The 72089-nt window shown below is 44.0% G+C and overlaps 1 protein-coding gene and 1 pseudogene across 1 annotated transcript in view; both read right to left on the bottom strand.

Annotated features, from left to right (window-relative positions):
* Positions 1–40636: 40636 nt before the first annotated feature.
* On the bottom strand, positions 40637–47084 carry LOC146187968 (uncharacterized; annotated as a pseudogene).
* A 17645-nt stretch (positions 47085–64729) lies between these two features.
* LOC146187967 (retinol dehydrogenase 14-like) overlaps positions 64730–72089 on the bottom strand; it is a 138672-nt gene continuing 131312 nt past the window's right edge. The window contains exon 6 of the mRNA XM_084604965.1: positions 64730–66135. Within this exon, the coding sequence (XP_084461091.1) occupies positions 65968–66135 (168 nt within the window). The 3' untranslated portion in view covers positions 64730–65967. The remainder of the gene's footprint in view (positions 66136–72089) is intronic.

The following is a 72089-nucleotide window of genomic DNA, read 5'->3' as shown; positions in this document are numbered from 1 at the left end:
CTTGTCTTAATCCTTTGCATACTTTGACATCCTCCGTACTTCTTATCCCTTCCCACGTAATGCTACTTTGTTATCCCGGTGTATTTCCTGTAGGAACTCTATTATCTCATAACCGATACCTTTTTCTTTTAATACGTTCCACAGGAGTTCCCTGCTTACGTTGTCGTACGCCCCGTTTATGTCCAGGAAGGCCAAATACAAATGTCTATTTTCCACTCTAAATATTTCGATGCATTGGGTAAGCACGAACAGGCTATCATCTAAGCGCCTACCATTTCTAAAGCCGTTCTGAAGTTCTCCAAATATCTTGTTACTTTCTACCCATGCTTGCACCTTTAATTTCACCGCCTGCATGGCCAACCTGTACATAACAGATGTTATGGTAATCGGCCTGTAGGATTTTATGTGCATCTTGTCTCCTTTTCCTTTATAAATTAAATTCATTTTACTCTGCCGCCAGCTGTCCGAAATTTGCTTATTCGTTATTACTGTTGACAGAGCTTTTAGCAACGTTTCCTTACTTTTTGTACCAAGTTCATTAATCAGCTTGATCGGAATTTCATTTCATTTATTAATACTGTCAGCCACCGTAAGGGGCTGTAACAGGAGTGGAAAATACAAAACGAAAAATGAGCAATATAGAACACGATGAAAATCAATAGTCAATCAAAAATTGTCACTGAATACACACACAAACAAAACAAAAATGAATTACACAGAAATCGGAACAACAGCCATCCTACACAACAGCAATAGAACCTCATCACCCTGTGGTAGTGCCATAGATGAAATTTTCTAAATGGCGTACAAATTCAGATAATGATGATGATCGAACAGCAGAATCTGGAAGAGAGTTCCAGTCCTTACAAGTTCGCGGGAAATAACTAAACTTGAAGCAATTATTTTTTATAGCCGGCAATGGAATGAACCTACTATGACGATGCCTTGATGTCTCATTAGTTTTGATCTCAAAGTAGTCTGATTTATTAATTTTTAGATAATTATTGATAATGAGGTAAACAGTTTTTAGTCTTTCATACCTGGTTCTGCTTTCTAACATTGGTAGTTGGGCTTGTTGGCAGAGGCCTGTTGAAGAATGGTTACGGCGGTATTTATTATATATAAACCTTGCAGCGAGCCGCTGAATCCTATCTAGCTTGTGAATGTTAGTTGCTGTGTGAGGATCCCATACTACTTTGGCATATTCGATAATTGGTCTTACTAAGGTTTTGTAAGCCAGGCACTTTACATCCGGGGTAGCACTGTGCATTGTGAGCCGCAGGTACCATAGTGTTTTAAAAGCTTTGGAGATGACATTTTCAATGTGGGTATTCCATCGTAGGTCTGATGTAAAAGTTAAGCCTAGGTATTTATACTGATCAACTCTTTCGAGCATGTAACCATTTATTTGATAATTGAAATTAAGAACATTCTTTTTCCTAGTTACTGACATGAACACACTTTTTTAAAGTTTAACTCCATCCGCCAGTCGTTACACCAATTGACTATTCTTTGTAGGTTTAAATTTAGTCTATCCCTGTTGATGCGTTTTTAGGAATATTTTTTTCTGCCTTTTTCCAGTTTAGATTGGTAAGTTCTAAGCTGCTTTGTATTCTGCTACCTTGTGTTGCTTCCTGATTTGCGGAGATTACCCAATCGTCGCTCTTAAATGACTCGGCTATAACTGATGTAATGTAGTTCACTGCGTTGTCTCTCTTTAAACAATTTCCCTCGTTATCTTGAATCCGATCCTGCTTTCCTTGATTCTTCTTCCCTAGCCAGCTTATATGGTTCCAGAATTTTCTTGCTCCGCCTCTATAGGCATCGTGTATGTCGGCCATCCAGCGATCGGTGGACTATCTTATTTTACTTTGGACGAGGGCCTGCACTTGAAGTTTCTTTTGTCGATATGATTCCCATTTTTGGTCGATTTTCTCCTGAGATACCTGTGCTTTCTTTGCCATTTGGTGTTCCCTTGAAGCAGCCCGTCGTTGTTCAATAGCTTCCCTGATTTCCTTATTCCACCAGCTCCGTGGCTTCCTCTTTCCATTCCAGCGGTTTGCTACTTTAACCTCCTTAATTCTCCTCCTTATGAGTAGTTCTACCTGTTCATAATCCCAGTCTTCCATGGGGCTTTTCTCTATTGCTTCCTCTATGCCTGCTGCTATCTGCGCTATCTGATCGTCGTTTATTTTGCGTTTACGTTTTGTCTAAGTTCCATTACTCTTTACATCAAGGGCCCCATCTGCAGACTAATACGTTTATGATCACTTCCCAGACTACACTCCCCTTCATCTATTTCCATTTATGTGACCTTGCTATAAATTTCCTGCGAGATTAGACAGTAGTCAATGGTCGTCTGCCTGTTGCGGAATTCTCACGTGATTTGGCCTTCACATTTTGTTTCTCTATTTACTATAACTAGATCGTGTCGCTCACAGAAATCTAGCATTAGCTTCCCGTTACAATCCGTGTATCCATCCAGATCATCGATGTGGCCGTTCATGTCCCCCAGCAGGACAATATTGGCCCCGTTTCCAAACTGGCTTATATCGGCACTGAGACATTCAACAAGATCCTTGTTTTCTTGCCTGCATTGGTGTCCTGTTTCTAAATAAACTACCACTAGCCATGTCCTTAGGCGGGCAATTGTTCCTGCTACAGCGACACGCGCGCCGCAAAGCAGTAAAAATACAAATCAAAGCTCTCTCATCCTCTCCACAGGGAAACCAGCTTCCCCGTCCTCTACGAGCCGCGAGGAACGTCGTAGTCTCAAACGACATCCATTGGTACTTCTCGTTGACTGACGGGTGAAGGATGGGAGTACACCACTAATTGTGTCCACCGCTTGCTGCGCGCTTTTCCCTCGCCACGGTCGGACTGAATAAAGCGGCGTGCGCTCCTGCGCCTAGTTTTTTTTTTTTTTTTTTTCGCGCACGCAGAGACCACGCCCTACCTCCTGCCAAACTCAGAGAAGGATGGGGAATTTGGCTTGCGGAGCCTAGACGACCGGGTAGGAGAGTGAAAAACCTTTGTTGGGGAACAGGAGAAGAGAAAGACGACAGAATTGGGTGATTGCGGTGGCTATAACTCTTTTACTCTTTTTAAAAATTACTCTTTTTAAAAACATTTTGAGGCCTTGTGTTCTGGCGGCAAAGTCTCATACTCACCAGGGAAGAAAATATTTTCGACCGGAGGGTGGACAGTGGACGTTCATGCTCGTTCCCTGCACAGTCCTACGCCACAGACAGAATTTGCAGCCGAGGTTAAAGCTATTAAATCCGCCCAGAAAACCATTCAAACAAAAATCACTGCCATTCAGGCCCGCTTAGATGTGCTTGAAGAAAACTAAAAATTAAATGAACTCAGGGTGGAAATTTCCGGCACTCACAATCAAACAGAGTAACTTTCAACGTTGGTCAACTCATCACTCACGACAGGATGACATCTACGATAGATCATGGCGTAACAATTTATTTTTTATGGCATTGGAGATTCTGGTGAAACCTGGCAGGAAACTGAGGAAAAACTAACCACTTATTCTTACGGATAGCCCTCCTGGCTCCCTTTTTCCCAACGCAATGAAATGCGCCCACCGACTAGACACTTTCAAAACTAACAAATCTCCTATACTATTGCGAAATTCTTAAACTTCAAAACAAGACTTAATCTTCACTAAGTGTAATAGCCTGAATTGTAGCGAGGTCTCCCTTACCGAAGATTATTCGGTCGCAACACGCTTGTCACGTAAAAAGCCTATGGATGGATCCCATCTCCCCCCCTCCACACACACAGTGATTAATTATGAACAATTAACTCATGTTCATGTACAACACTATCACTGACACCATCATTAACATTGATACACGCAGCGTACAAGCTGGATTAACCTCTGCCGCTGTCTCGGATAACACATATCCTATAGGTACGCGAGGAGGGGTAGTGGTCAGGAAACCGCAGCTTCAGTGGCGGTTCTTTTCAGTAATGTCAGAAGGGAGGAGGAGGAGGAAGATGAGGAGGACTAATGTCAGAAGCGTTTTGAACAAGTATAACGATCTAACATAATCTATCGACACTTGTTCCGCTAAATTCATCGTCCTAACAGAAATATGGCTTACTGCACATGTTCGCAACAGTTAAATGTTTTTAAACGCTGAACGTTTTTCAGTCTTCTGGTGTGACCGTGGCACGCAGCGAGGCGGCGGAGTGCTGCTAGTTATTGCCAACGACATCCCATCGTCATGTATGCACGTCCAAACTAACATTGAAATAGTTTGGTTCGCGATCACCCTAAATTACCAGCGAGTAGTAATAGGGGTTTGCTACCGTCCACCTTCCTCATCTCCTACGTTTAGTGAGGACCTTTAGGATGCTAATAATATGGTCTCTATACGTTTTCCTTCATGCCCACTTTTCTTATTTGCTGGTTTGTATTTTCCGAACATAACATAGATCTCGGACTCCTCTTCAATGTGCCCGTTCTCTTCTCAAGGTCGCGAGTTCATAGATGTATGCTCAACATTTTCTTTAGTACAGTTGTGCACACAAGCAACTAGAATAACAGCCAACGCAGCGAATATACTAGATTTGGTCTTAACAAATCGATCCGACATAGGATCACCTATAACATACCTTCCGGGCATCAGCGACCACTTGCTTCTGCATTTTGACATTAACCTATCCCCTGCGAGTAATTTTACAAAGAAAAAAGTTGCACGGGACCACAGCAAAGCAAACTTTGAGGCGATAAATAATGATTTTACCGATTTCTTCCTTGATAACTTTGATAACCGCTATGTGCGAACTAACTGCAGCATGCTCACAGGTATTGTCACCCAACTCACTGAATAGTTCATTCCCCTTCGCACCGTTACCGATCACTCAAACGCTCCTTAGTATAATAATCAAATCAAGCGTCTATCGAATAAGAGCTTTCGCCAACTGCGAGCGATGGGCTTCTTATACTTTTACGCCCCATTCTTATGTGCAGGCGCTCAGAGATGTTAAAATGAAACTCTACTCACGTGTACTGCCCTCTATGCTAACCACCAATGTAAGAAAATTCTGGCGTGTCTTTAATCTTTTCAATTGTGATAGCAACGCCCCAACATACCCATGAGGCGACCCCATTCCTTCCGACTTTTGTTCTACGATTCTGAACCGCGCATTTACTCACAACGTTAAAACCATATCTGATGCTTGCATATGCCAACATTACATTATTCAAACTATTTTACCATGCCCTGATGTCAATAAGCTTATTGATGGACTCAGTTTTCACTCTGCTCCGGGATATGACTGTATTCTGTGGGCTCGGCAGCGCGCACAATATGACACCTACTCATATGCCTCCCGTGCTTCTTGTGCAGGTCACCTTACTGGCGCTAGTTGCGCATGTCAGCGAGACCCGCCAAGCCTCCGATTCCTTCCTGCCGCTATCGCCTATTGCTGATAGCCCGACTTCAATGCCTGCCTGCTGCCCGTGGAAAAGACAGGCAGCTGTCAGAACACCCTGTGACTGGCTTCCAGCGCCCCCGGCGCAACCCGTTCACCTCGACTCTCCGTCCCGCCCCCCCCCCCCTACCTTCATCAACCGGATCGCTACCACCATCAGCATGCCCCGATATAAGGACGAACACACTCGTCGCATCCTTCAGTGGGCTCGGCAGCGCGCACAGAATGACGCCTACTCATATGCCTCCCGTGCTTCTTGTGCAGGTAACAAACAATGTTTCCTTACTTGCTCCTAAGACAGGTAACCGCGGCTTGTTAGCACTGCCGAGCCCACGCTGCTGTTTAGCTATCGCCTATGACTGTACCCATATTCTTCTATGTCTTCTTACCGTGTCTGGTGACATTGAAGAAAATCCTGGACCTAGCACCCGTTCTGCGTCCACAGAAACGTCGTCAGAAATACTGACTGCCTTAGAAGAAATTAGATCTCGTCAAACCACCCTTATTGGCGAGATGAAAGCTATAAACACAAAATTGGCTCAGTATGACATAAACTTTGCTGAAATAAACAAACGTATGGCTAAAATTGAAGAAAACTGCGCCTCTTTAGTCGCTATCAAGGCAGAAGTTGGTATTCTGAGGACGCTTGTTGACGATTATGTGAAACAGATAGCCGTCCTTACAGCCAGATTTGATAGTGCTGAGGACCAGTCTCGCCGTTCAACCTTATATTTTTTAACGTTAAAGATAGCGCCCGAGAGTCGTGGGATGACTCTGAAAAGAATGTTATTAAGCTTTGCCAAGAAAATCTCGGCGTTTCTATCCAACCTGTCGATGTTGAGCGCGCACATAGGCTCAGACGCTACCAGGAAAACAAAGATAGGCCAATAATAGTAAAGTTTTCTCATTTCAAAACAAAATATACTATCATGTCGAATGCCAAAAAAACTTAAAGGTTCTCCATACTCGATATCGGAAGACTACTCGTCCAGAACACATTTGGCCCGCAGACACCTCCTCGAATTTTCGAAAACTCGCCCCAAAAAATCTAAGCTGCGCAACAACAAGCTCACTGTAGATAATTGCACATACATGTTCGATCACCCTTCACAGACAGTTGTCCCACTCAAACCACAACATCACACCCCTATCCCACATTCACCATAGCTAGACGTTACACGAAGCTCTAAGTCTCAAACTAAATCCGTTGCTTTCCTCTACACTAATATCCGTAACATTTTAACAAAACTGGATCCCTTACAGAGCCTTATCTACACAACAGATAGTAAAATAGTTTTCCTAATCGAAACATGGTTTAATCCTTCAGTCGCTAATGCCGAACTATCCGCTACTTTCCCCACCTAATCACATTTTTCGACATGATCGTGCAGACAGGCGAGGGGGCGTCTTTAATCGCCACTCATGAAAGCCTGCTCTGCTGCCCAATAAATATTAGCTCAAGTTTGGAGCTAATATTCGTTCATTCCAAAGCCACTAACCCACCTATGATAATCGGCTGTGGTTACCGCCCCCCAGATGAGGACGCTTCATTTGTAACGGAATTCCACAACACGCTCCGTTCCATAACCGAATCACACCCAAATACACCCTTACTCATACTCGGTGACTTTAACTTTCCTTCAATAACGTGGAACAATCTCGAGATGACAATAAGCAGAATGTCGAGAGCGATTTCCTTAACACGTGTCTCACATTTGATTTATCGCAACTCGTTACCATTCCTACCAGACAAAATAGCCACTCGTCTAACGTCCTCGACCTCTTGCTTACCTCACATCCTGATAATGTTTCACCCCTCACGCATCTATCAGGCCTCAGCGACCACTCTGTAATTCACGGCACTTATTATACCCTGACACCGCACGCTCAAAAAGTAACAAAAACATTAACGCTCTATGATAAAGGCGACTTTGATACCATAAACAGCAAACTAACGAAATTTAGTCATTCTTTCCTTGCTAATTTCTCGCATCGCACTATTGAAATGAACTGGTCATTGTTCAAACACAAAATGGAGGAACTTGTCCACCTATACATTCCTACAAAAACAGTCATCATGCGATCGTCACCCCCATGGTTAAACCAAACATTAGACTGCTGAATAAAAAGAAAAGGCTCTTCCGCTATGCAAAACGCACCAACAGTTCCTGCGCATGGCAACAGTACCATTATGCGGAAAAAATTTTACTTATCATGCCGCTAACGCTAAAAAAACATTTTACGCAACCACTTTACCGCCAATGCTTCACAATAACCCTAGACGGTTTTGGAAAGCGAGAAGTCCTAAGCCACTCAACTCATTATCACTGTGTGACGACCTAGGTTCACCCATATCACAAAATATTGTAAGCGAATCATTCAATCATGTCTTCTCTGCCAACTTCACTAATGACCCCGATGATTGCATGCCTCACTATCCCCATTTTGATTACCCACCTATGCCAGACATGCAATTCGAGCCTAACGGAATAAAATTGCTAATCGAATCTCTAAAACTGTCATCAGCCAAAGTCGATAACATCAACGCTAAAGTACTCCACAATACTAAAGATACTGTCGCTATCATTCTTTCCCACATTTTCCAGCAATCACTCGAACACAAGGTCATACCTCATGACTGGAAAGTGGGAAAAATTATTCCAGTGCATAAAAAAGGCTCACCATCGTCCCCTAAAAATTATCGCCCTATTTCTTTAACCAGTGTTCCCTCGAAGCTAATAGAGCATGTTTATCACTCACACATAATGAAATTCCTGCAGTCTGTCAACTTCTTCCATCCCAGTCAGCCAGGATTTTTAAAAAACCTATCCTGCTCTACCCAACTAGCATTATTCACTAACGACATCAGCTCTAGCTTGGACACTAAAACATCAGTGGATGCGCTGTTTTTAGATTTTGAAAAGGCTTTTGATAAAATTACCCACCGAAGACTGCTCCATATGCTTTCACGACTAAACCTAAACCCACTAGTTCTTGAATGGCTGCAAAAGTTTCTGACTAATCGCCAACAGTTCGTATCTTCTTTGTCCCCAGTCACTTCTGGCATACCGCAAGGTACTGTTTTAGGACCTTTACTATTTTTAATATACATTAATGATCTTCCTAATAACCTGTCTTCTACCATTCGTTTGTTCGCCGACGACTGCGTCATTTACAAAAAAATAACAAACACTCATTTAAACTTCAGTGTGATTTGAAACTTGTTGAAACATGGTGCACTAATTGGTTAATGAAGCTAAACGCAAACAAAACCACTCTAGTCTTATTTCATCGTCATGCATCATATCACACCGTAAACTACACTTTATGTGGTGACAAAATACTGCATGCAACTACATATAAATACCTGGGCGTTACTTAAGATCTTACCTGGACATCTGATATAAATAACATCACTAACGAAGCTAACCGTGTTCTCGGTTATCTTATGCGAACACTATGACTTGCTCCCCCTCACGTAAAACTGTCCGCTTATTTGACCTTAGTCCGCCCCAAACTAGACTATGCTTGCTCGATCCGGGGCCCACACCAATCTAACCTTGCAAAAACACTCGAATCCGTCCAAAACAGAGCGGTAAGATTTGCCTTTTCAGATTATTCTTATCACACAAGTGTTTCATCACTAAAAGACAAAGCTAACCTTGCAAACTTAGAATCCCGCCGTAAAACCACCAGGCTCTGTCTCTTCCACAAATTTTATCATTCACCCCTGCGGAATGCCGTTATCACCCGTGCGCATCGCCACTCAGCCCGGATCAACCATCAACAAGCCGTCCAACCTCCTCATGCATCTACGCCATCTCACCTCAAGTCATTTTTGTTTTGACAGCAAAAGATTGGAACTGTTTGCCTGCCGAAGCTGTGACTCATCTCGACAACGCGTGCTTCAAATCATTCATTGAAAATATAACTTGATGTAAGCCCACCCCTCATGTAATGCCTCTCGTGGGCCTTTGAGGTACTAATAAATAAATAATAAATAAAAAGTATAAACCCAAAGTTCTTAAAATACACTTCGGCTTATTCTTCTATATTGTGAACCAAACTTTTCCAGCTATCACTTGGTCAATCAATGCCTCGTAATGAGTGGAAAATAGGAAAGGTGGTTCCTGTTCTTCAAACCTGGCTGTAAAGTAATATTCAGTAACCTTGTTTATTTCTTTGAGTCGAACTCATTTTTTACGTCAGCGCGACATCATTTCGTAAACCTTTCTCAAGTGGTACATAGTTATTATCGTTTACACAATCTTTGCATCATACACTAAACATCTCATCAGTAGCCAACTGCTTATTCTTATATTTACCTAAAGTGTTCGACAAGGTCTGCCACAAACTACTACTTCACAAACGCTGAACATTGACTGAAATTATTGAAATGGATTGATTGCTTTCTACTTAATCGCTCACAATTTGTCCTTGCTAATAGTTATAACTCCAGTTTTACAGTGGTGTGTTCCGGAGTTCCACAAGGACCCGTTCTTGGACCTCTTTTGTTTTTAATTTACATTAAAGATCGTCACTCTTTCGTCAACTCTCATATTCACCTTTTCGCTGATTCATTTATATAGAAATAACCAATGCTAACGACATTACATTACTTCAGTGTGACCTTTTTTGCTATAGGCAACTGGTGCAATGAATGGCTAATGCAGCTAAATATTAACAAATGCAAAGTCATGCGGGTATCTAGAAAACATTCTCCCTGCCCCACTACAACACTGATAACATTTCCTTGAAACCAGTTTCGTCATACAAATACCTCGGCATTCACATTACTATGAACCTCAACTGGTCTCTTCACACAGAGAACATAATATAAAAATGCTAATCGCATGCTAGAATACTAACGTCACAACTTTTTTAATCTTCCTTCTTGCTTGAAACTCTTACTATACAAAACGTTACTAAGATCGAAACTTTATGTGCTTCATCGGTATGGGACCCTAATCATGTCAACTTAATTACTGATCTTGAGTCGGTCTAAAATAACTCTGTACGTTTATTCTTGCTAACTTCAACCGAACAGCCAGTATAACTCCCATGAAGAAATTTATGCTTCCCACTGCTAACATCACGCAGAAGCTTTTTCCGCATCACCCTGTTTCACAAGTTGTACCATTATCCTCAGAGATAAAGAAGAGGTGGCAGGAATACACAGAAGAACTGTACAAGAAGGACCCGAATGTGCAAACCCAACATAAGACGGTTGTGATTACTGATCTCGAGCCAGGCATCCTGAAGAGTGAAGTTGAATGGGCTTTAGCCAGCCTTGCTAAGAACAAAGCTAGCGGAATTGATGGCATTCCAGCTGAGTTGCTTCAAAACCTCAACCATGATGCTCTTAACATTCTGCATACATTATGTCAGAAGATTTGGACAACCCTGCAGTGGCCACAGGATTGGAGGAGGTCAGTTTACATCCCCATTCCAAAGAAAGGCAGTGCCAAAGATTGTTCCAACTACTGCACGATCGCGCTTATTTCGCATGCTAGCAAGGTGGTGATGTTAATCCTCCAAGCTAGGCTGCAGCAGTATGTGGATCGGGAGTTTCCGGACGTGCAAGCTGGGTTTCGCAAGGGCAGAGGAACTAGAGACCAAATTGCCAACCTTCGCTGGATCATGGAAAAAGCAAGAGAGTTCCAGAAACCCATCTACTTCTGCTTTATTGATTATGCAAAAGCGTTTAACTGCGTAGATCACAGCAGATTGTGGCAAGCTCTCCAAGAGATGGGAGTTCCAATTCACCTCATCTGTCTGCTCAGGAACCTGCATGAAAGGCAAGAGGCCAGAGTCAGAACTGGGCATGGTCTTACTGATTGGTTTCCGATCGAGAAAAGAGTGAGGCAAGGCTGCATACTGTCACCCTGCCTATTTAACCTATATGCAGAGTGCATCATGAGGAAGGCCGGTCTGGACGAGTCTTCAGCTGGAGTGAAGATTGCTGGAAAACGTATCAACAACCTTAGATATGCGGATGATACCACTTTAATGGCAGAAAGTGAAATGGAACTTAAGAGACTTCTGATGCGCGTACAAGAAGAGAGTGAGAAGTTTGGGCTTAAACTGAACATTAAAAAGACAAAGATCATGGCGTCTTGCCCTATCAAGTCCTGGAGCATCAATGGACAAGAAGTGGAAGCTGTGACAGATTTTTTGTTCTTGGGCTCCAAGATTACCTCGGAAGGAGACTGCAGCCATGAAATTAGGAGACGCCTGCTTCTGGGAAAGAGAGCAATGGTTAGCCTTGACCGCCTAGTAAAGAGCAGAGGCATTAGTCTGCCAACCAAGATCCGTATAACTCGTGCTATGGTCTTCCCAGTTGTGATGTATGGATGCGAGAGTTGGACTGTGAAAAAGGCTGACCGCCGAAGAATTGACGCGTTTGAATTGTGGTGCTGGCGAAGTCTCTTGAGAGTTCCTTGGACTGCCAGAAGGTCAAATCAGTCGATATTGTCGACCATAAACCCTGACTGCTCATTGGAGGGTCAAATTCTAAAGTTAAAGCTCAGCTACTTTGGTCATCTGATGAGAAGAGAGGAGTCGCTGGAGAAAGATTTGATGTTGGGAAAGGTTGAGGGTCGCCGGAGAAGGGGTAGGCAGCGAACGCGATGGTTAGATGGCATCCTCGAGGCACTGCAAATGAAGTTATGTGATGTTAGGAAGATAGTGAGAGACCGGAAAGCGTGACGTGACACGGTCCATAGGGTCACGAAGAGTCGGACACGACTGAACGACTGAACTGAACCATTATCCCGCTCTTTGTGATCACCTCATCCCTCGTCCAATTTATATACCCTATCGTATTGACCATCAACACGAAGTGGGAATTTTATCATTTAACACGAAATGCTTCGCGCAATAATTCGTGCCACGAACCTTACGTGACAGAAACTACCCTCCCGTAGAGCTTGTTGGCATTACTAATTATGAGCAGTTCCGCGTAGCTCTAACGAACATTGTATTTTCAGGTGCTATTTGACATTCATGCATAAACTGAATTCTGTTTAATTTCTTGTGGATTAACCACTCCCGCTCTGTAATGCCTCTGGCCCTGAGGGGTAATGTAAATAAATAAAGAAAAAAATATTTTAGTCTCCATATTTTAATGACTATCACGTTAAAAATGAAGCCCTGTAACCCCACCAAAAGGTAGTATTGATTATTTCAAGAAACCTAAAGCACTTCAGCGGAAACAAGGGTATCTTTTAGCTTATGACCGTAGCGCCAAGTAACAAAACACTCCGCATTCGCGTCATAGTTGCGCGCTCTCCATAACGTAAAATTGGCTATTTAAATTCCCACAACTTTGTAGTTGCATTACCATGTAAACGCACATGTGCACGGGTTCGTATAATTGCTCCCGATTCGAACATCCGCACACAACAATTAATCCTGCTGCCACGAGCTTACACTATGGTGATATGCATCTATTCGAGGCACCTTTACTTGTAGACGTTTCCCTTCTGAATACAGAAATCTTCCCGGACTCAGTCCGCCTGCTACAAATGAAGCTGCAGCAGCCCCGTAGTCTGCCGCGAACTGCTTATTTCAAGAAAAATCCCGAGGAACAAAAACCACACAAAACATACAGCCATCCCCGCACATGAACTGCATCGGAAGGCGTCCACGCTGCGTCTGTTTGGTAGCTTGATGGCAAGCGCAGCCCGCGGCGCACCACATGACCCATGTCGACTAATTGGTGGAGTAGCGGCGCGAGGAAGAACGGTACTGTGGTCTTTGATTTCCCCAGGTTTTCCACGTTTCCTGATTTTTCGGGGTCTATAGCGTTACTCTCAAAATTGCGTCGAATACCGCCTCCCGCCTACTGCCGGCTGCTGCAAAGACAAAGCAGCGCAACGAGAGCGCACCAACGCCGCCGGTGGCCGCAGAGAGGCTTTCGCTTATCGCTCTTAAGGGTCTTAACTGTCGTATAGAATTTGTCACTGTTTTACACGCACATCGTTGCTATTTCTAATCTCTTTCTAGACGGACTACGCATTATTTACCCTTCTACATGCTAGTTCTCCTCCACAAGTAAACGGAGACTTTTGTGAAATGAGTGTCTTTCTTGATGCTCCGAGCAGCTTGCGGAAATGCCTCTTCTAGCCGCTTCGATCCCGGACCACCGCACGGGCACAAGAGGTTCGGTTGTCTTTGGTTTATAAAGGATTTAGCGTCAGAAAGAAACTGAGGCTATGGGAGATGACGTGACATTTCGACCACCTGGGGGGTGTTTAACGCGCACTACTACCACACCGTACCCGGGCGCCTTGCTCATCACTACAGAGGGAAAAGCGGCCGCCGAGATCGTGATTTGATTCCGCTTCGTTGGATTCAGCAGCCGAATGGCCTAACCCCTGTGCCTTCGCAACGGGTTTAGCGAAGCAGCTGTAATATGTATACCAGCTGTTAGCCGTTTGCCCATCATCCGGAAACCTTCCTCTTTAGCGGTTGCCATGGGCCCTTTGTCGCTACCTGCCTTCCGGCTAGCGTAATGCCCATTCCTGGTAATAAATGTTTGTTTAAGGCATTTTGTTGCCGTCTGGTACAAATGTGTATTGCGAAGCAAACTAAGGAATATTAGTTTAATTTTGAAAATTCGAAGCAGATGGGGAATATCGACTTAAATTGGTCATTTTTAGTTAAAAGTTGGATGATGAATTTTCAAATGTCTGCCGCAAAAGCGGAGCCTATAATATTATTACATATTATGGAATTCGTGTAAGGTTACATTCACCTTTTTAATTACAATATGACGATGCATATTCCCATAAATATCATGAACTGCAAAAACTGTACTGCCCGCAGGAGTCTCTAGGAATAAGGTGTCGTATCGGAAATCAACGAAAAAAGTCTTACAAAATGCGTCCAGCATAAAATCTTCTAAAAGACGCTGCGATCGGAGCGCTTTGCCATATGCTTACGTTTCCATTGCGTTAGGGTTCTGTGTGAACCATATCGCTTTATAGGTGTTTGTTTCTATCCAATTTTGTTTTAACCACATGTGCATTTTCACAGTGGCGCGCATCGCACATGTGCGCATGCGTGCCATATTTTGGATCACTGAGTTTCCATCTAGCCTATAAGACCTGTAATGAGCGTCTCCTTCTTGGCAGTCACTGACGAGGCTGTCACAAATGTAGATAGGCATGAAAAAGATGCCATAACACCAATTTAGGCTGCGCACATGTTTTTGCGCCGCAGGTGGCTTTTATTGAAAATTCATTGGATCAAGGGCCCATGCAGTACTTTTCACAAGAGAGGCTTTACGGAATGTACACGTAATGACGGGCAGCGGGGCATTGCTAGAGGAAATATTAGTTTGCTTTCAACCTACAACGCTTCAGAAGAAATACGTTATCAAAAGCTCCGTGTGAGTGTATCTTAAGTGTGACTTTTTGAGAAGTAAGTGTTGTTCTATTTGCGTGAAGTGAAATACTGAACTGACCACTGGAGTTTAGGAAGACTGTGAGAAAGCGCCATTTGTAATACGTGAGGTGCTGATTTAAAGCCATACCTCAGAGTATGCACCCAGAACGCTTTGTAAAATAAGCGGGAAATATACATATATAATTTCTATGACAAGGTGGCATTGTAACCGTAGTCAGTTCCACAAGTCTTTGTAAGCAGCTCACGAATACGTTGCGGCTAATGCCAGCAATTATGGCATTGTTCATTTTGAACAAAACTTTAGTTCCCGAAGATTTATGCACCCTTTGTAGATTTCTGAATATTCTGTTACGTTCGATGACAGCCTAAAAATAAGTACTTGAAAAAACGGTGTTTGCTCGTACACAAGTATGAAGGTAGAACCAAAAGGCTGAAGAAATGTTTTTTTAGTTATATATCATAGGGAAAAATAGGGATTGTTTGGGATCTGCTGCTTGGCATTGTCTGCCCATCGTTTGGTATTCATGTTTCCGCAAGATCTGAAAATAAGTTTGAAAACTGCGTGTTCTTATCGTGTATTTATAATTTGTATTATTGTATCAAGCTCTATTCACGCTAATGACGCCTTGCACAGGTGAAAGGACCGTTCTTATATGAAATGTTTGTTAACGGCTGAAAGGTAGCCAGGCTACACACATACGCAAGACAAAAAAAATTGCAATGCGCTAGTAATACCGATATCTTCGTTTTTATTGTAGACACAATAAAATGTCTGATTTTCTGAACAGTTGCTTAGTTCAGCTAAGGATTTATCATCCCAATAGACAGCTTACAATCAAGTAAAACAACCCTCTTTTTTGCGGCACTCATGACCAGAGAGACCTGCAATATGGAATTATCTGTTGAAATACATGATGTTGTTTTATATTTTCAGTAAATAAAACCCTTTTCCTGAATGCTGGAAGAATGGAAAGAAGGCACGCCCCTCAGGATTGGCACTCTCCCATACTCATTTTTTTTTCATTGCAGGGCACCCTACATAGATATATGTATAACCGCCAGACTCGGTTCCGGGCCCCTCTAGCATCTTGGGATGTTAACAGCATTGTTTACATTCTGTTTGCAGAGACTAGAAAGGCAAAGTCAGCCTTGCACAAACAGGATGGCGTGCGTATCATGACGGTGTTCTTACCCCGTTCTATAGCATTATGGAACACAAGCGCATAGAAGCCAAACCATATAATGTGCGCGAGCCAGATTAGTTCAGGTCGCTCTTGCTTTTTGTTGTGTTGCACACATCCCATCCTGAAGAAGCGAAAGCGCATGTATGCTTTCACCTTAAGACTCCCCTGAAATGAGGACCCAAAATAAAAATAAGAAAATGCCTTTTCCGTGCCCTTTCAGACTCCTCATTGGAATAGGTGTTTTATAGAATATCTTCGCCGCCATGATGGTTCTCGGTCCACGCATGACTTGAAGGGCTGGAATGTATGTTCGTGTGCGGTATCCTCTATACGTGTGGCGCTTGGTTGGTGTTTGCTGTGTGGTATTGCTCAGGCGAAGAAGCGTGGCAGCCACATATGTCAGAAATTTTGATTAATATTCTAACTTTTTTAGTTTAGGTTGTATCATTTAGTGGCCACAACCAAATGGAATAGATGTTAAATTATCAACATGAGTATGACGCAATATGAAGAACACTTCCACTAGTCCGTGACCTGAATAATAATACTCTGGCACTACGCTGTGAGAGCGCATTGCATGTAAATATGGTGCACAACATGCTACCTATATTTTCTCTAGTGCGGAACATTTCCTGTAGTTACCCTACTCTCCACTCTAATTCTGCTATCGATGGTTCCCTTAAGATGAATGGCGACAATCAAGCAACGCGGCCAAAATTACTTTGGCGTCCACAACAACGTAGACAGTCATCATTTTCCTTCGCTTTTTTTTTAATGCCTGCCACCGTGGCCTAGCCGCTGTGGCCTTTGGCCAGCGAACCAACGGTAGCGGACAGCATCCCGGCCTTGGGGCGGAATCGTGTTGTTCTCAAATTTGTCAGTGCCGTGTTGAGTGATGTCAGCGCACGTTGTAAAAGCGCGAGTTTCAGAAATTATTCCGCTGCCCTCCAGACCGCAGCATCCTATAGAATGCTATACACTATGCCCGTATTATTTCTCTGAGTCTGCTAAAAAAACAACCTTTTTCATACGTTTTGAAGACCTGTAGTGCGGCTTCCCATCAGCGTTCGAATAGGCCCTCTTGTATTCCTACTCTGGGACGTGATGTGGGTCGGAAGCGTGAAAGGAACGGAACAACAAGAACTGGTTGAAATACGAAGAGCCTGCAGATTGAAAGCGCCAGCGCGCTAACAGCAGCAAAATAAGTGAAAGAGGCGAGATAGGATAATGGCTAAGGGCAAAAGGTTGCCAAAACATCGTGGGGAGTCGTCTTAACATTTTTAGGTTCATAGTGATAGTCAAATTACCGGACGAAGACACCATAGTCCCCCACTGTGATAAAGTGAGCTTCCGCATCTAGTGCGCTGCATCAAAGCCAACCACACGTTTCTCGGCCGCTGCCGAAGAACATGACAGGAGACAAATTATCCTGACCCCTTTTTTCAGCTATCTTGCTGTCGCAATGTCTGGATAGCCCATCACGTGATGCCAAATACAACCAAGTCATCGAGATTGCACTAGCGCGTAATGTTTTTTAAAGAACAGCGGCGCACACTTGCAGTCCACTATATTACACACAGCTCGTTGGATGTGTGCACGTGTGCCCTGGAGCCCTGTGTGACCTCGGGACGGCAAAAAAGCCGAGACCGAGCTTGGACACGTACTTTGAGCGTCGATGTCCGATGTTTCTTCACGTTTAAAGATTGAAGTACACTTGGCTCGTTATTGCAGCGACACGAATGAGACAAAGTCATAATGTAAAATTAAAAACAAACAAGGTTTATTGATTTATTTACCTTCACCTCAAAGGTGATCGCACAGTGGCTAAGGTACCAATACCCGGGTTTGCTCATTCAGGTTGGACGCATTTCAATGAATTCTAAACGCAATACGCACCTGTACTGTGAGATGTCACTGGTAAAGTTACATAACTACGGATGGCAAGAAAAATCCAGAGCCCTAAAATACGGTGTCGTTCGTAGTCTGAATTGCCTCTGCACGCACTTAAGTAATTTTGCTTTTCGTATCTACTGAAAGACCATCGTTTTGGCCATGAAGGCCATGTACGTAATCGGGTTCAATAAAGCATAAACGTCCTTCCATTGGCTGCAAGGAAGCCATAATATGGTATAGACATCGCTGAACCTAAAATATCACATCAAAAATTGTGTGGAACGCAGAATGTTCGATTCAGCAATTATTCAACGGGTTTCACTTAGTTCTTCGAAATTTTGAGATTATCTCTGTTCTCTCTGCGCATTACGAGATCAATGTTCAAAAAGCCCACCGGACGAGAACGGCTCATGATCACTTCCTGGTGTCCTAAAAGAAAAAGACTCCTTAAAGCGTTGCGTAGTTCTGAGCTTCTTTATTAGCCAAATCTTTATTTGTGCAGTAGTAGTGTACTTGCACATAGTGAGCACTTATTTTCAGTACCCAATTAAAACAGGTTGGCGATTTCTATGGTACCAATTATCTTTTTTTTTACTTGATTTCAAGACCAGGTACGAACTAGAACAGAGATTCAGCACGGTTTCGCATTTCAGTCTGTTGGGGAAACTATAGCAAGTTGCCTCGCTTTAAATGTAATTTTCTTGATAACTTACACAGATAATTCAACCTCTTCCAAAATGTTTTATTTAAGTGGAATAATACCACCTCGCTTCAAATTTATATAGCCCCCCTGCCTGCCTTTAAAGTCAGCATGAGAAGATTTGTTAAGCTATCTACTCATGTAAACAAGGATGCTGTAGACTAAGAAACCAACTGAAAGAAAATTGAAAGCATTTACCCTAGTATCAATCTTTTATTTATTCTGGTCTCAACATGCAATCTTTATGTTCCTGTTAGAGATGCTTCGGAAAGGCTACAATATTTCTTCGACCGGCTTTCTGTCTGATTGCTTTACCTTTCTTGTGCTCAGCTTGTCGAGAAATGTAAAAATGAGCCAATTGCGGCAGATGTATTTTATAATTAGGAATAGCATGAAAAGTAATTTTAATAAAGGCACGCAAGAAGGAGTGAGGGATATATTTCTGAAATAATTAAAGGAGATGTTTACATTGGCGCCCTTGCATAAGACACATCCCGACATGAATCACTAGAAATGTTACCTCTCCGGCGAGACAACCTAAGAATGGATCGAACGCAGGCTACACCAAGAGCCAATAAATTGTTTAAAAATTTCTATTGATTTATTATTAATTCCCGTATACCGCCAAGTACTTGTTCGTTTTTCGGTATAGAGTCGCATATTCAGTATTATGAAATATGACAAACAATATTTATTTAAACCCTACCAGTCCGACCTTAGGGCTCAGTCAACGCAAAAGTTTGAAACAAAAGAAAATTACACTACGCTTTTTTTCGTATGGAGAATGATGAAAAACAAGACACAAAATGCAGAAACTGCGCATGCAAGCAGATTTATAGTTGGGCGAAGAAATAATCTTGTTTATACAGAGCTTTAAAGTGTGGGAAATGTCGTTTCTCAACGCGGTGATTAAAGGGTTCGGATGCTGTCGGAAAACACTACGGATGTAATGCGGCTCAAAATTAACGAATAGTTGATTTGCTTTCCTTACCACTCTTGCAGAGATAGAACTCAATGCTTGTGGTGACAGCAAATTATTTAACCTTTTTATTTAATCAGAAGCGACTCCCGCTCCCAGCCAAGATGGGAGCGCAGCGCTTGAGGATCACAAAGATATTTTGAGGCCCGATTAAGGCCACTAACAGGAAATAAGCAGCGTTGATGCATCTGAGCACAATGTTCACTTTCGCAGTGACTGTTACACTCACGTGTCATAATACAACTATTGTAAGCGTAAACTGAATGGATGCAATTATTATTATTCCACGTATTTTCCATCAATGATGGAGGAGGCGAGGCAAACAACTGCAGCTTTAAATTGACATTTATAATTCAGATAAAACCCTGTGGTTATCTCATTGTTATTGCTTATTTAGGGATTGAAAGTCCTCTCGCAGCGTAATTAAATTTTAAAAAATTAACTAGGTCACGCCGAATAAATCAATATATAATGGGGAAATTGAGGTACTTACTTCGTTTTCGATTATTAAATTTTCAAATTCTCTTAGTATACCAAAAAAGAAGAAATGAGTAAAATAAGGTTAGGTACGTATTTTCGAAAACCTTTGTCCGGAAAGTTTTCAAAAGAATATGTTCATTCTCTCCTCCATCGAAATGATGGCATTCCTAGACGCATAAAGCAGCAAAGTCACACCAAAGCTGACGACTGGGCGAGTTGGTAACGGTTCACTTTAAACCAGCCAAATGACGAGACACAGGAATAAATATTCAGTTGTTAGTCCAGCCTTGTTTTGTTCTCTTCTTTCTTATGTCTCTTCTTTTGGCTGGTTTAAAATGAAGGTCACACCACCGAAAATTCAGTTCAAGAGGATTAAACCAACTTCGGGAGACTCTAGGCTAAAGGATGATAGGAAAAAAAGTATTAATATAATCTCTCGTGGTCAACAAATTGCCACCTTTCCATCAGTAGTAAGTTCGCGCGAAAATAGTCCGCAAGCTTTCGACCTTTCTCAATAAACTTCGCAAGCACAAAAATTGATAACCTAATTAGCAGATATGCTGCAGCAGCATTCTCAAGAAACGATGCTTTAAATAATTACATAAACGTGTCTGCCTCCCTGTTTGCATGCTAGAAAAAGTGTTCATGAGTTGATGCTTCATAACAGCTTTGCGAGAGCCACGGCAAGTTTGCTTTCTGCATTTCTCCCTGTAATATTATCTTGAAACTCCGGGTAGGTTTTGCAGACAGATTAGACAGTGACAGCAAGCTGACCCCTGAGCTTGAAAATATTTTTTTTTTCATGGAAATCGCTGCAATTGTTTATCATTTATTATATAATAGAAATGCACTAACCTTCAAGCACTGAAGACGAAGCGATCTGCTGCTCTTCTGTGTTGCACTACAAGGCAGTTACGTCTGAGCGCGCGTATGAATATGCGGAGCGAACAGCGCAACGAACTCGCCCCGCTCTCCTCCCGGTGAGAACAGGCACTCTCTATACGAGACGTCTTTCAGACCGATCAGCCAGAAGGAAAGGGTCGCTAGTTTACTTTTTTTCCTTCTCCGCTTTCGAGATCTAAATGGACTGATAACTTGCGATTGGGTGGTGGCTATAAGTTGAAGAGAGGGGGAGGCGGTGCAAAAAATGCGCAATGAAAAGCGAGCGGGAAAATGGGAAAAAGAATAACGATAAAATCTCTGTAATTTCCCAGAGGCACATGTATCTCTCTCGTGGCGCGGAGCTGTTGCTTGTGCAATGGTACTTTGTTTGTGACGTTGTTGCACAATGCAAGTAAAACCCTATTGAATGAAAACAGAGAAAATTAGGAGGCTTTTGTTAGACGACAAAACTGTCGCAACAATATAGTAATTTATTGTGCCGTTGGCCACTATGAAAGAATATATCAACGCAATGGCATTGGAGCATACTTTCAGAAGACACCCCCAGCTGCTGCGAAAATCAAAATTGGTTAAGAACCGCATGGCGTTCAAAAAATATAGAAGGCGATAAAGAGTATTTATGTGCTGTGAAATCTCTGAATAAATTTATCCAACCACTGCGCATCTTTATCCACCCTGAATCAGCTTAATTCAAACTCATTGACAAATTTTTCTAATAATTTTGAACAGGGTTCGGTATACCGGCTTATTGAACCGGGTGAAAATGCAAGGAAACAGATGGAGTTTTGATGCAGGGTCTTGCTTTATTAGCCGGTGGCCTTGGTTGATCGAGAGAAAGGGGACACATGTAGGAAAATATTAGAAGTGTAAAATAGCACCGCTACATTTAGAAGAGAAAAAAAATAAAATAATGAATGCGCGCTACAGTATCAGAATTCGAACTAAAATCTTTGCAGCCCGAGCTGAGCGCGCTAACCAAACCTCCACTCTAACCATTTTACCTCTTTTAAACGCAGTTGTAATGTAGTGAGATAGTACGTTGTGTGCATAAGCTGTTTGGAATGCATTGAAGGAGACAAGTTAAAGTGATCACAACACCGAACACCTAAAGGGAAGTACCACTACAATGGTGGCAAGGCTGACCATGCCACTATGAGTGGATTCACTTAAATGCGACACTCACCTCAGCACAGTTCATTGGGAATAATCATTTTAGAGAAACTCTCTCTTTCTAGAAGAAATATTTTTTAAACCTTGGTTCATCGCGCGACTCGTGCTTACGATTTTACAATTCAATGTGAAAACAGGTGCCTCGAAACATATGGAAGCTCAGTAAGGTAACGTACGCTATGAGAAGCGAAATGCATGTACTGATTCAAAGACCGCTGCAGAACATTGCCAAAAGAAAAATGTGCATATTCCCTCCCAATGAAGCAACATGAAATTATATCTGGTGCATCGCATAGAAGGCAAATAAAGGAGGGCACATGAACCCGCCATTTTATTATTTTCAGCATCATCGTCATCATCATCATTTTTCAACATACTCACAGGATACAGATAGGAGTACAGTGTGAGGTGGGCGAATATAGGAAGCGAAGGATACAAAAAGCAGGTCAGGCGCCATGACATAAAAGGTGACAACTAATAAAGGTGGCATTCAAGTGTGACCATTGGCTGGATAACTAAATGCATTACATCGTATAAATCAACGAAGAAAACGGTAACAGTACTAGCTCGTTGAAGGCTGAGGGTCATCAATGGTAACAATGCAATCAGGAAGATTATTCCAGTAGCTTATGGCACGCGGTATCGCTGGTGAGTTAAAATTTGTGATTGGACCAAAAATGCTAATTAAGCTCTGGCGACTGCAAAGATGATGAAATTTGCAATGTGCTCCGGCAAGTGGGAGACTACTATGATTCTGACTATGGATTATTTTATGAAAGAGACGAACCAAAGCGACCTTCCTGCGTACCTCTACTGTCGGGAGTGAGAGCGATAATTTGAGATTAGTAGCGCTTGTCATATTTCCTGGTTATAAAACGTGCAGCGTGATTCTGAATGCGAGCGATTATATTAAAGCGGTTTAATGTGGTGACCAGATAGCTGAGGCGAATTCGTCTGATAGCTAGCTTTAGAGCAGTTGCTGGGGCATCACAAAGTAACTTTTCAAATAGCCGAGAGTACGCAATGCTTCGGAAGCAATATTATGTATGTGGGTCTTCCAGCATTGATTGAAATCGGCCGGCTTGCACAAACGATCTTAAGACTGTCTTAGCAAAGTCCTGACTTAACTGGAGTCCAAAGGATAGGCCGCTAGCATGACTGCTTAAGACTGGAGCCAGGACTGAGCTTCAGTCTTGACTTGAATAACTCGCTTGCAAGATTACGACTCGAGTGTCGTCTTAGTTAGGACAGAAGGACTCCAGGTACCTAAGTAGCGAAATAGGGAAAAGCAGGGACGCGCTGGCCCCGTCCCCGCTTTGAGATGTAAACATTCTGTCATTCTTGCGTTGTGCTAAATTCGTATCATTACTTTTTGCGGCTTAAGATTGTGTCATGAGGTAAAATGACCAAAGTGGTTGCTGAGGGCGTTCATGGAAGCCACTCTGGTGAACACGAGCCGAGCCGAAGTCTGCAGTCTGGTGTTTTGCTGTTTGGCTTGAGCGCTCACTAGTTCGTTTTTTCCTCTGTCAGCATTTGTTCTCCAGCAGTCTATTTCTCTGCAACTGTTGACATCACTGGTCCTACGTTTCGGCACCCGGCTGCAAGCGTACAAAGCATTTGGGCCCCTTTCGCGGCGCAGTAAGGCAGCCAAGCACATCGTGAATCAGTGAGCGTTCAGTGAAAAGACAAAAAATTGAATGTGGGATAAAATCGACCTTGTGACTAAGTGAGTCTCCGGTGATGGCCGAAGAGCTTCTGCGTCCAACGCGCGTGCTGCAATGAATAATTTCATTCGACGTATATGTGTGGGTGTATGTGTGCGCGTATGTGTGCGCGCTAGCATCTTGTGCGCCATGTGCGTACGTCTTGTGGCGAAGTGGTGAGTTGTGCGCGTGATCACGCCTGTAGAACGTCTGTGGTCGTCGGTGGGTTTAATGCAATGTTGTGCTCTCTGCATGCCTCATTTTATTGTCTTCGTACTGTAAACGACCAGTGATCAGCGCAAACCTTTGTCCTTGGATCGTGTTTGTGCTCACAAAGCATTTGGGCTGCGATTGGCATGAATTGCAGTAAGATTCGCGCTCCTATTAACGCACAAATGGCAAGAAAGGTTTTATGAAGTTGGATGTGAGGAAAAGGCAGGCAGAGAAACGCACAGACCACGTTTTCACTAGTGGCCGGTATTGCCGCATTTTATTTTATTCCTTTATTTTTGCAATGTGCGCCATACATGTGCTACCATTCCCTCCCCCCCCCCCCCGTTTTAGTACAGATATGTTCTTTGTATGAAGATTGGGAAAGACTCAACCTTGCTATTATCTTTGCTTTGGTGGCCGTATTTTCCTTTTGACAATAGTAATTGCGGCATGGTGTGTTGCACTGCAGAAAACAGTCTAGTTTGATAACTAACTAGGGGTATATTCATTACTTGTGTTGCTTGATGTTGATTAAAAATAATGAGCTTGACAGCCAGGACTTTTTGTGTGGCACATATCCTCAAAAATACGAACAGCTGTCAGGCAATTTGGTGGGGCTCCACATGTGTGAACAGGGCATACACATGCGTACACATAACAGCACATACACGTAAAACATGAAGTGCTTAAGCGACTCTTGCTGAGCGGTGGGAATGACAGGACTTGTTGCCCCTTGGCTGGGATACCAAGCACTCACGGATCAACTGTAGTCCTAACAGGTCATAGTTAAACATTTGGTCATTACAAATAATTTTAGTCACTTCTAATCAATTGCGATTACAGGTCTTCGGTACACATGTGGGTCATCACAAGTCATAACCTCTAATAATCAATATAATTATCATTTTTTCTTTCATATGTCCTCATATGGCGGACACTTCCCGATGACGGATCTGCCGCTCACGTACTAAAAATTAACAAACCAACTAAGTCTTCATTCAAGCACCCATTTATTGCGGTCTGTACATCCTCTGCCTTTACGTTTTGAGAGCATGATTTTTTTTACAGGATTTAGAATGTTAAGCTTTAATCTATGGCATTGTCGGGATGTGCACAAGCTTACTGCATCTTTTTTTTAACATGCACTGAGATTGCACAGTGCACGGCCAGCTTTGTGTTTAGTCACCATCTAAACGCAGACAGCAAGGCCAGAATCGAAATAGGGTTCTCCGAATCTAACAGTCAAGTTCCATAAACTGGGCCACTGTGTTGTGCTTAGACATTATGAGTATCCACAGGCCGCCGAGCTGCAAGCTGTGATGGGAATGATGTCTTTTTGGGCCTTGGAACAACACACAGGCTTGGTAATGAGAAATTATGGAGGCTGGAAACAAGGCAACTAACGAAGGAAGCAGTTTATTTTCCAAGAGGAAATTACTGAAGAAAAATTATTCTTGAAAAAAACAAACTCAACATAAGCAACAGGCACGCAAATGCTTGCTGGGCACTGCCCTTATTAGACAGTGTCCAACAAGCATGAGCCTCTTGCAGCTGGCTGAAAACATTTTGCATGCACTTGCACATTGGCATAGGCTAAGATCTTCATAGAATGGTTGAAAAAAGAAACATGCAGTAGACTGAAATCAGTGAACACAAAAAGTCCTAATAGTAACTGTCAGCATTTCGAAACTAAGACCACTGAATAGGAATATTCCATGTTTATATAATTTTGTACTAGTATATTTAATATGAATTGCATTGTAATACTCTAAACGTTACACAAGTACCTCTTGAAAGATTCAATGCACTATGAATCACATTGTGACATACAAAACAGAAATTTATTATTAATAATATTATTATAAAATGCTTTATTTTTCCTTTAATACAAGGAACGGGAAGGAGCAGTACTAAAAAGCAGCTTCGAAGAGCAGCTTGACGGGGCGGCTACCCCTGTATATGATGGCATTTCACAGCAGATAAGTCACGCTTACACAATGAATAAATTATGAATGGAGAAATAATTTGATTACAAAAAAGCACAAGGTAAATCAGGAAAAATACATGAAAATAATACGGAGACACGCCGCAAGATCGAACGCCTAATTTAAAAAAACAGTATTCATAGAAACATTTCGCAGAGTAATTTATTGGGAGGAAGAGAGAAATCTTGACCACTATTAGGAAAGTATTGATTTAATATGGTAGGAAGCCTAAAGCGAAGCATCTGCCTGCCATAGTTCGTCCGGAACGCTGCAACGTGCCAATGCTCCGGGTTACGGGTGTCGTATGTGTTTATGTTGTCTTGAAGCGCTGCTACGAGTGTTATTGGAGTGTTAGTGTGTTGTCCTTTTTAGTGATGCCTCGTTTATATAATCGCAAAAGCCAGTAGTTATACAAAGATTTTTAACCATATTTAGCTGCTTAAATATTGGTTCTGTATGTTCGAGGTAAGAAGCTTTAGCAATATTTCTTATTGCAAGTTTTTGAAGGAGTAGTAACTTTGTAATGTTTATCTGCTGTTGTTGTTGCCCATACTAGCATGTAGTAGTTCAGAAAAGACAAAAAGAGCGAATTATAAAGCATAATGTTAATGGTAAGTGGATATACTGGAAAATGTCGGCTTAGAGAACCTATTCTGCGTGATAGTTTGTTGACTAAATATTTTATGTGAACATCCCATGTCATGTGCTCGGATACGTACACACCTAACGTTTTCACAGAGTGAGCACTGTCTATTTTAGTGCCACTGAGTACAAGAGAAGGCAGCTCAAATGCATTTTGTTTGGGGTGGAAGAGAACGGCTTTTTTTTTTTATTGACAATGAGTTCTAGACTGTTTTGACATGCCCAGTGTTCCATTTTTTCCAAGGTTATGTTAGCCCGACTGGATAGCTCTATACCTGAGTGACCAGAGAAAAAATAACTTGTATCATCAGCGTAAATAATATGTTTTGCAGATGAATGTATGGGAACATGATCATTAATGTAGAAAATAAACAGACTGGGGCCTAAAAGACTGCCTTGTGGTATTTCTATGTATACCATATGGGTGGTTATGTCCCCCCCCCCCCTATTTTGCCTGAAATTTCGTTTAAATGCAGCCAAACACCACATGAAAATTGTAGAATCCCATCTAATTTCAAGTAATAGGTTAACCATTGTCAATACGAGCTGTTAGTGCGCATGCAGTTAAAGAATCACAGTGGTCGGTTATTAGCAAGGAGAAAGAACATACTTTCATTAATGGTATTTACCGTCTCTAATGAAATCAGGTATGAAGGAGAGTGCATAAATACGTCAACAACCATGTATTGGTGCTGGGTGTTGTGACCGTGACCTTCTTTGCCTGCTCTACTCATTAAAGGTATTGACAGCACTGAAAACCTCATGCCTGGAGGCTTTCGCTTGACAGCAAAAGCAAAGATTAAGATGCTAGACAAGTGACGACATTGTACTTACAGAACTGATGGGACGAACAGTATGCAATTTTGTTCTCCTGTACAATAATCGAGTTATTTTTCTGCCGAAATATTTAAATTTCTGTAAGCAGGAAAGTGACATGTGTTGGAACAAAATGCTTTAAAACTTGGCATATTGCAATCATTACATTCAACTGTAGCCCTTTGTGATTCACACAAATATTTCAATGATGGCCAAATGGAAGTGAAGTGCGGCATTGCACAATCACAAAGAATTGTGTACAAACAATTAATGTACCACGATACAGAATCTTAGCAAAATAGCCTGTTGTGCACATTATTTCTATGCCCTCAGCCTGCTCAATTACCTATAAAAAACTGCAGCAATTTAAAAAGATTATGAGCCATAAAGGGTTGAATGTTGAAGGATTGCAGTTCCTCATATGAAATATTGTGATGCTACTATCTGAAGAAGCCTGAGCCAATGGTGAATTAGGATAAGACGGTTTTCAGGCTTCTGTATTGGCACAGGCCGAGCGGGAGTACATGAAGTCATGGGTAGTACGAGCATCTTGCATAAAAACAATTGCGTTGATACACGAAAATGCAACCAAAAAGCAAAGCCCCGATGCAATGTACAGTAGCACCTGATGGAGCACCATTTTGTGAGGGCGATGATAGTGGAAATGAAATATGTTACCTTGCGTATTGTGATTGAAGAGCTTTTCTTCACTTCTGTGGTGTTGTGTGTAGAAGTCATACTATTGATCATCGATTCCTTCACCAGAATGAACATCCGCGCAAAACGTAGCAACGTTTAAGTCAAAACTATATAGCAATGAATTGTTTATTATGGAATTGTGTGAGCGATTTGCTACCCTGCTATACTAGTTGTCTTTATGCATAAAGGTGTTCTTGCATAGCTCCCACTCTCACACAGCATTCACTTTAAATTAAGTAATTGTCCTGTGTCTGCCCCTATGAGGGAGAGTCCCATTTGCAAATAGTGTCAAATTTAAGGTGCTTACACAAACAGAAACATTTCAATTGTACATAAACTTCAAGTAAATCATTACTTATAATCAATTAAAGTGTTTGTAAATATATTTTAGCTAGAAGCATTGTGACCTGAAAATGCATTGAACACTACAGTCGTTAACAGGGAGATGAATTTGACAAACAATTTCAGATTATTAATTGCATAGATCAATGCTTTTGAAATGACCACTGTATTCAATTGCGCTTCTGATCAAGTAAGTATACTTTTTCTTTTTCTGTAATTTTCTGTTCAACAGTAATGGTACCTATGAAAGTGTAAGATTACACAGCAGCTCAGCTCGTACTGTTCTGTATGCTACATATATAGGTCATAGTTGAGGATGCCCACGTAGTATGCTTTAATTTATAACAATTTACATTTCAGTCAACACATGATTTCATTGTCCTTATGGCAGTAATAAATAAAATTTTATGCATATATACTTTCAAAACATCAGACTACTCTCAAAGCTTTTGGTGACTTGTCATTTCACTCTTATGCATATATACTTTCAAAACATCAGACTACTCTCAAAGCTTTTGGTGACTTGTCATTTCACTCTTGTCTACTGCCTGTGTATTGTGCTACGTCAGGGCATGCTAAAGGCTTCCAAGTGGTTGAAAATTCTGAAGGCCTTCACTACATCTCTCATAGCTTGAGTCACTTTGGGACCTAAAACCCCACGAAGCAAACCAATCATGTGTGTGCCATTATGAGCCCCTCATTTTTCTACACTTGCTTGGCCAACACTGACAACATTTATTTTTATTTATTTATTTAATTACAACACTCTAAGCCCTTATGGGCTGTTACAGGGTTGGAAATAAAGAGAAAATACACAAAAAGGCACGAACCATTACTGCAAGAAATACAATTCTAGTTTTTACTCGGAAGCCTCAGCTGAGCTAGTGTTATAAAAAATTTGGGGGTTCAGGTTATTAAATTCAACAATGCTTTTCGGAAGGAACGAGTATTTGAACAGGTCAATTCTAGGTCTGTAGGGCATGATGGCAGAAGAGTGATTAGTGCGGGTTGATAATCTTCCTAGGGTTCGGATATACAGAGTACAGTCTAAGTTAAACTTATTTTCACGGAGCATATAAAAAACATGAGGCGTGCTATTTTTTCTACATGTGGCTAGTTCAGGTAGTTAAGCTTGGATTAGTAGAGCAGTGACTGACTGTGTTTTCCGGTGAGCGGAAAATATAGATCTTAAGGCTAATCGTTGCACATTCTCGAGTTTATTGATCTCATACTGGCAATGTGGGTCCCATATAGTACTCTCATACTCTAACTTAAGTCGGACCATACTTTTAAATGCTTGAAGTTTAACATAAGGTGTTGAGTGTTTCAGTTGTAGTTTTAAAAAAGCCAAGTTTTCGTTGAGCTGAACCACATATCTGATCAATGTGTACGCCCCAATTTAAAATTTCAGTAATTGTGAAGGCTAAGTATGTTAATTTGTTACATCTTTGGATTGCAATGTCGTTAATAGTATAGGTAACCATTAGGGCAGATTTGTTGCTGGTTATGGTCATGGCAACAGATTTTATTGGCTTGATTTGCATATCCCATTTCATACACCAATCATTAATTCAGGAACATTTGATTATCATCAGTTCTTACGCGGCAAAACAAGAAACAATCGGCTGCAAATAACTTCATGTCCACATGACAGTCTATATCTTCGGCAATGTCGTTATGTATATTAAGAATGGCATCGGACCTAAAACAGAATCTTGTGATACACCGGATGATACATGAGAGGTGGATGAATGTTCGCCGGCTATTTCAATAAATTGTTTCCTGTCGGAAAGGTAAGCGCGTACCCAGTTAAAAATCTGCATATCACTGCCATGTGCACACATTTTTTTCAGCAGTTTATCATGACACATTTTGTCAAATGCTTTACGTAGGTCTGATGCAATAACATCTTTCTGTTTATTTGAGTTGATGGCTGCGGCGAATGTATGAACAGATTCAAAAAGTTGAGTTACTGTCGATAAGCGACGTCGAAAACCATGTTGCCTGGGGTAAAACAGATTGTTATTTTCAAGAGAGCCCATTAAATGTTTAGCTATAACACGTTAGAGTAGTTTTCACGAAGTAGATATAATAGATATAAACCCTTACGGAAATGCCATATCTGAACTTATAAAAAAAATCCAGATCAGGTATATCAGGAATTGGGCAGATATGGTATATTAGGACAGATCTAGGCCAGATAAGGCATATCTGCCCAATTCCTGATTTCCAGTACCAGATAAGGCATATCTGGTTGTATATGCCTGATCTGCCCAATTCCTGATTTCGAGTACCAGATAAGGCATATCTGGTCAGATATGCCTTATCTACCCAATTCCTGATTTAAAGATCTAACCCGCATTGCATGTAGGTTTTGAACTATAGATCTATATATCTGCATATCAACAAAACACTTTATTACAACACACACAAGACAATTTCAGTATTCCAGCTAAATGCACACTCAATCAAGTTTGCCAAGGGAAACCTGAATTTCCCCTTTTATTTCAAACCTTACAGGAAAGTAGCTTTGAAACCACAGGTTTTTTTTTCCCTGCCTATATGGAATCGCTCAAAGACGGGCCCGAATTACGTATGTATACCGAGGGTCAAAGACATGCTCATCCGTTAGTAAATATTGAGATATTGTAACGTAACGTTACAGAGAAGGCGCTCTGGCACTCTGGCACCGAAGAACACCAACAGCCAGTCAAGGCAGCACAAAAGCGCAGCACCGTTTCGCTTCGTCGTCTTCTCCGAATCGCCGGTTCAAATCTTCGTCCTCTATGAATGGCATGTGTCATTGCCCCCCTTTTTGGCAGCATCGCCTCGATGCTGCAAATGCTGCTTGATGCGATGAGCTGACCATCAGTCTCAAGAATAGTCAGCGGGGCGATCGTGGTAGGGTTTCATCCGGACGACGTGTACAACATCAGTGAACTTGCGTCGTCTGCGGCTTGAGGGATCTTGGGTCGCGGATTCAACTTCGTAAGTAACGTCGCTGAGGCGGCGGAGGACACGATATGGGCCGAAGTACCGGCGCAGCAATTTTTCAGACAGCCCACGATGACAAACGGGCGTCCAAATCCAGACATAGTCTCCAGGCTCGTAGGTAGCGAAGCGCCGTCCCTTGTTGTAACGGTCAGCGTCTAGTTGCTGTTGTAGGTATATGCGCTGCCTTGCCAGCTGCCGTGCTTCTTCCGCACGCTGGGTAAAACTAGCGATGTCCAGGTCAAGCTCATCTTCGTCGTCGGTGTATACGGGCAGCATTGTATCCAGTGGAGTGGTCACTCGACGGCCGAACACAAGCTCGAAGGGTGTGAGCCGCGTCGTCTCCTGAAGTGCCGTATTATATGCGAACGTGGCATATGGGAGGATTTGATCCCAGGTCTTATGCTCTATATCCACGTACATAGACAGCATGTCGGCCAGAGTTCGGTTTAGCCGTTCCACCAAGCCATTAGTTTGCGGGTGGTATGCCGTGGCCCGTCTATGACTAGTGTGTGTAAGGTTCAGTACAGCCTTAGTCAGGCGGGCCGTAAAAGCTGCCCCGCGATCGGTAATGATAACAGCCGGAGCGCCATGACGCAACACGATGTCGTGGACAAAAAACTCTGCGACTTCGGTGGCAGTTCCATTTGTGAGCGACGCGGTCTCAGCATATCGGGTCAAGTAGTCTGTCGCGACAACAATCCAACGCTTTCCATTACTTGACTTCGGGAAAGGACCAAGAAGATCCATCCCCACTTGTTGGAAAGGAGTTTTCGGTGGAGCGATCGGCTGAAGAAATCCAGCTGGTTTCACGGGTGGAGTCTTTCGGCGTTGACAATCACGGCAGGTTTTTACGTAAGATCGCACTGAAGGTAATAATTTCGGCCAATAGTATTTCTCCCGAATTCTTGCAAGCGTACGACTAACTCCCAAGTGGCCGGAGGACGGTTCGTCGTGACAAGCGCTTAAGATGTCAGGCCGTAGGTGCGTAGGCACTACGAGTAGAAATGTCTCTTTGGATCTTTCAAAATTGCGCTTGTAGAGAACTCCACTTCGTAAAGCGTATGACTGCAAGCCACGACGAAAAACAAGCGGTACTCTACCACCGCGTCCTTCCAGATAATCGATGAGCGGCGCCAGTTCCGGGTCCTTGCGTTGAAGGTCAGCCATATGGGATTGGGTAATGGCCCCAATAAAGGGAAAATCGTCGGCGTTTTCCACTGCAGTGGAGTCCAATGGCGCGCGTGACAAGCAATCAGCATCTTGGTGTTTATGTCCCGACTTATACACAACAGTGACGTCATACTCTTGAAGACGGAGGCTCCAACGAGCTAAGCGTCCAGACGGGTCTTTAAGGCTTGCCAGCCAGCACAAGGAATGATGGTCGCTGACAATACGGAAGGGTCGTCCATACAAATATGGTCGAAACTTGCTGATGGCCCAGATTACCGCAAGGCACTCCTTCTCCGTTGTCGAATAGTTCGCCTCTGATCGTGAGAGTGTTCGGCTCGCGTAGGCGATAACCCGTTCTATTCCGCCTTGCCACTGAATGAGTACCGCGCCGAGGCCAACGTTGCTGGCATCAGTATGTACGTCTGTTGCGGCGTCTTCATCGAAATGGGCGAGAATTGGGGGTTTGTGTAGCCGGCTTCTAAGCTCCTGGAAGGCTTGCTCTTGATCGTCTCCCCACAGGAAGGGTATGTCATCTCTGGTTAGTGCTGTCAGTGGTTCAGCTATCTTAGAAAAATCTTTGACGAAGCGTCGATAGTACGAACAAAGACCTAGAAATCGTCGAAGTGCCTTTTTGTCGGTGGGACGTGGAAAATTTGACACTGCGGTAGTCTTCTCGGGATCAGGGAGAACGCCCTGTGCACTGACAACATGGCCGAGGAAGCGTAGTTCTTTGAAAGCAAAGTGGCATTTCTCAGGCTTGATCATTAGTTGCGCGCCTTTGAGTGCTTGAAGCACGATGCGCAACCTGCCCAAGTGTTGCTCGAAAGTAGGCGAGAAAATAACAACATCATCTAAGTACACCAAGCACGACTGCCACTTGAGACCTGATAAAACCGTGTCCATCATACGTTGGAACGTGGCCGGCGCAGAGCAAAGACCAAACGGAAGCCCCTTAAACTCGTATAGGCCGTCGGGCGTCACAAATGCAGTCTTCTCTCTGTCTCTCTGATCCACTTCGATTTGCCAGTATCCGCTTTTGAGGTCTAATGAGGAGAAGTACCTGGCATCGCGTAGTCGGTCGAGGGCATCATCAATCCTGGGCAGCGGATAGACGTCCTTTTTGGTCACGTTATTTAACTTTCGGTAATCGACACAGAATCTCAAGGTGCCATCTTTCTTTTTGACAAGGACCACTGGCGACGCCCATGGGCTCGTCGAAGGCTGGATCACGTCGTCCGCAAGCATTTCATCCACTTGCGTTTTAATGGCGTCACGTTCCTTAGGAGAAACCCGGTACGGGCGCTGGCATACCGGTAACGTGGTCTCATCGGTGATGATGCGGTGCTTGGCGACAGGAGTACGACCGACCTTCGAGCCTGTGGCGAAGCAGTCTGCGAAATCGCTCAGAAGAGCCGAGAGAAGATTCCTTTGATCGGGCCTCAAGTCGGAGCTAATTTTAACGGTTTGCAGAGCATGACAAGGTGCGGCCTCTTCTTTAGGGTTCGTTCCGGCGGTGCATAATTGAGGTAAGGCAGTAACATCGTGAAGGACGGCAACAGCCGTGTCCTTGGCGAGATGCCGCATCTCCTTAGCAAAATTTGTCAGGAGGACAGTAGCACAACTGTTCTGGAGTTGTACGAGTCCTCGAGCAACGGCTAATTCCTTCTCGAGGAGTAGCGGAAGGTGCCCATCGGCGATGCCCTCGTAATCGTGGAACAAATCATGCTTTACAACAACCAGCACACTAGAACGTGCCGGAACCCTCACGTCATCGTCGACTATACGCAAAACGTTCAGATCCGGATCTTCGTTTTCAATGCGCGCCACGGCTCGTTTCGTCGAAAAAGAAACACGCGCTTCTTTCAGGTCAATGACAGCGCCGTTGGTCTGCAGGAAGTCTAGACCAAGGATCAAGTCTTTCGAACACTCAGGAAGCACGATAAATTCTCCGACATACACAAAACCACGGATGCCGACCCGCGCTGTGCACTTGCCTGCAGGTTCAATCAAGTGACTTCCCGCCGTACGAATTTTCGGGCCGGACCAGTTTGTCAAAACTTTCTTCAATTCTCGGGCGAGACCACGGCTCATTACAGAATAATCGGCACCAGTGTCGAGTAACGCGGTGATATCCACTCCATCAATCGTTACACACAAATCGGAGGTAGTATGCCGGATGCTGTCGCTACCTGACACAAGTGAAATCTCGTCGGGTCGGCCTGACGATGACGGAGGATCTTCACATTTCCCGACATCAGCGACCCTGCCTCCGAAGGCCGCTGGTATTAGTTTTCCCGGCCAGGGCTGGGAGAGCGGCGTCGGGAAGAGTGGGGACTTGTGGAACGGTTGCTCGTCGGGGACGTAGACCGACGCTCTTGGTAACCGGATGTGACGGGGTACTGTCGCGCTGCAAGGTCGCTTGCAATCTCAGTAGGCCGTTCTGCATTCCGAGGGTAGAGGCCCTCCGAGGCGAAACCCCGCATGTTGACGCGGCGGTACGGGCATGCCCGGTATAGGTGACTGGCTTCACCGCAATGATAGCACAGGGGCCGACGATCCCGGGACTGCCATACTTGACTTCTACGGAGTGGCTGGTAGATTGCCGGAGGGGAGTAGCGAGGCTGCATGCGGCTCCATGCGGGGTGCTCCATGCGGGGACCCTGCGGCTCCATTGCTGGAGCTGAGGCGTTGATACTATGGTCTGGCGGGGGAGCCTTACTCAGGACGGACGCGTAGGTGGGCCTCGCGTCAAACGTCTGGTGAGGAACGCGCTGCTGGGGAACAACGTCAGCAACTTGCTGAGCTGCCATACGCACCTCGTCCCGGACGACTTCAGCCAATGAAGGAAAAGATGCTGTGTTGCAAGGCATCCGGAGCGCTTGCAGTTCCTCCCGCACGACAGAACGGATGAGATTGCGTAGTGAGTCCATGTCACTGCCGACATGTACAGGGGGTGCGTCGGACCTAATGATGTTCACGTCACGGTTGTACTGACGGGCTCGGTGTTGCAGCGTTGTCTCCATGGTCGCTGCCTCGCTGAGAAACTCCGCCACTGTGCGTGGTGGACTGCGCACCAGTCCCGCGAAAAGTTCTTGTTTAACGCCCCGCATCAGGTGACGCAGCTTCTTATCTTCTGACATTTGTGGGTCTGCACGGTTGAAAAGGCGTGTCATGTCCTCAAAGAACATACGCACGCTCTCGTTCTGGCGCTGAATGCGCGAGTGTAGCGCAGCTTCCGCTCGCTCCCGGCGGTCGGCGCTAGGAAACGTGGCTTTGAAATCACGACAGAAGGCTGCCCAGGATGGGAAGGAAGCCTCATGGTTTTCAAACCATGTCCGTGCAGACTCTTCAAGAGCGAAGAACACGTTGTGGAGCTTACGCTCATCAGTCCACCCGTTGTAACGAGCAACTCGCTCGTAGTTCTCAAGCCAGTCCTCGGCGTCCTCGAACACGTCGCCATGAAAAGAGGGGGGTGTTTGCGGCTGATGACACAGAATGTGGGTGGGAAGCCTGCTCTCAGATGTCATTGCAGCAGGTTCTACGGCCGTCTGAGGGTGCGTCGTCCTGGTAGCGGCCGGAAGGGGTCCAAATTCAGGGGGCTCTCCACGTAGGCGGCGGCCGAGGCGTTGATGTACGGGGGTAAGCTCCGTATTGACAGGTTGATTATGCAGGACTGGATCGATACCTGGCTATTCCTCCACCAGATTTGTAACGTAACGTTACAGAGAAGGCGCTCTGGCACTCTGGCACCGAAGAACACCAACAGCCAGTCAAGGCAGCACAAAAGCGCAGCCCCGTTTCGCTTCGTCGTCTTCTCCGAATCGCCGGTTCAAATCTTCGTCGTCTATGAATGGCATGTGTCAATATTCTATACTCATTTACGCGCGGTACTATAACAAACTAATGAGATATTTTTACAGAATAATGCCTACACGACAAGCTTAAGTAAAAGACAAATAACCTATTAAATAGATATCACATTTTTATTCTACTGTTTTACACACAGAGCTTTAACCAGTAAATGCTTTTAGTTTGAGCTGGTTTATTTGCGAAGCTAAATAAAATAAATGGCTAATAATCGAACTAGACTATTGAAATGGAATTTAAAGGTTTGTCGGTACCCGGAAAAGGTACCGCTGAACCGTAGGGCAATAAAACACGCCACTGCTGGGACTGCTGATAACACCTAAACCTTAGCAAAGTACATATAGGCTGTCAGGAAGTACTGGTTTTACCTTAAGCAGAGACTGCAGTGCAAAATGAGCGAACGCGCCTAACTCGTGGTTGCTTTTGAAATTAAGAGAGAAAACAAAGAAAAACGTATGTCCGATGGCATTCGTTATGACAGTGAAAGCTCTGCCCCTAAACCAAATCAAGCATGAAGATGCTTAGATAGCGCAAATAATAATAATAATAAACAACGAAGGACCCTATCCACACACTGAAATTTGTCAAAATTGCTAGAGTGAAAGACAAATTAGCAACGAAATGTAAGAAAAAAACACATACTGGCAATTACCATCCAATTTACTGATTGGAAAATTAATTTTCTATCAAAATAATAAAGTGAACAATATCCTGAGGCTGGCAAGTGCTTGTTCCCGACAAGAAGTCTTACACTCACGGTTTTGGTGATCGGGTGTGAAAATGAGGCGGCACGATAAGGGTGCGATCCGACACAATGGTGAAGATTTGGCCGGGCCAGCCAGGGCAGAAGCCCTGAAAAGCTCAATCGACCATCAAGTTCGCTGGCAATGCTGGGGAGGCAGCTTCCACCCGCGGTGGGACACGGTAATTTCCTCTGTGCCGACGGTCAGACTGAAGCTCTTGTAGGTTTGCTGTCGCATATTGCACACAGCTAATAGCGAACAGGCGCTGGCACACACACACACCAGCATACACAAGATGCGGCACGTCCGCCAGCCGCACCGAACTCCGATGTCTGCCACCGAAAAGGAACGAGACACCAAGTGCTTAGGCGCACGGAGTTGAAAGGGGGAGGGGAAAGAAACAAGCACACAAAAAACGAAGAGCTCGCGGCCTACGCGGTATAGAGCTTGGCAGCGAGGAGGAGAGATGAAATGCGAGCCCGCGATGCAGGGGCCGCCGCCGTCTGAGAGGGAAGAGGGGAACGCGGGAGAGGAGGAGTCACTCTCTAGCCTGTGCGGCCCTCGATGCAGCAACCGCCAGCTGCCTCTGACGGTGAGTCACCGTCTAGCAGCGCGCAGGGGGCCGTATACTGAACTGCCATCATTTTCTTGATTTTGAATGAAAATGCGAGTTAGTAGGCGGAAAGAGGGGCATGTAGCCATAACCCAGCCCCCTCCTGGATTAAGGAACACATGGTGTAATAATTATAGTGCAGCGAAATCAGCAGAATATTTTAAATATTAGGAGTCATAGCTATTTTCTAAATAGGATACAATTAACACTAAGCAGACAGGCCATGCTGAGTGTAGAAAAATTGAAGCTCGACCACATGATGCCAATATTGGATATTTTCAGAAGGTAGACGAAGGCCATATATTGCTAATATACAATCACTATGGCGCCTGCAGAATTAGGGCCCCGATGAGGTTATATAAAGTCCTGTTGACGCCAGGCATATGGCCCTGATCTGTCTATATAAGGTCGTGATGATGCCATATATGCCCTTTATTAGGCCATATAAGGTCGCGAGGATACCATATATGCCCCTGATCAAGCCATATAAGGTCCCGTTACCCGTTCAGATATGGATTATATGTTGCATGATATGGCCAAATCTGAGCCATATAAGGGCAACATTTTGCACATATATGACCTTATCTGGCCCAGATAAGGTCTTATTTGCAGCCTTATACATTTGTATCTGGCATCATATGTTACATATCTGAAGCAGATATGGGATTTCCGTAACGGAAAGGATAATTCTCTATGTAAACTTTTTTACCCGATTTATGAGCTGGAGTAACCCTCGCGAGCGGCCAATCACTCGTAACAGAACATTCACGCAGAGATACTGTAAAGACCTTCACCAAGAACTCTGAGACCCATTTGTAATAACGCCTGAGGAATTCATTAACTATCATATCGGGACCTGACGACTTTTTTGTGTGCATCTTTAGTAACAAAGAAAAGACTCCTTTTTTCGAGATAACAATGTTTTGATACATTGCTACCGTTGTACTATGGTCAAGCCTTGCGACAAACACAGAACTGAAGAAACTGTTAAATGCCTCAGCAATTATGGATGAAGTAATGCAGATATTTTCATTCACCTCGACACCGCTCAAATCAGGTTTAGAGCAGGATAGGTAACTCCAGAACTTATGAGAACTTTGCAATATGCTTGTATTGTGGTAGAAAAATACAATCTTCTAGCTTTCTGTAGCTTTTCTCACACCGGCGTACTGAGCGTAGCAATAAGAACAGGGATTTTTTGAATATTTTGGCGTGCGCGCCATAGTTTTCGTTTCAAGTGAATTATGTTACGCGTTATCCATGGACTGGGCCTTTCTACTCGCCGGATTTTAGTGGGTGTAAATTGAAACATACAGTCATGAACAACAGTTTCAAAATATGTCCATAAAGTGCCTACATCTCTAGTATTGGCCCACTCTGCACGCTTCCTATCTTTGAATGTTACCCCTACCATTTTTCGTTCCATAGCCCTCCGGGTTGTCCTCAACTTAAGTAGAACTCTCTTGCTTAGCCTCCACGTTTCAGCCCCATAGGTGAGTACAGGTAAGACGCAACTGTTGTATACTTTCCTCTTGAGCGATACCGGTAAGCTGCTAGTCATAATCTGCCAGTGCTTGCCAAATGCGCTCCATCCCAATCTTATTCTTCCTGTTATTTCCTTTTTATGGTCCTTACTGCGGTTACTACCTGTCCTAAGTAGACATAAATGCCTACTACTTCCAGTACTCCGCTACCTAACGTAAACTGCTGTTCTTTCCCGAGGCTGTTGAACATTATCTTAGTCTTTTGAATATTGAGTTTCAAGCCTACCTTACTACTTTTCCTGTCTAGGTCATCAATCATTATTTGCAGTTGATCCCCCGCAATGTCATTAGCAAGGCAATGTCATCAGCAAATCGCAGATTACTTAGGTATTCTACATCTACCCTTATCCCTAACTGCTCCCATTCCAAGTCTCTGAATACTTCCTCTAAGCAAGCTGTGAATAGTTCTGGGGAGGTTGTGTCTCCTTACCTAACACCTTTCCTTATGGGAATTTTGTTACTTTCTTTATGCAGAACTATGGTTGCTGTGCAGCCACTATATACCCTTCCAGCTCTTTCACGTTCGGCTCGTCTACCCCCTGATTTCGCAGTGCCTGCATCACCGCCGAGGTTTCAACTGTGCCAAATGCTTTTTCGTAATCAGTGAATGCTATGTATAAGGGCTGGTTATATTGCGAGCATTTTTCTATAACTTGGTTGATGGTATGGATATGATTGATAGTAGGGGAGCGTTTCCGAAAACATGCTTGATCCTTTCGTTGATTGCAGTCTAAGGTTGTCCTGATTCTATTAGCATTTACCTTAGTAAATACTTTATACGTAACAGGGAGTAAGCTGATGGGTCTGTAATTTTTAAAGTGCTTAGAGTCCTCTTTCTTGTGAATGAGGATGTTTGCATTCTTCCATGGTCCCGGTACGGTCGACGACACCAGGCACTGCAGATACAGGGTGGCCATTTTTCTAGCCCAATATCCCCCCGTCCTTTACCAAATCTGTAGTTATCTGGCCCTCTCTCGCTGACTGCTTGAGCTTGATTGATTGATTGAGACATATAGCTTGATCAAATATATTATTCCATCGAAGTTTATGTGAGTACATGGAGTCACACCTTCTAAGAAATCCACAAAATTTTTTGACTCGTCTTGGTGAGCTCGAATAATGTGTACACAATTATACAAGGCAGAGGGTAACAAACGTTTTCGATAAAGCGAACACTCTCGTACTACCAGCCAGATCTTCGAAAGAGACAATGTTGTGTACCTTCAGGCACTTTTCTTGCTGTAACCAATGCTGTAAAGGCTGTTTTGGTTGCCCTTGAGTACTGCTCACTGTGGAACATGAGCCCAGATGCAACAACTCAGTCATGCTCCACAATAGGGCCACTTATTATGTCACCGACATGGTTTTGAACTAAGTCACACAGTGGCCCAGAAAGGGATCTGTTCTTGCTAGAAAAGAAAATGCCTTTGCTGTTTGATGGACAAGCTTCTGGGAGAAACAGCTGAGTCTGAGGACCAGCTAATGCCTTTAAACTTTTGTAATTACTTGCCATAATCAGCCGTTCCATAATTTGCACAGGCACTCCTTTTGCCGATGTGACTAGTTCTTTTAGTTGACCAATGCTGGATTCAAATGGGAAACAGGAATGTGCCCAGAGTGGGCCTTGCTGGACAGCACTTTTTGGGATGTGCAGCAACTGGTGTACATTGTGTGTCATTTGGCTTTTCCCATACAGGAACTGCACCCCAAATACAAACTTAACAAGGCACTCTGAACTTCGTGCTATTTCAGCACTACTTACTTCATTCTGTAGCAGTAAAGAAATTCCTTCAACAAGGAGTGCAAAGTGCTCAAAATACTGTTTTGGCAGGATTCCTGCCAAACATGGCAAAGAGAAATAAGGTAGCCATGGCTGCCGTTCTGTTGCCTTCTAGTACTTCCGCAAAGAAAGTGAGGGCATGCGGCAGACATAGAGATGAGGCTTAATTGAACAGAGCCTCTCGTATACAGCAGCGAGAAGCTGTGGTGAACCAATGGAAAAGGGTTCTCCAACACCTGACATCCAATTCTCTGTTATCCTACGTTCCACTCCCAGAAGAACGCAATGCATGTAGTCTGGTGTGAATCCCCAAGCTATATCAAAGTGTCTCAAGTTCATTAATGGTGTTGGCCCCTTCACATCTTGGACTGGCTTTCCATCCTCTGCAGCTGCATGCATCTGTTTCTGGGTGTCTTCTGTGTCCATGTCAGGCGTGATGCTACCAACGAGGTACTTCACAGTTCCTGTTCGGAATAGTAACATAATGATAGAAAGTCAATGGTCTTCCACTAAGAGCTTGGAGAGATATTCCCATACACATCAGTACAGTCTCAATTACGGGATAGGAGAAAACATCTTAACAATGATATTATGATAGTACAGTGAAATCTGTGGTACAGTGATATGCTACACAACTGTGGGTTATGCTAAAAATAAATCATGTCAAATGCTCACATTTAAATTGTAACACACATGCATGAATACCTATCTCAACATATATCCTAAGGTACTACTTTTTGTTAATTTGCTTTACTTACCATCTACACTCTCTTCAGGGTGCACACACCAACCCCAGCCATACAATCCGTTTAACTGAACAAAATTCTGCAGTGCTGTTCGTGCAGGGGCATCGGCACAGCAGCTGAGGCAATATACCTGGAAAAAAGAAAATAATTTTGAGTTCTCATCTCACTGAGCTTTTGCATAAACACAAACTAAAACTAATAGTCGCATACACTCACTGCACCTGTTGTGTAGCATACTGTCACGTGGTGGTGACAAGGTCAGCGACACAAATGAAGAGTCGGTGATTGCACTGAAGAAACTCTTTATTGAGCTGACTTGCGCCGGCGGCGATAGCAACAAACGTGTTCGTCAATTGTCGAACAAAGAATGCCAGTCGCACTCGTCAACGCTCAATTTAAAGGCTGCTCAGAACAATCTAGATAACGTCGCCACTGAGCTTTTGCATAAACACGAACTAAAACTAATAGTCGCATACACTCACTGCACCTGTTGTGTAGCATACTGTCACGTGGGGGTGACAAGGTCAGTGACACAAATGAATAGTCGGTGATTGCACTGAAGAAACTCTTTATTGAGCTGACTTGCGCCGGCGGCGATAGCAACAAACGTGTTCGTCAATCATCGAACAAAGAATGCCAGTCGCACTCGTCAACGCTCAATTTAAAGGCTGCTCAGAACAATCTAGATAACGTCGCCACCGTTACAAGCACAAGCTGGAACATTGTAGAAAGACACACGAGTGACCGGAATCTTCGAGACAGATCTCGGTGCATCTTGTGCTACAACGAAGCTGATAAAAGTGCGTCTCGCGACATTGAGCAATAACAAACAAAGAATACAGAACTGATACGCGATCCAGAATCAGAGTGATAAGGCCGCATTCCGGCGGCTGTTAAAAAAACTACAAACACAGTTTTGAAGGTTTCGCGGCAATACAATACTCATCTGAACAATTAGCAACCTGTGTTTCCTAGTTATCATTATTATTAGTGCACAGTTTTTTTTGGTCTTCTGCTAGAGTGCTATGATCATAACATGTTCGGACAGTGCTGACGACAAAACACAATCACAATCAAGCTGCAGTAATTTCAGTACAGTATATGGATTGGTTTGCTCTTTCAATGCTGGAGCAGAGCTGCATTAGCTGAGTAGAAAGCGGGAACATCTACACCGATTGTTGCCATTTTTAAATTCCTCAAGGTTTCAGTTCAGTTCAGGTGTTCAGTCGTGTCCGACTCTTCGTGACCCTATGGACCATGTCACGCCACGCTTTCCGGTCTCTCACTATCTTCTTAACATCACATAGCTTCATCTGCAATGCCTCGAGGATGCCATCTAACCATCGCGTTCGCTGCCTACCCCTTCTCCGGCGACCCTCAACCTTTCCCAACATCAAATCTTTCTCCAGCGACTCCTCTCTTCTCATCAGATGACCAAAGTAGGTGAGCTTTAACTTTAGAATTTGACCCTCCAATGAGCAGTCAGGGTTTATGGTCGACAATATCGACTGATTTGATCAAGGAACTCTCAAAAGTCTTCGCCAGCACCACAATTCAAACGCGTCAATTCTTCGGCGGTCAGCCTTTTTCACAGTCCAACTCTCGCATCCATACATCTCAACTGGAAAGACCATAGCACGAGTTATACGGATCTTGGTTGGCAGACTAATGTCTCTGCTCTTTACTAGGTGGTCAAGGCTAACCATTGCTCTCTTTCCCAGAAGCAGGCGTCTCCTAATTTCATGGCTGCAGTCTCCTTCCGAGGTAATCTTGGCGCCCAAGAACAGAAAATCTGTCAGAGCTTTCACTTCTTGTCCATTGATGCTCCAGGACTTGATAGCGCAAGACGCCATGATCTTCGTCTTTTTAATGTTCAGTTTAAGCCCAAACTTCTCACTCTCTTCTTGTACGCGCATGAGAAGTCTCTTGATTTCCACTTCACTTTCTACCATTAAAGTGGTATCATCCGCATATCTAAGGTTGTTGATAAGTTTTCCAGCAATCTTCACTCCAGCTGAAGACACGTCCAGACCGGCCTTCCTCATGATGCACTCTGCATATAGGTTAAATAGGCAGGGCGACAGTATGCAGCCTTGCCTCACCCCTTTCTCAATCGGAAACCAATCAGTAAGACCATGCCCAGTTCTGACTGTGGCCTCTTGCCCTTCATACAGATTCCTGAGGAGACAGATGAGGTGAATTGGAACTCCCATCTCTTGGAGAGCTTGCCACAATCTGCTGTGATCTACGCAGTCAAACGCTTTCGCATAATCAATAAAGCAGAAGTAAATGGGTTTCTGGAACTCTCTTGCTTTTTCCATGATCCAGCGAAGGTTGGCAATTTGGTCTCTAGTTCCTCTGCCCTTGCGAAACCCAGCTTGCACGTCCGGAAGCTCCCAATCCACATACTGCTGCAGCCTACCTTGCACGATTTTTAACATCACCTTGCTAGCATGCGAAATAAGCGCGATCGTGCGGTGGTTGGAACAATCTTTGGCACTGCCTTTTTTTGGAATGGGGATGTAAACTGACCTCCTCCAATCCTGTGGCCACTGTAGGGTTGTCCAAATCTTCTGACATAATGTATGCAGTGTGTTAACAGCGTCGTGGTTGAGGTTATGAAGCAGCTCAGCTGGAATACCATCAATTCCGCTAGCTTTGTTCTTAGCAAGGCTGGCTAAGGCCCATTCAACTTCACTCTTCAGGATGCCGGGCTCGAGATCAGTAGTCACAACCGTCTTATGTTGGGTTCGCACATCCGGGTCCTTCTTGTACAGTTCTTCTGTGTATTCCTGCCACCTCTTCTTTATCTCTGAGGCTTCAGTGAGGTCCTTGCCTCGTTTGTCCTTTATCACGCCCAGCTTAGCACAGAAGCTTCCTTTGATATCTTTGATTGTCTTATACAGAGCTCTTGTGTTCCTTAATTGGCTGTTGTCCTCAACTGCTTGGCACTGTATGTTCAGGAAGGCATTCTTATCTCTCCTTGCTATTTTCTGAAAATCCGCATTGAGAACGTTGTATCTTCCTCTTTCCCCCATACCTTTTGCCATCCTCCTTTCCTCAGCTATTTGCAAAGCCTCTTCAGATAACCAGTTTGCTTTTTTGCATTTCTTTTGCTTTGGAACCACCTTAGTAGCAACTTCTTGTATTATATCACGAACATCAGTCCACATCTCTTCGGGCTCTTTGTGTTCTAGATCTAATTCTTGAAATCGATTCCTCACTTCCACAGCATATTCTGATGGAATCTGATCCAGATCATACCTGAAAGGCCTTCTAGTTTTCTGCGTTTTCCTCAATCGAAGCTTAATTTTGGCAACAAGAAGCTGATTATCGGTGCCACAATCAGCCCCAGGCCTTGTTTTTACTGCTTGTATAGCGCTTCTCCATCTCTGCCGGCAAATAATATAATCGATCTGATTCCGCAAGGTTTAAGTTTGTGCAATTTTAGGCAATAACCTGCTCACATACGAAAGTGTAAAATCAAGTTACCTTTGAGAGCATAACCTCGTTGCATGAATCCCATGTAATGCCGCCAGTCGCCAAGTCGTCTGGTTGGCAAAGGCATCCAGGAGCAGCATCATGTTCGGATGGAACTTCCCATACCATAATGCCGACACCAACACGTTTTTGTCCCTTATGTGTGGTGGTAATTCATTTACTGTCAGCTGCACCGGCCAAATTGAGTAGTTTGAAGACCTGAACACAGGGCTGCCGTCGGCATTAATGGTAACAGTCAGGTCCTTTGGGGCCTGCTCATGTCTAATACGCTTGTAAAGCAATCCATCTATAATGTCACTCAATTCTTCTTTGTTGTGATGTTCTGTTCAATTAACTCAAACTTGCTTCGAAGGTTGTCTGCAACACTGTTCGGAAAGTAGCTAGCTCACTGTTCCCTAATGGGCAGCGTTACAAAGAACTGTCCCTCCAACAGCCTCTGCCGCCCGGTGTACTTTCTTGAGCATGTCCCTCAACGTCCATTCACCTGATTTCTCTCGGCCAGGTCACCGGATGTCTCTGCGCGCAGTGTCATGCAATTCCCGCAGCAAAAATGAAAATGTGCTCTATCAATGCTGGCTCCAACGTGTTTCTTGAAGAGGAACTTGGTTGCTGGAACGTCATGCCTATCAAGGATATAAATTCTATGAAGATGTAGAATCGGCAATCTGAAAAGTAAAGACGCAGTATACTGTACTAATGGGTGACTTCAATGCCAAGGTAGGGAAAAAACAGGCAGGAGACAGGCAATAGGTGACTATGGCATTGGGTCTAGGAATAGCAGGGGGGTGTTACTAGTTGAGTTTGCAGAGCGCAATAACTTAAGAATCATGAATACCTTCTTCAACAAACGGAAGAACCGGAAATGGACATGGAAAAGTCCTAACGGGGAGACTAAAAATAAAATTGACTTCATAATGTGTTCAACCCCCGCCATTGTGCAAGATGTAGAGGTAATCGGGAAAGTGCGATGCAGTGACCACAGGATGGTGAGGTCCCGAATTAGGCTAAATCTGAAGAAGGAACGCAATAGATTAGTAAGAAAGAAACCCATCAACGAATTAGCGGTGAGGGGGAGGGCAGAAGAGTTCAGGATCTCGGTACAGAATAGGTTTTCAGCTCTAAGTGAGGATGGTGACATTACCTTAGAGGCAAGGAACAATAATTTCAGAGATATCATTACTGAGTGCGCGGTAGAAGTAGGCGGTAGGATAGTTAGAGAGGATACTGGTAAGCTGTCTAAGGAGACGAAAGATTTGATTAAGAAACGCCAGAGTATGAAAGCTTCCAATCCAACAGACCAGATCGAATTGGCCGAGATATCAAAGCTAATCAGTAAGCGCAAGGTGGCCGATATAAGGAAGTATAACATGGAGAAAATTGAGCATGCTGTAAAGAACGGGGGAAATTATCAACTTCTGCAGTGCTTCAATTTCCTTCCACGGAAGACCGAACTGTTGTACAAAGTTCACTGCGAGTGCCAGCAAGTCATCCGCGAAGAGATGACTATTCGCGGCCACATTCTAGGAATTTTCTGACGCGCATGTTACGCCATGTTCACAGTCATCGGATATGCTCGCATCGGAAGGTGACATATCGGACAAGGCCGCAGCGTTAGGAAGCATTTGGGCGACATTTCTCAGCTTCACTGTAGTCACTGCTGTCTACGTGATTGAAGTCGCTCTCATGTACTACTTCAAGCGGTACTTCGGCCTGCGAGCGCGCAGAGGCCTGAAGGTAAGATCCTGTTGATTTGGGAAGAAACTCGATGCTTGAGCCAGGCTCCAAATAACGCTTTCGAGGACGCATTTTCGAGACTCACTCGTATGCCTACCGCCTAGCCAGATTTGCGCTCACGGAGGAAGAAAACCTTTCTGTCACGTTAGGCACACTAGCAGAGGTAGACACACTTGACAGGTGCGCAAACATTGAACAAAAGCCACGCGCAAACAAACTGGAAGCGACTTACAATAAATGGCTAGATTTCTGTACCAGGAATGGTTCGTTTTGGATTGTGGAGAATCGATCCTGGAAACTAACAACATGTGACAATTTGTCGGTTGACTTTAAGTCAAGCAATTTCTGTCATATGTTTCCAAAGCATAAAATGATAGTTATTAACATCATTATTGTTTAAAAGTAAGAACAAACCTACGAATAGGGAAACCATAATGGCATATTTAACTTGAACGAAATAAAAGTGTCAACTGACAACACTGTTCTCAGTGTTTGTATCATGTTTGTTTGCTTTGTGTCTTTGTGTCCCCCTACCTCGCTCTATGCAAATTCTTTTTTTCAGAATTTTGTAGCCATAATTCTGAAGTTAATTGTTAGCAGGCAGCTTTCCTCTCTTCCGTGCGGCTATGTTTTAAACTCGCGATGTTCGCCGTGGTTCGTTTTCTAAACGACCTCGACAAGAGGCTGCACGTCATATCTGCGCGGGAAATCGATGACTTCGCACCAAACGATATGCAAGATTTCGACAACCGCGCCTCCTTCTGGAATGACCCAGTCGACGAGGAAGGATCTGGAGTATACAACGCGCAGGTGCTAATGCTTGGAGGTACATACATCTGCCATGATCGATGCTTGCCGGCAGTTGTGCTTCACGCGCTGCTTTTTCAGTTTTTTTTTAGAAAGTGAAGAGGAAAGTGGAAGAGAAAATAAAGAGAAGATGGCCACGAAAAGGCTTTTCATTCCAAAAATTCCAAGCCCGGACGACTCATCCGATGACTAGAACGAGTTGCATAAAAAGAAGTGCGAAAAACAAGTAGGTGAAAATTATATTACTTTTCTTAGATCGTGAGACATACACCATTTGTAAAACATTTGCAACCCAAAGAATTTGCTTCTGAGCCACACCAGCTAGCCCATACTGCAAATTGTAAATCTGACTAACAGATTTGGTCCTACTGCTTGCAAACATGTTGTTACGTTCTTCGGCTGATAACGCCCTCTTTCACGCGGAACGTATCGTTCCGTCTTGTTCATGATGACGCGTATGATAAGCCCCGATATCGAGGGCAATATAAGCGCCTCGTCCGAGCGCTGCGTCGCTCTTTCCTGCCCGGCTGCCGAGATGGAATAAAGGCATTCCTGACAAGTTTCAGTCTGGCCGCTTGCTCGTCGTTCGTCGAAACACCCAGAAACGTAACAATGTAGGCTTTCCAAGGATGCACAAAGAGCGCATGCCCTCAGGAAGCTGCACGACGTGGCTTACAAAGCCAGTCCCCTGATTTGCAGTCTTTTAACAGTGTATATAGCAAATTGTATTCTGGCGAGTTCAAGCTTCTTAAGTTCCATTAGCAACACTGCAGTGCAGTTCCCTTCATTGCTGAAGTTTGCAATCACTCTTCATTGTTTGGTAATGAAACTTTAATTACTGTTTGTATTTTAAAAACAAAAGCAAAACCAAGCAACAGCAAAAAAGTTGCAATATGAAAGCGTGTTGAAAAGAAACCTGCAAGCGAATAAAAAAAAACACAGGCAGAACTTCCGGGAGCGCACCAGCACCTAAGGACAGCTTTTATAAAATAACGACTGGCTTATATTTCCCATAAAAAACCTGCGTAATTTAAAATTGTTGTTTCCAGTCGAAAAAACGTCTTCCACCGATTACAGAGTCTTCTTCAGGCTCTGAAGATTCACTGTGCTTAAGACGGAAATTGTTCGATGGAAGAAAACTTTTTGGAAAAAGGAGCAGAAGAGCTGGAGAAGGACAAAAAATTTCTGAAAGATCAGGTTACCACTTTGCAAGAGTGCTTGAAAAGCAAAATTTTTGAATGTAAGTTTAGTGTGTTCCCTCTTCACTCTGTGTGAAATTTTATTTTTGCAAATGAAGGGAATTTTGTTTTGTGTGTAAATAATATGCTTGTATTTTGCATGAAGTGGAAGACAAGCACGAACTACAAGCAAGAAATGTTTTTTAATGCAGGGGTTAGTTAACTTTAGAATCTTGTAAAATAAAGTATGACCTTGCATATTACTTCATTTTGTTAAATTGAAATGCATGGTCAGAATCATAATATTAAAACAAGAAAGGTGACCTCCAGCTTAAGCACAAAGTTTCCTGACTTTATTTATAGCTCCGTTTCCACCTGTGGGTTGTACGCCAACTACTGCCCCAAATAGTCCTTGTGCTGCTGTGGGAATTGGAGTCAAATGTAAATTATCTTACTTGAAAAAAGGCTGTGATAACATAATTGCATTGACGTGGCCATGTTAAGTTCACTGCAGGGAACTTCTCGGCCATCATGATGTCCCTACAAAGGAAGAAGAGGCGGCCTACTGTAAGTTGCATTGCTTTTTATTCAGCTGCTTGTCTTTTGTTTCACAAGTGTGCAAAGTGCAGCTCATAACTTGGAAATTTTCTCTAGCATCCTAAATGGACCTGTCACTTCCTTCTGATTGCACTGATAAGCAGCAGCCACTCTTATGCAAGCCAAGTTTCTCAAAAATGTTTACTGTATTACATCTATCTCTTCATAGACACTCTAATTGTGTAGCTAAAGAAAAATTTCATGCGTCCAGCAATTTATGGAGGTGAAAGTTCAGAATGCCCAGCTACAGTGTCCTTCCTAGCAAGGAAGTTTTTGATTGCAATCGCTTTTGGATTGAGGCATAGAAATGAGCATACTTCTTTTAAAATTGACATGCACCTGGTAAGCAGTTCATAATTGAATCACATTGTTCGTGCTTTAAGCCTGAACCCCCCTTGTGAGTTTGGTAAAATTAGTCTTCCCTTGCGATTATTATTGTTGCTTCGAACACCTAGGTATTCATTTAAAAGGTCAGCACATTCAATTTGAAATCATTTTACACCACTTTCCGTACTCATAGGGCCTGTGTTCATTTTCCTTGCTTTCTTTTTTTTTTTTTTTTTTTTTTTGCAGCGGTTGCAGCAACAATGCCATCAGACCAATTTAGCTATTTGGAGGATGGAACTGTGAATAAAAGCCTCTCACAACACGTGGAGTAGCCAGCTTCTTTAGCTGTGGCAAGAATGTGCAGCACCATTATCCTAATTTTTTTTTTCTGTTTGAGCACAACCTGTAGTCAAACAGAGTACTAACCTTTAATCTCTTTTGGTCTCGGGAGGCCCATTAAAACAAGTCTAATCAAGACGTGAGTGTTTCCAAACTTCTGTTATGTATCACCTCTCCCCCCCCCCCCCCCCCTTCCCCCAAATCCAGCATTTGTGTGTTCTAAACTGGTCAATTTTTGGCATGTTGCCTGGAACATCAGTCGTAATGAGATATCTATGTATAAAGCAGTAACCACATGCGGCGGAAATCCTCGGTAATCTGTCGCGCGACGCCGACGCCTGTCGTTGCCACTGGTGCACACTGCACGCCGCGGCGGGACTCGGCGACAGAGAGGCTCGTTTTCAGTGTCGCTTTGTTCCCGCCGCCTCGTCGTTCGGTCAAGGGGAGTACATTTACGCTATATCCCGTTTATGAAGTACGATAAAACACTGATGAAACTTCTTGTAACGCATCATGTTTAAAAAAAAATTACAGCGCAGCGATGCGCTACCACACTGCGACGCAGACATGCTTTGAAAGCAGTGACTTTCTCCTGCTCCTTTCAAAAATTAAGAATACCTGCACATTGTCTCGATGCGTTCATATATGATATATGCACGGATCAGACGAAGTGAGCATCTGCAGGTTCTTCGCTCAAACTGGACTAGGAAAAACTTCGCGCAAAAAAAAAAAAGCCAGACCGGAATTGCGTACCCCAAAGCCTTCTGCGATTGGCTGCCTCGCGAGCTGCTTCCGGGCGACGTGCGAAATTTTATAGAAACCCAGAACCTCAGCGACAGCGGCAATGCTTTGGTGGACCTCAGCCCACAGCGCGGCGTGTCGCCGCAAATTGTTGCCTGATGTGGTTAGCGCAAATGTCGCCCATCATGCATGCCCAGTAAAAAAAAAAAACATTTTTTGTAAAACATGCACACTGACTACTTTTATATTTATCTTGATCCGGTTAGTCATTTGAAAGAAATTTATGCATATTAATAAGAGATCTCTTATGTACTGTTTTCTGCAGTTTCACCTTGTGAATGGGGTAAAGGAGAAAAGAGTGCAGGCAGCTAAGATACTACAAAAGAAGAAGCCCACACTTGTTGTGAAAGACACTGCACGGGCCATATGGGGGGATGACACCCTTGCCACAAGGTGCGTTTGTGGTTTACTAGCATCAAAACACAAAAGCTCTGGTGAGCTACCAAAGCAGCCCCTCACTCCTCAGAAACTCAAGGCTGTCCAGGTAAGTTACATGCACTTTAGATTAGGTGCCATGTATTAGATATTCCACAGTGCTAGTGCTATGTACATTACTGTTTCATGGGCCTTTTTTTCATTAGTGCACGTGTTTGTCGCTCACTTTCAGTACATTTTGCAAAACAAAAAGTAGCATGTTGGTAAATTTCCAGATACGGCATATTTTTAAAACAACATTTTTCTGTGCTAGTCACAATGAAGACATTTTCATTACTTAAATTTTTGCTATGGTATGATCTTTAACGGAGCTTCCATTCGTGCCGATATCTACACTGTAAATAAAGTAAAGCAATCATCTAATGAGCAATGGGATGTACAGGTGGCCTGGTAGAACGACAGCAAGAATTAGATAGTTTACATGGTATGAAGGAGCACTGAATAAGGTAAAGGGGGTACGCCTCAGTTCGCAGGTCGAGCCAACGTTTCGACAAGTGCACTTGTCTTCTTCAGGGCAAAGCGATCATCCCTAGCAGGGGTTTAAGTATGCTTTTGCTTCCGAAGAAGAAAGGCTGGGGAGAGGAAAGTGGGTGAGAAGAAAGTAGGTGAAGGAGTGTGGAGGGGAGGATGGATGAGAAGAAAGTAGGTCATGGAGTGAACAAAAACAAATTGCTTCAGTATGTATTTCTAAGCCTGGAACCAGGGATATTGTGGCCTGTAAAAGAAGTAAAAGCAGCAGTACCAGGAAAAGCTACAATACAGGGTAGATGATTAGTTACCACTTAAGCTGGTTTGGTGCAGATACACCTTACAAAGGGACAGGCTTTTCAAAGGGCCCTGATAAGGAATATATCTAAAGGGGACAATTCTTAAAACTGCCTGCAAAGGGGGGGGGGGGGGGGGAAGAAGTACAAAGTCACAGGATAATAACCACAGGGTGAACAACAAGTGACATGCAAACAAAAAGTTCCAGGACAAACTCAAGCAACCAGTGATAAAAAGGAAATGCTTGAGTTTGCATGCAGAACGTTTTAAGAATTGTCCCCCCCCTAGATATATTTCATATCAAGGCCCTTTGCAAAACCTATCTCTTCTTAAGGTGTATCTGCACCAAACCCCCTTAAGTGATGACTAATCATCTACCCTGTGTTGTAGTTTTTCCTGGTACTGCTACTTTTACTTATTTTGCGGGCCACAAGATCCCTGGTTCCAGGCTGAGAAATACATACTGAAGCAATTTTTTTTGTTCACTCCATGACTTACTTTCTTCTCACCCATCCTCCTCTCCCCACTCCTTCACCTACTTTCTCCTCACCCGCTTTCCCCTCCCCAGCTTTTCTTCTTCGGAAGCAAAAGCATAATTAAACCCCTGCCAGTGAGGATCGCTTTGCCCAGACGAAGACAAGTCCACTTGTCGAAACGTTGGCTCGACCTGAAAACTGAGGCGTATCCCTTTACCCTTGTTCAGTGCTCCTTCGCACAGGTTGCCTGGCGCACACCCTTGCAACCATTCCATTTTGTAGGGTGGCACATCTAGAGATGTGTGCACTGCTATCTTTGACCAAACTTTTCTGACAAGGAATGTCCAGCTATATTTGGCACCACTCTAAGTTTCAAACCGCAGTTGCCTCAATTTTAACTTAAATATATATAAGAAACATAATTATGGTTTCGTTTGAAGGTTTAACATCCCAAAGCGACTCAGGCTATGAGAGACGCCGAGTGGAGGGCTCTAACAATTTCGACCACCTGTGGTTCAATGTGCACTGACATCATGCAGCACATGGGCACTTAGCTTTTCGGTGCCTTCGAAAAGCGACTGCCGAGGCCAGGATTTGATCCCACATCGTTGGGCACAGTCGTCGAGCGCCCTAACCACTGCACCAGACCGACAGGTGCTATATTTTGTTATGTCTCATGAGAAATTTAAAGTAAGGATATACGTTGCAGGTATGTCAAGTCAGTGTAGCCACAGCAAATTGTGTCCTTTTTAATTTGTGCTATCACCCGCATTTTCTTTTGCAGAGACCTTGAAACAATGCGGCAAGGTGGGAGCCGAAGATGTCACCCCCACACTCAAGAGCATAAACAGAGTGCTGAGTGAAAAAATACATGATGCCTTTAATGCAAAAAGGAAGTTTAAATGCAAATAAACGTGAGAAAATTTAAATAAAACCTGTTTCCTTGGCATTTCAGTTCCATATCCTCCTTTCTGGGAGCGGAAGCTACTGGTCCCTGAAACTACAGGCCCCTGAAGCTTTATGGTCCCACAAGCTTTATGGTCCCACAAGCTTTATGGCCCCTCAAGCTTTATGGTCCCAGTAGCTACAAAGAATGGGCCAATAAACCACAAGAACTGTGACCCTAAAGAATCCCATAAGGACATTTTCACCGGGGACAGACGGAATCCTAAACCTCTTTCCTATCATACCATTAACACGGATGTTCAGTTCCCCGATTATTTTTTTGTAGCAGGCTATCTGTTACTGCTTGTAACTTTGCCTATTATCTCAACATATTAAAAACTTGAAGCACATTTTAAAATGCTCTCTCTTTTCATAAAATTGTCTTTACATGCTCGTGTTATGACTTCACTTACTACCTTTAATCTGACACATCCAGCTAAATGTAACCAAGGGTTTGAAAAATACGGCGTGCCCTAATACCGTAAAATCTATCGAAAAGTGTTGAGAGTCGGCTGCCCTTGTCTGCAGCATTTTTTTCGTTCCCTTTCGTCTCCAAATATAACATTTTATCTTTTTATTTGAGTAAGAAAGTGTCATTGCAAAATTTGCAGGTTGGCTCAAGAAACGGCTAACTACGTTGTTTTCGTCAAGCTACGAGTTACGTGGCTTGTTTTATTTCCCCTCGAAAAAAAGCCACAAAAAATGAGAAAAACACCATATGATAGGGCAGCAGTTCCGGCGCTCTCAAACGACCAATCAAGTAACAAAATTGATTTTCTCTGTAATGCTCTCCTGGAAGATATTTGCCGTTTTGCGACAGTTTCGTTTCGATAAGTACATCTGGAACTGCTTACACGCCACAGAAAGAGAGCGGTAGCGCGGTAACAGCGGCGATAATGATCCGTCGCGTTTTGAGGTTACTTGGCGTAAACTTCTCATTCGTATCAAGTATGAGCTCAAGTCATCGAATGAAATTCAAACGCTCAAAGCTAAACACACACACATACACACACACGCACGCACGCGCACACACACACGCGCACACACACATGAAGAGGAGCTCGACCTAGAGTAAATGCTGCTAGCAGGGCACGTTTATCGCACAGAAAAATTCCATCATCATGTACTGCTACTCGCTCACTTTTACGCCTGGCTTGCCGCAGTCGCTGGCGCATACCTTTTCACCTGCGCAAAGCGTCAAACCACGTTAGGGGCACAGCATTACAGAGAAAACAGGATTTCGTTATTTTACCGGTCGTCTGGGAGCGCATAAAGGGGCGATGACAGGGTCGTTCGACGTATTGCCGTTTTATACTTCTGTGAATAATATACAGGTCTGTGATTCTACTTGCAAAGATTTAGTGCCTAGCGCGCAGCGCATATTACAAAAAAACGCGATGCAAATCGGAATTCGGAAGCTCCTCCCGCCGAGAGCGACCGCCATTTTGAAATGCTCGAGTGACGTCACATCGTATACACGGTGGAGCGTCGTCTGTAAGGCAGGCTGCAATATCAAAGGACATGTCTTTTTTTTTTCTTCTGAGGATTGACCCGGTGGTCGTCCCTCAAGTAGTTGTGCTTGATGAAGATGTTACCGCACGAAAACGATATGGAGCAAGGCATATTGTCTTCAGCATAAGGCACGCTCACAGTTAGTGGGCTGCACGGTTCCTTAGCTCATCGACGCAATGATCTTCCGCATTACACCGGCGGCGATGCCAGCGCGGCCAACGGTTGCTTGTCACCATAGTGTCAGGTCATAACCTCCCATAAAGGAGGCTATCGTTAGGTTTGCGCTCCCGCGACCCCGACGGAACTGATCTGCGGACGGTCGTCCGATCTGTTTTGGTCGGATTGGAGGCCAGCTTTCACGTTCATCGCTTCATTTACGGCATGGTACATGTGTAAGCGGATAAGTGGTTCAGATACTGTGCCTTTTATATCCTGTAAATCAATTTCAAACGCTGCTGATGTCTGCTGTATTAACGCCTTCTAGACATTTGGGTCTGCTTCTGTTTGCTGTGTGGTGTAAAGATTGTTACTCCCCTTTGGACAGGACCAATATCTTGTTCAGTCACCCTGATCGAATATGCAGAGAGCTGGTCGAGGCGTTTCTGATAAGTAAAGGGTTGGACGCTTGCTTAGCTACACCTTCCGTTAATCATGAACAAAAAGAGATTCACGCTCTCGGTGAATATTTGGCGACGAAGTGTTAGCGTGTGTTTGTCATGTGGGAGGTTGATAGTTTTGTTATTTGTGTAGACGTGTTCAATCCCCACTTTGCGCACGCAAATGGCATGGCGGTGGTTTCACGTGTCTCGTCTTGATTTTATCTGTATTTGGTTCCTATATAACTATATCTTTCTAAGAATAAAAATTCAGATAGAAAGCGCTTGTGTCATCTCCTGTTCTTTTCTGCTGTGTTTAGCGCTGCTTTAAGATGAATCCAATCCAACTCGCCCAGTTTTCTATTCTCGTGAACTACATTTCTAGTACAATGGGCTCTGTTCCGTCTCTAACCTATAACATTCACAACCCAGCGGTAGTGTGTGCGCTCATAGCAGTGTGTGTGTGTAGAGCAAGGACGGCGTCTTGGCATGCAAGGCACCAGAAATGTCCGACCGACGTCCAAGTTTTGTGCGGGTGGCTTCAGCCCTCCCCTGGGCACGCAAGGCGGTTGCGCCGTGTCCTTTGTTCGGGGTGGCGGAGACAAGCACGATTCTACAGGCTTTGCCTTCGCGTCCACTGCGGCCTTGAAGGACAGGAGCAACGTCAACTTCGCCTTTACGCGGATTGGTCCAGGACAGCGGACCGCGTAACCGAGTTCTTGTGGAATACCGTGAGGCGTACGTTGCCCACTAAGAAAAAAGCTTCACCAATGAGAGGGAAGGTTTGTGTCCTTGGGAATAGTGTGATTGAGGATCGTCACCGACGCACTCTTGAGCTGGGTCCGAAGTTCTGCTTTGAGCCTGCGTTAAGTCCTCTCGAGCAGTTGGCGCTCACACGGACGTTAGCCCAGGCCGCTCCAGAAGCTGAAAATCAGAGATGTGCTAGTGAGTGTTCAGAAGTCGTCTGCAACTTCAAAGAAGAAAAGAAGGCGCCAGGGAGTATGAAGGGCCTGATTACCTACTTGGCGACTGAAGGCTTGATACCTCTCCTGTCTGACAAGGAAGGGTTCCTCGTTCTTGCACCGGAAGGTGTGTTCCCCAAGAAGGCAGAAGAGGCGTTGGGAACGAATGTTATAGAATTGGATTTGAAGCCTGCTGCCTCCCTGAGACAAGCCTTGAGTATGTTACACGAGAGGAGTCTGGAAGGACAGTGTTCTGCCGTCAGCAAGAGTAAAGGTATGGTGTTGGATCTGTTTTTTACAGTCAAGACTCACAAACCTTATGTACCTTTTCGTGCAGTTGTATCAGAACATGATACCTGGCAGCATGTTGTTTCAGGCTACCTACAGTGACATTTAAGTTCCTTGAAGCTGTCCGACCCTTTTGCGGTTAAGAACTCTACGGAGGTCATTGGTTTTCTGTCGGCACTGGAGTACAGGCGGCAATATGCTTTCAGGATGAACGTAGAGGATCTTTTTTACTCCTTGCCCCATGTACAGCTGTTGAAGAACGTTAATGAATACATCGTCGAGGATAACGACGAACGTGACTTCATTGGCAGGTGCGCTGTCTCAGTGGAGAGTTTTGTTGAACTTTTATCCTTTCACTTGCATTCCACCTTTGTTGGATGGGGTGAAAAGGTTTACGTCCAACGGTTCGGTGTTTGTATTGGATCTCGGTAGCCCCTGTGCTAAGTGACATTTTTCTCAGCAGGATGGACATGACTTTGCAAGAAGATTTGAAGGGCATAGCTGTGAAAGTGTTTCGTTATGTCGATGACTTTTTGGTGTTTTTGAACCAAGGATCCCCCGGGAGTGTCACTGATGTAATTAAGATTTTCAATGAGAGGGGCCAGGGTGTAGGTTTAACTTTTCAGCTACCGGAATCTGGTTCTACACGATTTCTTCATTTGAAGGTCACATGCCATGAGACAGGGGTGTATTGGGAGTATAATCCAAGAACAGCTAAACCGCTCCTAAGCTACAATTCAGGACATTCAAAGTTGGTAAAGGCAGGCATAGCGACTTCCTGTCTCAGGCATACATTGGTGAAGTCGTGCTCCCATAGGGTTGAGGCAAGCTTCCGGGACCAAGTTGAAAGGCTTAGAGACGCTGGGTTTCCGGATGTTGCGTTGGCACAGGTATCGGAAAGGCTACTGAATAGTGGTTTAAATCTTGCAAAAGGGTCTGATAAAATTAGAGAGCAGACAAAAATAATGGGGATGCCGTACTTGCACGGAATTTCACACCGCTTGAAAAAGATTGGAGCATGATATGGTTTAAATGTACTTTTCACAGCTAAAAATAAGCTGGGCAACAACGGAGGAAGCTGGATTCCCAAGGCGCCCAGGCGAGGATGAAGTGCACGGTAACGCACAGAAAAGCGCTCATCGACTGCGGCACGGCTGTGGTATATGCCATCCCGCTTTCGTGCGTTAAATCGTACATTGGCCAGACAGGCCGATGTATTAATGAGCGCTTGTTTGAACACCGCCGATCAGTAAAAGGAGCTGTGTCCTCCAACCTTGCCGGGAGTGTAAAGATTGTAACTCCCATTTGGAAAGGACCAATATCTTGTTCAGTCACCCTGATCGGATATGCAGAGAACTGGTCGAGGCGTTTCTGATAAGTAAAGAGTTTGACGCGTGCGCAGCTCCAACTTCCGTTAATCTTGAAGAAAAAAAGATTCACGCTCTAGGTGAATATTTTGCGACGAGGTGTTAGCGGGTGTTCATCATGTGGGAGGTTGATAGTTTTGTTAGCTGTGTTGACGTGTTCAATCCTCACTTTGCGCCCGCTTACTGTTTTTAAAGAGCATCGCGGTGTTTCACGTGTCTCGTCTTCATTTTATCTGAGTTTGGTTCCTATATAACTATCCCTTTCTATGAATACAAATTCAGTTGTTAGAAAGCACTTGTGTCGTCTCCTGTTCTTTTCTCCTGAGTTTCGCGCTGCTTTAAGATGGATGCTCTGCGGTGCGGCGTTCCAGGAAGCGGCAAATGAAAGCGCGCGGACGCCTGGATCGGACGCCCGATGGGGTCATCTTCGCATATGCATGTGTGACGTGATGTGAAAACTAGCTAAGGGGCCCCCTAGTCCCCACCCCTGGCACGCAGGCCTAAGGGACGGGAGCCGGGACGTGCACGATCAGAAGCAGGCAAAGAGGTCTTGGTTCTTCGCGACTTCTTTATAGCTCAATTCCACAGATACTGCGCCTTTCCTTTCCTGTAGACGAATTATAGAACACCAGTGAACTTTAATGAGTTTATTGAAATGCTGGTTGTGTTCGGCAAGGGACGCGCGATGTACCATCATGACAGGTGATGACGCCACCAGGCGATTCGTGCAAATACTGTCTCCGCAGACGCTGTTACCCACCCATGACAGGTCATGACGTCACCAGGCGATTCATGCATATAATAAGTGCCTCCGCAGACGCTGTTACCCGCCCATAGACGCTGTTACCCGCCCATCCAGGGTGGGTAACAGCGTCTGCGAAGACACGTCATGACCTGTCGTGACAGTACATCGCGCGCCCCTTGTCGAACACAACCAGCATTTGATTGAACTCATTAAAGCTTCCTGGCGTTCTATAATTTGTCTACAGGAAAGGAAAGGTGCAGTATCTGTAACTCGTGGAATTCCGCTATCATTCTCACTACAGACAAGGGGAATTACAAAGAGCGTAAACGCTCTTCATAAAAGACTGTAAACACTCTTCATGATTCCCCTTGTCTGCAGTGAGAATGATAGCGGAATTCCACGAGTTACAGATACTGCGCCTTTCTTTTCCCGTAGATGAATTATAGAACACCGATAAATTACATACCGGAACATTACCAGTAAATAATTTTTTGCAGGTAAAGGTCTTTTTTTTTACCGTGGTCAGCACATTGTTAATTCTGTAAGCAGCCGGAAACAATTGATCATGTTTTTTTTTTTACATTTCTGGGAAGGGGTACATTTTTGGGATGTATTATACAAGAATTTTCCACTAGACTGGCACGGCATGCGATATTTATGCATACAGAATGAGGATCGGGTGTTATTTGACGTAGTTATGCTTATGGACCTGCACAGTACCTATATGGCGCTTCAGAATGGCAAGCTATTACTGTGACAGGGATGCCAGACCTGCTCGAATTTATTTTCTGGAGTATGGAGTGGTTTATGGCCATTCAAAAACTGGCTGCAGAATCTCCCGAATGGCTCTCATGGGTAGAGAGTTTGTTGTGGCCAACGTTACTAGAACAAACTCAGTTTCCCAGCTTCGCCCAGAGTGGTGCCCCGGTGGCGGTCGCGTGAACTAACGGCGTTGCAGTTGACTCTTGCTCCTTGCCGGGCGCGTCGTCTGCTACACGCAGCACGGAAGCATGGAGCGGCAAGGCATTACATTTTTTTTTTTGGGGGGGGGGGGGGGTGTTGTAGGGAATCTACAAAAAGAAGTACACATTACACCTCTGCTCGCAGGCAGAGTTACAAGCATAAATACCAAGAAAGAGGAAAAAAAGGCAGGGCCGTTCACCTTGTACATCTACAACTTCAAAAAGAACGCATCATTTGATGTCGCACTCACTACATCGCTCAGCAGTCTGTTTCATTCCCCAAGGGTTCTCGAAAAAAAAAAGCATTTTGAACAATTCAGTTTTTGCCGCGAATTCACGTACTTTAAAAACATGGCCAACACGGCAGCACGTAACACGTAGCTGTTACGTGTTGCCATTGCAATCTGCACGGCTACAGTGCAGTTATGACACCATTGTGACAGTTTTGGCTTCGAAGACGTGCATTACCTCAAAGAACGCGTTTGTGTGATGCGAAATTTAATGCCATGAAACAAGTGAGACTGCCTTGTCGACTTGCTCGCCAGAACAAGGGTTCTAGTAACGTTGTCTGCTCTTCGGTTTCATTTCTTTTTATTCCGCTGACGCGCAAGTCATTTCGTTTTAAATTATCACGTAGCCGTTAATTGCGCAGCGTTCAGCGTTCTGCCACGCAATTTTTCTCTTCTTATTTAGCATCCACCTTCTTTCCCAGTTTCAGTCCAATTTGCAACAGGGATTCAAGCCGCCGACATGTTTGCCTCTAATTCTATGCCTTTCAGTGTAAGCTTAGGGAGTGCGCCGAGAAGAGGCTGCGTGTTTACCCTAACATCAAAAACAAATAGACGTACGCCTTGCCAGCTACGTGCCAGCCTCTATAGATTCCTAAAATTGGCGGAATGAAGAGACGGTGTGAAAGGCGTTATCGCGCCCTCTCTTTAGACGAATCTTTCTGTTGTTTTTTTTAACAATAGGCATCTTCATGCTGGCCTGCACGCAAATTTGCACCGGGAGCAACGAAACCAATTGAAACGATTACTTGGAAGTCCGTCATTTGTTCGTGTCACTGATAGACTTCCTCGAGATTAAAGGGTGGTCACAAGCTTTGCACAATAAGAGATAACTTGCTCCGAAGTGAACAATTTCTGATCTGCATTTAGAAAAGGAACTATATTCAAGTACTCTTGTGATAGTTCGTGTAGCAAGGCTCTTTATGTTCTTGCTGGCACTTATTTAGAACGCAAAACGCATTATATACCAAATACACAGCACCCTAATAATCGCGCTGCCCCGTGTGTTTCGACAGCAATGCCAGTACAGAACTTAAAATATTTCAAGAGCCTATCAGTGTACATAACGCAAATCGGCTCAGCTGAGCTAGCTTCATAAACGGAGTTTAATTTGGATCATTTTGAGTTCGTCGCAGTACCAGCAATTCGAAGGAAATTTGAGTATTTTCACTACGATGAAATAGACAAACCAGGAGGGCGAGGTGTCATTGAGCGGTCGATTGTCACGGCAACGATATGTTGCGCATAAAGTTCTCATATCATGTGAAGTGAGCGTTGGTTACAGCTCTTCTGAAGCATGTTAGTGAAGCGAAATTGTGCACCGGGCTTCAAACTCAGAGCTAATATGAGAAGAGAGGAGACATCATAAAAACTGCAGAAAAATTCGACAAGCAAGGTGATCACAAAAATTAAAATATCCTTAAAATAACTGAGCATGCAGCGTAGAGCCCGCAGTGAGCTGCAGCAGCTGACAAGAAAAAAAAGGATAATTAAGGAATAAAGCCTTATTTAATTGAAGGGATGATTCTCGGCCGCTGTTTGGGTAATTAGGGAGTTAGAAGCTAGGGATGAAAGTGTAGCGTATCGCTTCTTCACGATTCTTCAAGCTGTTTCTCGTTGTTAAAAGATAAGCGTCTAAAAAACTCCGAAGAGGATCTAGATCGGCATCTACAAGCTAGGCCTTCCAGACTTGCAATGGCTGCTACGTCAAGCTCCTGCCAGTACTGAGGTATGGTTTGTCGAAAAGCTGCAATTTTGGGAGGCAGGCAAGCACAAAAGCTTTTAAGCTTCTGAATGAGCTCAAGATATGCTGCCAACCAAGCATATGAGCTCCTTAATGCATGCATTGAAGTGAATTCGCTGCAAATATGGTTCTTGCTGTTGAACCAATACAAAATCACATGCAAAAAAAAATTACCAGGGGAAGTTAGGAACGCTAACGCTCATTTCCCACTAGACAAAAAAAAAAAAAGGAGTATGCGCACTCAAACATTTCCCAAAACAAGTACAATGTTCTCCTCTTATTTACTTGTAACCTTGCAATGTCTGTCTACGTTGATGAAGTCAAGTTCTGATTGTTTGTTTCATTTCATTAGCATTCGATATTAGTGTTGTTGATAATATTGCATTTTTGCTAATTTTTCTTGTTGCGTTAATAAATAACTGAGGTTCATGCAGTTCACTTCTAATGCCTTTTCCGGCGCTCTAGATACCTTGAATATCGTGTATTAAAACTGCAGTTCAGTGCTAGTTGAAATTACAATAACTTCCCCTACAAGCAGTAAAATTATGTCGTTTTTCTTTTCTGTGTGTATGTGTGTAAAGGGGAGGAGAATCTCTCAAGGGCGCGACTTGATTACTCGCAATATAAGTTTTTTGAATAGAGTCATGCACTTGTTCAATCATTTCCTCTCGCAGTGTACACGCCTATCTCACTGATTCCTCTTTTAGTAAACTCAATAAACTACTCTTCACATTTGACGTTGTTTTAGACGACAAAGGAATAATTTTTTTTTTACATTCTTATACACGGAAGCGCGAGTGCTGAGCAGAGAAAAGTGGACCACTTCACACACAAAGTTCCAAACACTAATGCGCCCCCCACCAGGCTCCCTTTCGATGCCCGCTCCACTGTTCCCATCTTAGCATTCTCTTTAAGGAAAAGTACACGTGCCCTCATTCCCCCGTGTACATTCCCACTTCCTCGTAACTTGATGAGATTGGAGGAGGTTTCCCTTAGAAGGATAAGAGCTGGGGTGGCCCTTACCCCGTCGGTAAAATGCCGATGGGAATCGCAAGCAGACATCGGACCAACCACATGCCCGAAGTGTTCCACACCAGCTGCAGAAGTGGATGTTCGCCACCTGCTATGGACTTGTGCAGGGACAAGGGCATCAAGGACACAGATTCTGCGCGAAGTGTGACTAACCACAACAAGGGAAGAGGACTTTTCTAAATGGCTCACCGACAACGCTAAGAGCGGGAGCCTGCTGCGGTTCCTCACGGAAAACCATTTACATGAGTTTTCATAATATGCCTGAAGGCAAGCTTGCGTACAAAACAAAAATAGTGCCGATTCGGAGCTATGTTCCACGCCATACCTCGAAAGTGAGACATTAAGAAAAGAGCTTCTGATTTAGACGACGACGGAGGCCGTTTATTCGTAGTCTGTGTTCACTATATCGTTTGACGCGAGTAGCGAGACTTAATGCACTGCATGAATAGGCTGCTAAGGCTAGCAGATTTCTGCCTGGCAATCTGCGAAGCGCAGCAGTAAACGTGACATCTACTGTGTTACCTTTTAAAGACAGAGTGCTCCTATATGTACTGAAAAGTTGGCTAATTTGTTTGCATGACAGGATCTATGTCCTGAAAGAACATGCTACAAAACACAGGCCGGGGAGTAAAACAAGAAACAGTGCTTGTGAGCAAGCCGACGGCGCTCACACTTGATTCACAGCATTAACAAGTTAATTTGGCATAACACAACTGCGTTCTCGATGGTAATGCGTCGTTTCGAAGCCAAAGCTGTCGTAATGTAGTTATAAATATACTGCAGCCATGTACAGTGTGAAGGCATTAAAGCTACGTGTGTGCTGGTCGCTCCATGCTTTCGCGCCGCGTGTAGCAGATGAGGCGCCCGGCAAAGAGCAAGAGTATAGTGCCTAGAATATACTGGTATATTCTAGGCACTATAGCAAGAGTAAAGTATCAAGGGGCTTTAAGCAAGAGTCGACCGCAGCCCCGCTAGTTCTCGCGACCGCCACTTGGGACAGGCTCCTCCGCTGGGCGGTATGGGGAGCTGTGAAACTGAGTTCGTTCTAGTAACGTTGGTTGTGGCTGCGGGAGTTTTAAAGCCACGAGGCCAGTCTATTGGCTGATCATGACAGTCATTTATGTACCTTGGCTTATGTGTCTTTTTTCATGTTTTGATCAGAGTTTCCATTCTTGTTACGTCGTGTGCCAAAGCCAGGGAATAAAGAAAAACAATCCTGGGCGTGGCGCAGTGGTATAGCGCTGGGCTGGGAATCCAAGGGATGGAGGTGCGAGTCCCCGTTGGAAGACAAGGTTTATAATATATTTTTATTTATCAATTCAATCGTGATTGGACATAAGACTTCTGGTTGGTCATTTTGAATTTACCGGCTGGCGACGTCACTTCTCTGTCGACCAATCAGGTGCGGCGCTCGCGCATGCAGCTTTTGTTGACGACAGTATGAGCCGTTTAAGGTTTTCGCCTTAAAAACTCTGATCCACCTTCCTTATGGCCTTCGGTACCTGCGCATGAGGCGGCTACCACCTTCATTTTATTGCATAACTTGCGTTGCTACCTTGCTATCATGTGTATATTTGCGGAGAATTGTCTTCCCTGATTGAAGTGAGTCCGTGCTCCGAGTTACTCAATGTTCTGCCTTACTGCACTCATGTGGAGTAATTTTGATGACACATTGTTTTAATCACGATTTGGTTAAGTATATATTGAGCTATGATGTGTGCGGTATTGATTTCTTGCATTTCCAATTAGTTTATGCTTCCGATGCAGAATTTAAAACTTATAGTTAACTTGTGCGCATTATAACTAAATGTTTTTTGGCAAGGCTTTAGTGATGTTCGCGCCGGCACTTCTTACCTTTAACTTCTAAGCTTCTCCGATATCTTAGCGTGACAATTTATGCGCACTCTTTCTGGCTATATGAGTGCGTCTTCGTTAGCAGCAAATGTAGCTAGCAGACTTAGACTACCACTGTTCCACTAAAAACTTTACTTGGGATGAACGTAGCTGTAGCAGCATGCAGCAGCAAGTAACTGCTATAGTTCGTATTGAGGAGTGTGAAAGGGATAGTACACCTCCTACTCAAAAATATAGCTTCTGAGGCAAAATATATTCAAGAAATCGCCTGGCTTATTTATGCTGCATAACGGGGGGGTCTACGAGACGTCCACCTGCCAAGTGAAGTTAAGCAGATCCCCACGCCGGACATTATTCGCTATCATAATACTCCTGATGCCATCTTCTTATTTTTGCGCACTGAGTAGGTACCGATAACAACAATTACAGGATTGCGCCTAAGCCCGCTTAACAGCAGAAAGGCGAAAGCCCGAAAGCATTTCTATTTAAGCGCAGTGGTTCGGACTGCAAACTTGTTGCTCGCGGCCCCTTATCTGCGCACTGTTCTTTGCAGTCCCATTTGAAAAGGCCGATGAGATTAGTAGGCCCCGCAAATTTTCTGCAATGGCCTTAGACTGCTTATGACCAATGATTTAACGTAAATTGAATAAAGTGATGATGTATAAGCAGAGCCAGGTTGCCGTCACGAGAGGCCAGTTATTCTCTCAGAGATCTCCCACAGGCTGTGCGCGTCTTCTGATTTCCCGGGAGCGCCTGACGGCTCGCAATCAGCGAACATCTTCCCGCTGACGCCTTCCACATCTTCCGAGACAGCCAGGTACACTGAGGTCTGAGCACCATCCTCAACATTCTGCAAAGGAAAAGAGGAGTTGCATAGATTGATCATCCCCGAAAAAACTAAATATGTAATGCCTGCCCTAAGCGTATACAAAAAATACGGACTCTGTATATTATTTCGGATATTTCACTTATGAACAATACGCACAGAGCGTATCCTTTCCTTCCCGCCGTATGTGTTATAATCACCCTGTGTTTTATACAACCTACTACCAAACGCTCTACTCGCAACATTGCTCTATCACCTTTTCCATATACAGTTGCCAGCTTGCTGCACCGGCAGAATTTCGAAATTCTTTCGGTAGCCACAGAAGCCAGCTCTGAGCTTTTCACTGCCACATTGTGCCAGTACTAAAATACTCTTTCCGTATCAACCGCTGCTCAAGTGTACGATATATTTCTCAATACTTTAGCTCATACTATACCTTTTATTCAGCCTTTAGCAACGCTTCACACAGATTGCATGCGCTTTCCTGAGGCTCGGTTTGATAAACGATTTTACCCCACCCCCTTGTATGCACATCAACCTTTAGTCACATTGAATACAGAAGTATATAGATAAACTGTTTAGGTAATCATAGTCTTTAGCTCAAAGAAATAAGCGCCAAAGGACAGCCGTAGAAATCCGTCTTGTGTTGAGGTGTTTTGGCAGACCATTCAAAATACACGGTGCGGCTGACCGGCTATCCTACTCAGAAAGAGGAATTAAATAGACAGTGGCCAACTTATTTCAGTAAGATGAAGTCCTTTATATGTAGGTACGAAAGAACAGATGTAAAAGAGATATGATTAAGCGCAGAATAGCAAATAGTTACAAGGTAGCTCTGCTTGACAACGTTATATATACAACCATCTGCTGGCTCCAATAAGCGTCTAGCAAAAAAGCGGCTGCAGTGCCGCATACAGAAACGAGTGGCAAGACCATCACTATTTAGGTAGTGTAGAATGAGCTTCATGAAGAAGTGGCAGACTTGTAGTGATGTTTGGCAGTTTTATATACAGAAAAAGTCGTTCGTGCAATGCGAAAGCTGCCAATATTTCGAATTACCATGCGACCTGGTGAAAACAAAAGGCGATGTTAAATTATGCGGACGAGTCGATAGCTAGTAGCTAGCACACTGGTGCTGCTATGACGCATATTGTTTGATGCACGCAAAAAGAAGGGAACTTTCTAGTACACCGTTAACAAGTAGAAAGCGATGGCATTACAGACCTTCTACGCATACATAGCTAGACATAAGGACGTCAACAGAACTAAACAAAGAACTGTCCAAGCGCTTTTACTACGACCGCTGCGCCCAGGAGGGACGGACGGACGGATGGACGGATGGACGGATGGACGGATGGACGGACGGACGGACGGACGGATGGATGGATGGATGGATGATTGTTCAGAGCATCACCTTTGAAGCCGGGTTGTGATAGTCCTCACCATGCTCAACCTTTCTTTTTTATGCTTTTTAATTTAGAGAACTCTTCAACTTATTTATCTTAATGTTTGATCGGGGTTAGCTTAAAATACCCGTGTTTAATTCCGATTTAGCTTACATGCTATTTAGCCACGCCCCGCCGAGGTGGGGCAGTCGGTTTTTCTGCATGTTGCTGTCTTTTCCTGAGGAAAAGTGTAGGCATAGCAGTGAAGCAAGTAAGTTTCGTCGTGTGCGACATCAAGTACGAAACCTGTGCGGTTAGGGTGGTGGTCCTGTATGCACCAACGACACGAAAAGAACGGCGCGACTTTTTTGAGCAGTTGGTGCCTTTCCTTGAATGCAGTCGTGCGCTTATATTTTTCGGAGATTTCAACTGTGTTGTAGATGCTAAGGATCGTTCGAATAGAAATGTTGGAAAAGACCAAAGTGCCGAATTGCTGAAGTGTGTCCTCAATGAGTGCAGCTTAGAGGACGTAACAGCCCTGGTGATTGGTGAGAAACGCGTGCATTTCACACATTTTCAAGGTAGTAGTCACGCGCGACTTGACAGAATATATGTATCGCCAGAGTTTTCGCCTACCTGTGAACAGTATGAAGTGAAGCAAGTGTCATTTAGTGACCATTACTTAGTTACGGTTGCGCTGGGCGGAACGAAGCAGTGTAAATCAAAAATGAAGTTAGACTTAAAGAAAATAAACTCGAAGCTTACAGAAGACGAACTATTTTTAAGAAAAGTTAAGTAAAGCATTGATATTTTTTATGAGAGCGAAACAGGCTGTATTGAATCCTGGGAACGATTTAAAGAGGAGGTTAAAATGAATGCAATTGAGCGCTCTTCCATTATTAAGTATGAGGAAAAGAAAAAGAAAAGCAACTGCAAGAGCTCTTAAAATATTTAGGGCGTGAAGAAGAACGAGTGCCGGGTATGTTCATGCAAGATATAAAAGGCATCAAAGTTAGGCTAGCAGCTTTGGATGCCCAGAAGTACAGAGGAGCTGCGATAAGAGCGCGCACGGAAAAATGGCTTGGTGGCGAGACGCCAACAAAACGCGCCCTCGCTGATAAAAAACGATATGCGCGCGCGAACGAGATAACGGTTATTGAATACAAGGGGCACAGGCATGATGAGCATGACGGAATTACGAGCGCCTTCGTGGAGCATTACCGAGAGCTGTTTTTGAGCAAAGCACCAAGTGAAGAAGGGTTTAGAGATAACTTTTTGCCTCTGATGCCAATATTAGGCAAAGAAGTTACTGAAGAGTTAGAGAACGAAATAAGTGTGGAGGAAATAGAAAAGGCCATTGATGAATTGAATGTCGGAAAGTCCCCGGGTCCAGATGGTTTGAGTCCGGCCTTTTACAAGAGCCTTAAAAGTGAGTTATCTATCATGATCTATAGACCAACACCGTGTTTACAAACAAAGGCCCCCTTTGCCTCTAGTCGGCACCCCTAGTCGGCTCTCGGTGCCGCAGCCGACTAGGGGTGAAAAATAGGGTTAGCGTCCATAGGAATACATGGAACCGAAATATTCCAAAGCAGTTTCCTCATTTCACGGGGCACCTGTGATGTCGTTATTCGGTACGAAGCAACTATGAACATCCTAGAACAGATAGTAAAAATATGAAATCTCATTACCGAGGCGAAGTATTTTTAATATACCGCGGGACATGTGGGGGTACAAGTTGGGAGGGCGACCCGTATAAATACATGTAAACCAAACTTACCGGAACATTTTTCTCATTTCGCAGAGCATCAGAAGTGGTGGCCGGTCGTTAAACGTTGACCAACGCTTTGAAGAAGTGTGTGATAAAGTATGGTGCGTCTATACGGAGGCAGTCTACTTCTAAAACTCCCCGAATAATCTGTGTTATGAATCCAGACACCGCCAAAAGGCAAGCTGGGTGTACCGAATCGCACAGTTTTGCTTACAGTCTGATATGCTGCCCCATAAGGTAAATAAGCTTGATAATACTGTCGCTCCAGGGATATGTGATATACAGACTTACATTTAAAAAGCAGTTGTCAAACGCCATACGACAATATGAGCCGAATGAGATTCGCGCATTGCAGTAGACGACATAGCAGCTGGCGATACCCACCGCGGCCGCATCCAGCTCCGGAGCGTCTGCTAGCGACAGCGGTGGTGCATGGTTGTCTGCAACTGTGCGCGGTCAGTTTATCGTGCTGTGAGCGGTCCCGCAAATCGTCAGACTTGCGTTGCTTGCAAGAGAATGTAGTGTGGCATGCAACATGACATCGAGGCGTCGTACAAAACGTTCACCAAAAAATGAGAAGGGTTGACTCTGCTGAACCGAGCAAAATGTTGCGGTAAGTTGTGTTTACATGTATTTCTATGGGTCGCCCTCTCAAGTCGCACCCCGATACGTTTCGCGGTGTTTTAAAAATACTTCACCGCGGTAATGAGATTTCACACTTCCACGATCTGTTCCAGGGCGTTCATGGTTGCTCTGTACGGAATAACGATATCACAGGTGCCCCGTGAAATTAGAAAACTGCTTTGGGATGTTTAGTTTCCATGTATTCCTATGGGCGCTAAGCCTAGTTTTCACCCCCAGTCGGACCACGCTGGCGATAAAAGCGCTACCGCATCGTGCTTACGTCACATATCGGTGTTGGTCTATAGGCTTTTCAAGGAGTGCTTTGATGGGGGTTATCTGCCAACGTCGTTTAGCAACGCGCATACGGTCTTGGTTCCCAAGACTGATGAGCCAGCTATGCTTTTAAAAGATACAAGCTATAGACCGATCACGTTAACTAATGTTGATTATAAAATTCTGATGAAGGTGTTAGCTAAGAGATTGCAATACATTATAAAAGATATTGTTGGACCTCATCAAACATGTGGAATAAAGACCAGAAGCATATTTAATAATATTCATGTAGCGCGTAGTGTGTTCGAGTGCTGCGATGCTCTAAACAGGAGAGTGGCCATGGTTCAAGTTGATTTCGAAAAAGCATTTGATCGTGTGTCTCATGAAATATTGTACTGTTTGTTGGAACATATTGGTGTTGGTGCCGTTGTATTGAAAGGAGTTAAAATGGCTTATGCATGTTGTTCTACACGCCTTATGATTAACAAAGTGTTATCTGAAAGAATTGATGTAAGAGCATCTGTGCGGCAGGGATGTGCACTGTCTCCTCTCCTCTTTGCTATATATTTGGAACCATTGTGTAGAATGGTAACTGCTAACTAATACATCCGTGGTTTTAAGCTGGGAGTATGTGAAGTGAAAATATTGGCATACGCTGATGATGTGGCGCTTTTTTCTGAAGATCGCGAAAGCGTTTCGGAAGCTTTGAATGTAACACAACGGTATTGCAGGCAGACTGGTAGTGCTGTTAATTTAAAGAAAAGTCTCGGACGGGGAATGGGAAGAGGAACCGGAAATTTTCTGTGGAGCAAGATGGGCTACAAAGCCCGGAGTTTATTTGGGAGTCCCATTGTACAAATACGGGGAAAATACGAATTGCTGGAATAAAAAAGCGGAAGAAATACGGGAAAGGACGAAAGGATAGATTGGACGTAAGCTCTCTATTTTCGCCCGTGCGACTGTATGCAATACCTTTTTGGTGGCAAGAATAATGTATTTACTTCAAGTATTGTATTGTGCTCGAAGCAATATACAAAGGTTCCATCGTGTATTTGCGGTCTTCATTTGGTCGTCCAACTGGGAACGAATTAGCAGAGATAATCTCTTTGGACGAGTTAAAGACGGAGGGTTGTCTCTAATGCATCTATATGTGCGGCAGAGGGTTTTAAGGTTTTGTTTCCTACGTGACCAAAAAGATGCATTCCTGAGAACCTTTATGCAAATCATGCTATCCAGTGCAATTCCATAGTTTATAGCCTCTTCATGCACTGCTCGGTGATACACTGTGTCACGCTTCCTGCGAGAAGTGGTGTGGTCGTGCAAGTTTTTGCGCGTGAGGTACTCTGTAGAGTATTTAGCGACGGTACCACCTAAGCGGCTGTACAAGGATGTTATTTCACAATTGTTCCCAGCTCCTTTGTACAGAACCTTATACTCTGAAGGCCCAGGGAAAGACGTTCTCAAGCGAGTTAAAAACATGACTGTTGCACCGGGCTTAAAACCGTTCTTTTTTAAATTGCATACAGAAACCCTCCCAGTCAAAACATGGCTGGAAGAAAAGGGCCTTTTTGTACCTTAGGGCTCAAACTGTCTACTATGTAGGAAACCTGGAACAGTTGAGCACGTGTTCCTGGATTGTTGGGATGCGGTGTTTTACTGGGATTTGTTACAAAGGACACTTAAAAAAGACCTGCCATTGACGGCACGTGGAATTCGGTACCTGACAACTGTTAATGATGATTTTAAGTATGACCTCATCATGCTATTGGGCCTTCACAGTATTTGGAGGAGTAGGATTGCTTGTAGACACTGTGGTGTCGATGCACGATCTGTATGTGATTATTTTGTTGAACAAGTGTATGAACTGAAAGAAATTTTGAAGCAGCAAGACGCTGCGGAGAAGGTATTGAGTCTGATGGGCGAAT

This window comes from Amblyomma maculatum, chromosome 5, assembly GCF_055883805.1.
Source record: "Amblyomma maculatum isolate TAMU_Amacu chromosome 5, ASM5588380v1, whole genome shotgun sequence".
NCBI lineage: Eukaryota > Metazoa > Arthropoda > Arachnida > Ixodida > Ixodidae > Amblyomma > Amblyomma maculatum.
Note: the sequence above shows the minus strand (reverse complement) of the source record. Positions and strands in the feature narration are given on the sequence as shown.